The sequence below is a fragment of the Cheilinus undulatus genome, linkage group 19, assembly GCF_018320785.1.
Source record: "Cheilinus undulatus linkage group 19, ASM1832078v1, whole genome shotgun sequence".
Classification (NCBI taxonomy): domain Eukaryota; kingdom Metazoa; phylum Chordata; class Actinopteri; order Labriformes; family Labridae; genus Cheilinus; species Cheilinus undulatus.
The window spans coordinates 1,362,094-1,434,182 of record NC_054883.1 but is presented as its reverse complement, the minus strand read 5'-3'; the positions used below and the strand labels follow the sequence as shown (position 1 = coordinate 1,434,182).

The 72,089-nt window shown below is 40.3% G+C and overlaps 2 protein-coding genes across 5 annotated transcripts; one reads left to right on the top strand and one right to left on the bottom strand.

Moving 5' to 3' along the window:
* Window positions 1-23,188: 23,188 nt before the first annotated feature.
* Window positions 23,189-35,757, bottom strand: hus1 (HUS1 checkpoint clamp component). The gene is made up of 8 exons (XM_041814264.1): window positions 35,608-35,757; window positions 30,613-30,740; window positions 30,245-30,421; window positions 30,054-30,161; window positions 29,866-29,940; window positions 27,597-27,696; window positions 24,201-24,335; window positions 23,189-23,619 (listed from the first exon to the last, which is right to left on the bottom strand). Exons 1-8 carry the CDS (start codon window positions 35,657-35,659, stop codon window positions 23,537-23,539), a joined length of 858 nt encoding a protein of 285 aa, XP_041670198.1. The 5' UTR covers window positions 35,660-35,757; the 3' UTR covers window positions 23,189-23,536.
* Window positions 35,758-52,606: 16,849 nt separating this feature from the next.
* On the top strand, window positions 52,607-67,512 carry LOC121527259 (tubulin beta-5 chain). 4 transcript variants are annotated; one of them, XM_041814136.1, is made up of 7 exons: window positions 52,607-52,768; window positions 56,432-56,638; window positions 59,478-59,586; window positions 62,652-62,762; window positions 64,024-64,139; window positions 65,239-65,367; window positions 65,562-67,512. In XM_041814136.1, the coding sequence occupies exons 1-7, from the start codon at window positions 52,742-52,744 to the stop codon at window positions 66,378-66,380; spliced, it is 1,518 nt and encodes a 505-aa protein (XP_041670070.1). In that variant the 5' UTR covers window positions 52,607-52,741; the 3' UTR covers window positions 66,381-67,512. The 4 variants fall into 4 exon arrangements, with proteins under 4 accessions (XP_041670070.1, XP_041670071.1, XP_041670073.1 ...); XM_041814137.1 differs by having other exon boundaries at window positions 52,691-52,768; window positions 56,475-56,638; XM_041814139.1 differs by having other exon boundaries at window positions 52,700-52,768; window positions 56,331-56,638.
* The last annotated feature ends 4,577 nt before the right edge of the window (window positions 67,513-72,089 follow it).

The window sequence follows — 72,089 nt, the reverse complement described above, 5'->3', positions numbered from 1 at the left end:
CTAGCTGGAATGCTAATAGGGAATATGCAGAATAATGAAGCAGTGTGACTGAGGAAATGTTTAGCATGTACTGACTCTGACCACAGAGACAGGACGCCATCGACAGAGAAGGGTCCCACTTCAGCCAACAGGAGGGGGAAACAGAGCTCAACTTTTGAACCACCTGTCCATTGTAAACAAAAACAATTCACCAGGATGAGCAACCAACAGAAGCTTGTAGAACTGCTGGGTAAAGATCAACACTGTGCAGATGTTGCAGCACATTAGTGAGCTGTTGTGACCAAAGAAGGTTTCTCAGTGTCCACCTCATCACCATGAAGAGGACTGTTTACACATATCAAAAAGAATTATTACAGGATTTCTTCTTCTTTGACCATAAATTTTAAGTCAAATCCGGAATTTTGATATCATTTGCAAAACCTTTTCTATTATTGTTATCATTATAAATTTATAATCTTGATAGATGTAAGCTGATGTTTAACACAGCCTTTTCAACTGAGCCAAACAGAGAAAGAGTTCATGTATCTTTGGATGTTTTTATTTTACATTTAAACCTCTTTATGGTTCCAGAACATTTAAGTTAACAACACTGGATCAAGCAAAGCGTGGAGGGTGCAGTTATTTACTAATGTTTTTCCCCATATAAACATTGTTTATTTATTGTCCAGGTTATACATCTGCAGTCTGCCAGAGATCAGCTGTTCTTCTCTGGCCTCTGCTTTGAGGTCGAACCATTCCATCTGAGAGAGCAGGACCTGAGCAGGGTTCAGGAGTGAGGCTGCTGTGGGAACCTGTGGAGAGTCAGCACAGCGGACTGGGATCTGAGGTCAGTGAAGAATTTAGTCACCGGACTCTCTACTAGAGCTGCTGTATCGCTGTGCTTCCACTGCTTTCACTTCAAATCCTCCAGTAAGAACTGTTAGTGGAGCTCCTGGACTTCATTCGGGTTCTTGACGATGCTTTTACCTGCCATGTGGAAGAATTCTTCAGTTCTGAAGTGACAGAGGGCCAGAGCTGGGAGTAGAAGCCTTTGTCAACCATCAGAGTGTTAGCGATGGTTCCTGGGAGTCATCTGCAGTGTTGTTGAACTGGTTTTACCCCAGAGTATCACCGCATAGACCAGTGGTTCTCAACCTTGGGGTCGGGACCCCATTGGGGGTCACGGTACACTGACAGGGGGTCTCCAGATGCCTTAAAAAGAACTAAGACTATTTTTTAAATTGCACTGTTGCCTCTTCACACCCATTTTCATCACTTTTAACACCATTTTACCAATTTTGGCACATTTTTGCCACTTAAAGCCCATTTTTGTCTATTTCAAACCCTTTCCACCATTTTCTTCTGCCTGTTTTTGTCACTTCTGAACCAATTCTTGCCACTTTCTGCCTATTGTTGACCCAAATATTGCCACTATTAACCACTTTTTACACCCCTTTTTGCCCATTTTAACCAGTTAATCCATTTTTGCCCGTTTATATCAATTTTTCCTCCCAATCCACTTAATTTCCCTATATTTTTTGCACTTAAAAGCCATTTCAGCCACTTTGTAATCCACTTTTACCACTTTTTGTGCCCATTCATGCCAATTTAATCCATATTTGGTTATTTTCTGCCATTTTTTTCTAATTTTTACCATTTTTAACCCGTTTTTGTTCTTTAAATATCCAATTTCAACAACTTTTCAAACATTTTTGCCTTTATTCACTAATTTTAGCAAATTTTCACCCATTTTAATTATGTTTTTAACAACAGTTATTTTCTTTTAAGAAGGCTATTTACTACACAAATGAATAGAAAAAGATATTATTTTTCTTTGATTAGAGAGGTTATTATTCAGGTCAAATATCAAAGATGGTTTTCACAGCTTCACTTCACAATGAACCATGGTTTTAGAGACCTCCACGGGCCCCCAGTTTGGCTGGGTCCCAGAATGGTTCATGAATGTGCGTGGTGAATGGGTCCCTGGTCTCTGGCACCTTTATTTGGGGGGTCGTGGGCTGAAAAGGTTGAGAACCCTAGCCTAGACCACAGCTTGGTCTGGGTGGGAGTCACTTTATTGAGTGGTTATCACATCACCTTTTCTGTTCAAAGATGACTTTTCCAGCTTGCGTCTCTTTATCCCAGCGATGTTCTGCATAGAATGCAAGTGTAGCTGTCTTCTAAGGTCGTCCTCCAGTCTACAGATGTCAGTGGCCAGAGGACTTGGTCTTCTAGATTTGGACCTTTGTTTATGTAGGGGTCATTGTAAAAAGGCCCATAATTGTACTCAAACTGCTCTGCTGGACTCCCCTTCAAGTTGGTACGTTCCAGCCTCAGGCTGTCTCTAGAGTCTAGACTGTTCCCCCCACACTCTGCTACAGTTGGTATGGTCCGACTCCTGAGTCAGAGGCACCAGGAGCAGAGAGGGGCCGAGAGACTGCAGACCTGTTCACTGCAGCATCTCCATGGTCTTATGTGTGGATTTTAAAGTTTGGTATCCTCCCCTAAGAAGAAATTATTTATTCAGTGGACCCCCACCCACAAAAAGGATTCATACTGAAAAAAAATTAAACAACAACATTTCACTGTCGTGTCTGATCTTCAAACATTTTTAAAATTAATATATTTTGGATATTTTGGTTTCCAAATGTCCTTAAACATCTGCCTTTCCCTCTTATTCAGTTATAATGCCATTAAATACCCCTTTTTCATATTATTTTGGCCATTTAACAACTTCTTTATGCCTCTATTCACCCATATTTTCCATTTTAATCCAATTTTTGCTGTTTTTCACCTTTTTGCCCATTTAAGCTACCTTTCATCATTAAATATCCCTTTTCCCCCAATTTTTTGGGTCATTTTTGCTAAAATTTTTTGTCACTTTTTCCCCATTTTTGCCACTGTTGACTCCTTCTTGGCCATTTAAGACAATTTCCACTCACTTGTTTGTCACTTCTCTCCCATTTCTGCTACTTTCGGACCATTTTTCCACATTTTCTCCCCATTTTCACCCCTTTTCACCCCTTTTTTGCTGCCTTTGACTAGTTTGTTACCTTTAACCCAATTTATTGCTACTTCAAGCTGTTTTTGCCACTTTTCACCTCTTAGATTGTGGCTCTTGCAAAGATATTTTCAAAAATTTGGCTCTTTGGTTGAGTAACACTGCTCTATAGCATAGTCCCTATAGTAACTATAAGTCTAGACTATAGTAATTATAAGTCTATCCATTTTGCTCCATGCACAGCAGAGGTGCGCAATGCAAATCATCTTTTTTCTGGTTTATGGTTCCACGCCTCCCCTGAGGCTCTGTGGCACCCCCCAGGGAAGGCCTGCCTCACACTTTGAAAACCACTTAGAGAGCACTTTCTGTCTAACTGGATCTCTGACTGTGGGGGTTGTGGTTGTTCCCACAGGACTGATCCAGCGTGGTTTCAAACTGGTGAACCTTCAGGAAGTGAGTATCAAAGCAATTCTCTCATCGTTCCTTTTATAAACATCAGATTTTTAAATTCAAGGACCTTTTGTTTGAGGCTCTGAAGTCACAGCACCTCTCTAACATCTCTGCCACTGATCCAGGTGACTCTGCAGCCAAAGATGACGAGGAGAAAGAGCTTCACCTGCCTGATGATAGAAAGGGGAGCAAAAGCACAAGCACATGGTAAAATTTGACCAATTATAATGGAGATTTCACCACTTATAAAATGCAGTTTATCAAAAATATAAAGAGACAACATTTTTAAGTGTGATTAGTAAAGTTTTGACGAGGAGTACAGAAAGAGACCCCTAAACCTAACAGTGTCCATAAGACTGGCCCGCCATAAGCCATCTGTGCTGACTGAAACAGCCAGACCTGTACCAGAGCTGTCAGGTCTGGCCAGCTCTCAGTGGTGTTACCCCAGGAGGGCTGAGGAGTGAGCACCAGCATCCCAGAGACCATTTTGCCATTATTTTGTTCCTAAATTGCATTTTTCCTCCTCATCTTTTTTTGTTTTTTTTAATTTAGTGATGCAAACAGATCATGACAAGTGAAGACAACAAGCAAGCAATACATACATACAGTGGAGACAAGACAACAGGGGGATAAGTAAAGCAGGGCCTCATAACATTAAGATATTTTAAGTTTGAAGGTGTTTGAAGGCTATGTTTTAACTTGAGTGGGAGAGTGTGTGTCAGTGGGGTGGGTGTGTGTGTGTGTGTGTGATTGTATTTGTTTGGGGAACATAATGGAAAGGTGAGTATATGGATTGGCCAATTAAGATGGGATCAAAATTTATAAATATAGGAAAGACGCGGAAGGATGGAGTATGCTGATGTAGGTTGGTATATGAAAGGAAAGTTAAAGTGGAAGGACACGAGAAGAAGAAGAAGGAAAAAAAGCAAATCAATAACAATAAATTGTAATAACAATAACGAAAGAAAAAATAAGAGAGAGAAAAAAATCAAATAAAAAAATAATGATAATAGAACATTTTTATTCTTTTTTTAAAGCATATTACATTCAATTAATTACCAATTGTTAAATTTTTCCCCCTTGCATTCTCCCCTTTTTTTTTCTTTTTTTTTCCTAGTTCCCCCCTTTTCTTCCCCCCCTTATTTTTATTATATATATATATATATATATATATTTATAACCCTTCTTCCCCCTGTCTATGCCCACCCCTCTGCTGAAAACCCTGTTTTTCTTAGTGCAGGCTGATTGATTTAGGTGGTCTGGGGGAGGGGGGGGTCCCAAGAGGGAGGGTTTAGGATGCATAATGCACAATGTATGTTAATGGGAAATAATTAGAAAAAAAATAGATAATTAATAATAATAATAACAATAAATACATAAATAAGTGCATAAATAAATAATGGAAAAGAAAGAAAAGAAAATAATTGGAAAAATAATAATAATAATTAAAAATTAATTAATTAATTAAAGAAAAGAAAATGGGGGGGGGGGGGGGGGTTAAAGATGTATACCTAAACACATACATACACATACGTGTACCTATACGTACATACATACAGCTTTTAAGGGGATTTTTTATCAATAATGGTTTTACTGGGGTTCAAATAATGATAAATTATAATTGTAACTGTGATAATATTAGATTGTAGGATTGTAAATTGTTTTAACATATGTCACTATAATTATTTACTGCTTTTCCAACACCTTCAGGATGTAATCACTGCCATTATTCTCAAATATTGTATATATTGTATAATAATGATCTGAATGATATAATAATAGTATTGTGTAAATATAATATGCATGGTGTAATAGAGATCTAAGCTATATTATAATGTAATATAAATATAATACACATGGTTTAATATGATCTAAATGATATAGTAATAACATAATAATAATACCACATAGATTATATAATGATAAAATAAATAATAATGATATAACGATAGCAGTATCGTAATGAACATAACAAAAGTGAGGTAGTGAAAACAGAAATAAATAAATTAAATAAATAATAAACCCAAGTTAATAATAATTATAATCATAATTATAAAAAAGAATAGAAAAAAAATCAATTAAGAAATAAAACAAATAAGTTTATAGTACATTACTTAATTAGTCAAAAAAGAAATAATAAATATTTGAGTATATACATGTGTATATACATAAACATCACATATATCCATATATACACATGCATAAGCAGATATGTAATAATACCACCATAATAAGAACAATAATAACTTGTAAATAAATAGTGGGTAGATATTATTAATAGTGACAGCTGAGGTCCTTGGCAGTATCACTGATGTGTGGTGAGGAGGGAGTGTGTTGTCAGGAAAGTCAAACTATAGATTTGTAAATAACGATAAAAAAAGACAATAACAATAATAGCAATAATAAGAGACAATCACATCATTATTTTTATCATTATCCAGTTCCTTAATAGTAAAATAATAATAATAATAATAATAATAATAATAAAGTAATAGTAACTATATTGATGACAATAATTATCATTATTCTTCTTCTTAGAATGGCCAACTAATAGCATGAGTTATGGGATGGTATTATGAAATCAGGTGACAGTCTGAGTTAGTTTATTAATGAATGCGTACCAGGTTTCGTTAAATTCAGTTGATCTGTTGATGAGAGAGGCAGTCATTTTTTCCATAGACATGTGTTCTGTAAGAAGATTTTTCCATTGTGCAACACTGAGGTGAGCCTTTGATTTCCGGTTTAGGAGGACTGTTTTCTTGGTGATAGCTAGAGCTGTAGAGAGTGAACTGGAGGTGTGGCTATTGAGTTGAAGTGCTGAGAAATCTCCTTTTCCTCCTCATCTAAATCCCCAGACTGGATTGGACTGCTGGTGCTAAACTGGCTTTGCCTTCTCTGTTCAGAAAACCTGCCATTGTAATCGCTTACAGTCTGGTTCTGTTGCTGCCTGGTTGGACCAACCCACCTCAAAATTAATTGTCTTATGTATCCTTTATTTCTGATATCCTCCTTGAGTATAGGCCAAGGTTATTATGATTAAAACTAACTAAATAACTAAAACTACAATTCAAAAATCATTTTAGTTCACTAAAACTAACTAAATAACTAAAACTACAATTCAAAAATCATTTTAGTTCACTAAAACTAACTAAATAACTAAAACTACAATTCAAAAATCATTTTATTTAACTGAAACTTACTAAATAACTAAAACTACAATTCAAAAATCATTTTAGTTAACTAAAACTAACTAAATAACTAAAACTTAAACTTAAAAATCATTTTATTTAACTGAAACTAACTAAATAACTAAAACTACAATTCAAAAATCATTTTAGTGAACTAAAACTCACTAAATAACAAACTAAAATTCCAAAATCCTATAAGTTAACTAGAACTAACTAAATAACAAAAACTAAAATTCCAAAATCATTTAAGTTAACTAAAACTAACTAAATGACTAAAACATAAATTCAAAAATCATTTTAGTGAACTAAAACTAACTAAATAACTACAACTTAAATTCAAAAATCAATTTAGTTAACTAAAACTAACTAAATAACTAAAACTACAATTCAAAAATCATTTTAGTTAACTAAAACTAACTACATAACTAAAACAAGAATTAAAAAATCATTTTAGTTAACTGAAACTAACTAAATAACTAAAACTACAATTCAAAAATCATTTTAGTTCACTAAAACTCACTAAATTACAAACTAAAATTCCAAAATCATTTTAGTTCACTAAAACTAACTAAATAACTAAAACATAAATTCAAAAATCATTTTAGTTAACTAAAACTAACTAAATAACTAAATCGTAAATTCAGAAATCATTTTATTAACCTGAAACTAAATGAATGATATAAACTAAAATTCCAAAATCATTTAAGTTAACTGAAACTTACTAAATAACTGATACTTCAATTCAAAAATTATTTTATTTAACTGAAACTAACTAAATAACTAAAACTAGAATTAAAAAATCATTTTAGTTAACTGAAACTAACTAAATAACTAACACTACAATTCAAAAATTATTTTAGTTAACTAAAACTAACTAAATAACTTAAAACTAAAATTCATAAATCATTTTATTTCACTAAAACTAACTAAATATCAAACTAAAATTCCAAAATCATTTTAGTGAACTAAAACTAACTAAATAACTAAAACGTTAATTCAAAAATCATTTCATTGAACTGAAACTAACTAAATGATTTAAACTAAAATTCCAAAATCATTTAAGTTAACTGAAACTAAGTAACTAAAACTACAATTCAAAAAATCATTTTAGTGAACTAAAACTAACTACACCTTAAATTCAAAAATCATTTTAGTTCACTAAAACTAACTAAATAACTAAAACTACAATTCAAAAATCATTTTAGTTAACTGAAACTAAGTTATTAAAACTACAATTTAAAAAATTATTTTAGTTGACTAAAACTAACTAAATAACTTAAAACTAAATTTCAAAAAATCATTTTAGTTAACTAAAACGAAATAACTAAAACTAAAATTCGACAATCATTTTAGTTCACTTAAACTAACTAAATAACTAAAACTAAAATTCAAAAATCCTTTTATTTAACTGAAACTTACTAAAAAACTAAAACTACAATTCAAAAATCATTTTAGTTAACTAAAACTAACTAAAACTAACTAAATAACTAAAACTTAAACTTATAAATCATTTTATTTAACTGAAACTAATTAAATAACTAAAACTACAATTCAAAAATTCATTTTAGTGAACTAAAACTAACTAACTACAACTTAAATTCAAAAATCATTTTAGTTCACTAAAACTATCTACATAACTAAAACTACAATTCAAAAATCATTTTAGTTAACTGAAACTAAGTTATTAAAACTACAATTTAAAAAATTATTTTAGTTGACTAAAACTAACTAAATAACTTAAAACTAAATTTCAAAAAATCATTTTAGTTAACTAAAACGAAATAACTAAAACTAAAATTCGACAATCATTTTAGTTCACTTAAACTAACTAAATAACTAAAACTAAAATTCAAAAATCCTTTTATTTAACTGAAACTTACTAAATAACTAAAACTACAATTCAAAAATCATTTTAGTTAACTAAAACTAACTAAAACTAACTAAATAACTAAAACTTAAACTTATAAATCATTTTATTTAACTGAAACTAACTAAATAACTAAAACTACAATTCAAAAATTATTTTATTTAACTAAAACTAACTAAATAACTAAAACTTAAATTCAAAAATCATTTTATTTAACTGAAACTAACTAAATAACTAAAACTACAATTCAAAAATCATTTTAGTTCATTAAAACTAAGTAACTTAAACTAAAATTCAAAAAATCATTTTAGTTCACTAAAACTAACTAACTACAACTTAAATTCAAAAATCATTTTAGTTCCCTTAAACTAACTAAATAACTAAAACTACAAATCAAAACTAAGCTTTACCAAAAAATAAAAACTAACTAAATAACTAAAACTAAAATTCAAAAATCATTTAAGTTCACTAAAACTAACTAAGTAATTAAAACTCAAATTCAAAAAATCACTTTAGTTAACTAAAACTAACTAAACTAAAACTAAAATTCAGAAATCATTTCAGTTCACTAAAACTAAGTAATTAAAACTAAAATTCAAAAAAATCATTTTTGTTAACTAAAACTAACTGAATAACTAAAACTAAAATTCATAAAGCATTTTAGTAAACTGAAACTTACTAAATAACTAAAACGTAAATTCAAAAATCATTTAAGTTAACTGAAACTAACTAAATAACTAAAACGTAAATTCAAAAATCATTTTATGCACTTTAAACTAACTAAATAACTTAAAACTAAAATTCATAAATCATTTTATTTAACTAAAACTAACTAAATAACTAAAACTTATATTTAAAAATCATTTTTTTAACTGAAACTAACTAAATAACTAAAACTAAAATTCAAAATTCATTTAAGTTCACTAAAACTAAGTAACTAAAACTACAATTCAAAAAATCATTTTAGTTCACTAAAACTAACTAACTACAACTTAAATTCAAAAATCATTTTAGTTCACTAAAACTAACTACTAAAACTAAAACTAAATCAAAACTAAGCTTTACCAAAAAAACAAAAATTAACTAAATAACTTAAACTAAAATTCAAAAATCATTTAAGTTCACTAAAACTAACTAAGTAATTAAAACTCAAATTCAAAAAATCATTTAAGTTCACTAAAACTAACTAAATAACTAAAACTACAATTCAAAAATCATTTTAGTTAACTAAAACTAACTAAACTAAAACTAAAATTCAGAAATCATTTAAGTTCACTAAAACTAAGTAATTAAAACTTAAATTCAAAAATCATTTAAGTTAACTAAAACTAACTAAATAACTAAAACTAAAATTCCAAAATCATTTTAGTTCACTAAAACTCACTAAATAACAAAAACTAAAATTCAAATATCATTTTAGTTCACTAAAACTAACTAAATAACTAAAACTACAATTCAAAAAAATCATTTTAGTTAACTTAAACTAACTAAATAACTAAAACGTAAATTCAAAAATCATTTCATTCAACTGAAACTAACTAAATAACTGAAACTTCAATTCAAAAATCATTTTAGTTAACTGAAACTAACTAAATAACTAAAACTACAATTCAAAAATCATTTTAGTTAACTAAAACTAACTAAATAACTAAAACTAAAATTCAAAAATCATTTTAGTTCACTAAAACTAACTAAATAACTAAATAACTAAAATTCCAAAATCATTTTAGTTCAATAAAACTCACTAAATAACAAACTAAAATTCCAAAATCATTTAAGTTAACTAAAACTAACTAAATAACTCCAACTTAAATTCAAAAATCATTTTAGTGAACTAAAACTAACTAAATAACTGAAACTACAATTCAAAAAAATCATTTATGTTCACTAAAACTAACTAAATAACTAAAACGTAAATTCAAAAATCATTTCATTCAACTGAAACTAACTAAATAACTTCAAACTAAAATTCATAAATCATTTTAGTAAACTGAAACTAACTAAATAACTAAAACTTAAACTTAAAAATCATTTTATTGAACTGAAACTAACTAAATAACTAAAACTAAAATTCAAAAATCATTTTATTTAACTAAAACTAACTAAATAACTAAAACTAAATCAAAACTAAGCTTTACCAAAAAAACAAAAACTAACTAAACCTGTATAGTGTACAAAATGAACTAAAATAAAATAAAAATTGAGACCAAATATCCTTCGTTTTAGTCTTTGACACAACCAGACTGACTTGTACTAGGGGTGGGAATCACTAGTGGACCCACGACACGATATTATCACAATACTTGGGTCACGATTCGATATTATTTTGATTTTTAACATTTTGCAATACAGATAGTATTGCGATTTGACATATTGTACCTGAAGGTGGTTGAACGCAGCCATGCACAATCAAGAACAGTCATGTGGAGACAAGGCCGGCCATAAGGGGGGAAGAAGGGGAGAGCTTTCTGAGGCCCATCCAAACTGGGGCCCATGGGGGTCAACAAAACCATGGGCTGTTGTAAAGTTAAGCTTCAATATCCTTATTTTATATTTAACCTGAAAAATAACCACTCTTATCAATGAAATAATTTTTTTAAAATAATTTGTGTAGTATATAGCCTTCTTAAAAATGTAAATCTATTTAGTAAAAAAGAGACTCAAAATGTGTTAAAATTTGAAAAAATTGGTTAATAATGGCAAAAAATGGTGAAAAATGTGGTGAAATTGGATCTTAAAAGTAGCAGAAATGGGTAAGAAGTAGCAAAATTTATAAATGAATGGCAAAAAATAACCAAAAAAAGGCTAAAATGGGTTACAGTGGCAAAAATGGGCATAAACAGTGGTAAAGGGGAATTAAAAGTGGCTGAAAGGGCTTTAAGTGGGCAAAAATGGGTGGAAATCTGATGAAGTTGGAAGAAAAATCAATATAAACTGGCAAAATACACTGGAGATCAAAATTAGAGAACAATTTATGAATACTGGATTTATTCCGAAATAATGTAATCTTCATTGCTCAACATTTGAAGGATTTTTTGTTGTGGTAATACCATGCTACTGGAACATTGTTTTAAAACAGAGAAAGGAACTTCAACAAAAAAATAATTATTTTGTGGAAAACACAGTGATCAGAATTAAAGAACAGCAATGCCTGTAACACAAAGAAAGATTATAGCAAAATTTTCTGAAGGTTACGGCAGTCAGAAATGAGTAGGAAGTGTACAGGCCTTTTCTTTGAATGACTTGAGCACATCTACAGCCACGGGACGTCACCAGTCTCTCACACTTTTTTGGTGTGATTTTGGTCCACTCTTCTTCCAGTCTCTCCCACGGTTCAGTGACTGTAGTGGGTTTATTGGCCATAACTTTGTCGCCAAGGGTCTTCCAGAGGTTTTCTCTTGCATTTAGATTAGGACTCTGGGCTGGCCATTTCAATATTTCAATGTTTTCAGTTTCAAAGAACTGTTTTACACATTTTGCTGGTTGACATTGGGCATTGTCCTGCATGAAAATGACTGTCTGATTAAGTGATGAACGCAGGGAAGGAATCATGTTGTCAAAGAAGGTTCTGATAAACATTTGCATTCACTCAGCCATGTAGCTGTACAAGAGGCCCGACTCCTGCTGCAGAAAACATCCCCCAAACCATGACACTTCCTCCTCAACTTTTCACTGACTTCTTTATTCACTTTGGGTTCAGTCTTTCCCCAGCAAAGGTTAGTCTAGCTGTTTGATTCTTTCTGCTAATGAGAGGTTTGGTCACTGCTGAGTGGGCTTTCAGTCCAAATGTTCTTAAACGTCAAGACACTGTATGATGAGGCAGAGTCCCTGTTCAGTGATGAACTGGCGAGCAATTCCAGCTTCAGTGTTGAACTGATTGTCCATTCAGGTTCTCCCTGTTATCCTGTCCTCTCTTTCATTTGTATTTTGTGGACAACCGGCCTCCTTGGTGGAGTTAAATGAGTTTGTGACTTTGTGAGTCATCCCTTTGGCCTTCATCTGGACAACCTGCTGCTGAGGGTTTGGGTCGCTTTCGAACGGCTCACCATCTCGTGAAAGTTGGTGAAAACTGGAGGTTAGACTGCCAGTTAAATAGTTGTTGTCAGATGATTAAGGAACTTGGTACCAGGTGCCAGGCTATCACCGATTACTGGGAGGTATCTGAAAGTGTTCTCTAATTTTGATCAGTGTTCTTTTTAAATATTTCATTTAAGCTTTTTATGCTGTGCTTCACATTATATGTAACACATGCAATATGCTTAGAATTCTGCTCTTTTACTCGTGTCTGGATCATTTTAAAATGGCAATTCAGAGAACCTGAAATGTAGGAAATTGTGGATTGTTCTCTAATTTTGATCTCCAGTGTAGTGCTAAAAGAGAGAAAAAATAGGCAGATGTAAGAAATTGGTCAAATTGGCAAAAGTGGGCATATCAGATAGTTGAATGTGGTAAAAATGGGAAAAATTGGGCATAAAAAGTGGTAAAATTGGGTTAATAGTGGCATTAATGGGCAACAGAAGCAACATTTGGCTTATGTGTCAAGAATTTGTTTATGTGGCAAAAACAGGCAGAAAAAAAGTGGTGGAAAGAGTTTAAAACGGACAAATATAGGTTTTAATTGATGAAAATGTGTTAAAATTTGTGGGGAAAATTGATGAAAACTGGTTAAAATTTGGCAAAATTGGTATAAAGTGGCAACAGTGGAATTATAAAAATATTCTTTTAGGGAATCTGGAGACCCCCTCTTAGTTCCTTGTGACCCCAAAGGGGGTCCCAACCCTAAGGTTGAGGACCACTGCTTTAATAAATAATACGCTGTCTTTCCTTATTTCAGACCCCATTATTCTTCTCACCTGAAAAGGCAGACTTTACATACAGGTAATCTGAAACAGTCCTTCATCTGTGGTTCACCTGTCTCAGAACCCAGTCTTTATTATTGATGGTGATTACTACCTTTGACTTAAGAAGGGATTTAACCTCTTCAGCCTAAATGGAATTTTCAAAACAGCACTAATGACGACTTTATGAGTTCCAAGTGAAACTCTGCATGGTGAGATTGTGAACAATTAATTTAAATCTTAACACAGTTATGGCAGACGACATGGAACTCTGAACTTGTAGAACATTAATCAAATATTCAACAATGTCCCACTTTAGACATCTAAAAATCTACTGTAGACGGAAATGTTGCAGAAATCAACTTGTTGGAGCTTTGCAGGTTCAGCTGTCCTGGTCAGGGTGTGTTCAAGTGTGCTTCCACTGGGCTGGTGTTTGCTGGGACAAAGAAGGCGGAGCTTCAGTACAAGGCTGTCCAATGGGATGAGAGCCTCCTCCAGTACGCTGGAAAGATGGCTGCAGGGCCACTGTTTGACATCCAGTGTCCTGATGAAGCTGTATGTCAGCTCCACCTCCCACACTATGAATCAAAGGAAGGCAGAGTAACGGCTGTCTTTAATGAAATATCATAGTGGAGGAAATGACCACAACAATTATTCACTTTGTGATACAAGCATGAAATTTCGTACAGTTATAGCCAAAGGCATTCCAAAGAAAACTGGATATGGAGGCATCCTGAATTTTCAACATGGTGCCCATGGCAGTCATTTTTCAGAATGGTCACCAATGATAATCGTTTTCTTATCAATTTTTTTTTATCAGGAATGATAATAAAGGATGATGAAGAATAAAAAGAATGAAGAATAATTATTGTGACAGTAGTCATGTGTTATAGACAATTTAATAGAGTGGATGTCGAAGCACGGCCGGGGCACACTGGTGACACCACTGCTGTGAAACTCAGCATGGGGTTCAGTGTCAGCTAAATACATTAGCCAATAACGTCATTATTTCTATAGTCAGTATCAATCTACTCCTTTTTGTGATGGTTTAGTGGTAGTGTAGTTTAGTTTCCTAAATGTTATCTAATTTTAGTCCCACATCTAGTTGATATTGTGCATATTTAGATGTACGGTCATGGATGAAAGTATTGGCACCCCTGGAATTTTTCCAGAAAATACACCATTTCTCACAGAAATTGTTGCTTTTACAAATGTTTTTGGTATAAACATGTTTATTTCATTTATGACCATTGGAACAACAAAAAAAGCAGATGAAAAAAGCCAAAATGGACATAATTTTACACAAAACTAAAAAAAATGGGGTGGACAAAATTATTGGCACCCTCAACTTAATATTTGGTTGCACACCCTTGGAAAAAAATAACTGAAACCAATCACTTCCTATAACCATCAACAAGCTACTTACACCTCTCAACTGGAATTTTGGACTGTTATTCTTTTGCAAACTGCTCCAGGTCTCTCAAATTGAAGGGTGCTTCTTGCAACAGCAATTTTGAGATCTCTCCATAGGTGTTGAATGGGATTTATATCCGGACTCATTGCTGGCCACTTCAGAACTCTCCAGCTTTTTCTCCAACCATTCCTTGGTGCTTTCTGAGGTATGTTTGGGGTCATTATCCTGCTGGAACACCCATGACCTTTGACACAAACCCAGCTTTCTGACACTAGACCCTACATAGTGGCCCAAAATCTTTTGATAGTCTCCAGATTTCATGATTCCTTGCACACAGTCAAGGCACCCAGTGCCAGAGGCAGCAAAATAACCCCTTAGTCTCATCTGTCCACAAAATGTTCTCCCAGAAGGATTGAGGCTTACTCAGGTACTTTTTTGGAAACTCCAGTCTGGCTTTTTTATGTCTCTTTGTCAGCAGTGGGGTTCTCCTCGGTCTCCTGCCATAGCGCTTCATCTCACTCAGATGACCATGTATGGTCCCAGCTGACACTTGTGCACCTTGAGTCTGCAGGACAGCCTGAATTTGTGTGGAAGTTGACTGAGGATGTTTATCCACCATTCCAACTATCCTGCGTTATGTTCTTTTGTCAATTTTTCTCTTCTGTCCACGTCCAGGGAGATTAGCCACAGCTCCATGGTTATAAACTTCTTGATTATATTACGCTCAGTGGACAAAGGAATTTCAAGATCTCTGGAGATGGTCTTGAAACCTTGAGATTGTTCATTTTTTCCCCTATTTAGCTTCTTAAGTCCTCGGACACTTCTAGGCTCTTCTTTCTCTCCTCCATGCTTGGTGTGACACACACAGGCACACAACACAAAGGTTGAGTCAACTTTTAGACATTCTAACTGGCTTCAGCTGTGATTTCTAGATTGCCAGCACCTGTTACTGCCACAGGTGAGTTAAATGAGCATCACATGCTTAAAAAAAATCATTTACCTACAGTTTTAAAAGGGTATCAATCATTTTGTCTGGCCTATTTTTGAGTTTTGTGTAAATTTATGTCAATTTTGGCTTTTTCTTCTGCTTTTTTGTGTTGTTCCAATGCACATAAAGGAAATAAACACATGTATACCAAAAACATTTGTAATTTCAACAATTTATGGGAGAAATGGTGTATTTTCTGGAAAAATTCCAGGGGTGCCAATACTTTCGTACATGACTGCAGTTAGATAGCTGCACCTGAATTGACAGCGCAGGAGAGCCAAGCCAAGGGTAACGGGCTTTACATGACTTCATGTAGTTACTCGGCTGGTGTACAGATCGCACAGGAATTAAATGGCACTGGATGAACAATGTAGGTCAGTTTTTACATCTGATCCTAGTTGTATCCCATACCTGAATGTGTGTTTCTGCAGCACTGTGGTAAAAGGATAACCCCTCAGCCTTTACTTTCAGATAATGTCGCTAAAATTGTTGTAGTTTTTTTTCTCTTGTGATCAAAAATATTGATTGGAAACTCAATTCAAGTTTATATAAAACTTAGGGTAAAATGTAAATAGTTCTTTCAGTCTTGTAATAAAAAACACTGATCTGAAACTTAATTCAAGTTTCAAGTTCATATAAAACATAGTGTAAAATTTGAAATGGTTCTCTTACTCTTGAGATCAAAAGAATTGATCTGAAGCTCAATTCTGAGGTGTCTCTAATTTTCTAATAAACAAAATATAGCAGGTACCAACTTTTGTTTAAACTGTATCAATGTCAGGCTTAACAAACAACCTCAAACTCAATTTCCATTCCAGCTTTTCAATTTCTATGTGTCATACAAAATTGCAAAAATAAAACAACCCCTTTTTAAGCCACACCCATTCCTAATCTAAGCCCTGCCAATTTCTTCTCTAACCTCCACCCTCTCCCATGGTATGGTATACAAATGTAACTAATTTGGTCCTTAATATCAGTAATTATCCATTCCTGATAAGAAAATGGTCATCATTGACAGCCATGTTGAAAATTTGAGATGCCTCCATATCCATACCTTTTGGGAATGCCTTTGGCTATAACTGTACCAAATTTCATGCTTGTATCACAAAATGAACAATTGTTATGGAATTTCTAGTTAAGCTGGTCCACTATCAGTCAAAATGCTGAATTAAGAGGTTTTGAAGTCTTGTGCTTTATTAAGCTAAGCTGCTTGTGATGAAAAAAAAACAACATTGTGATGTTTAGTTTGGCACAGCGCTGAGGGCAAACATCTAGACAGCGTATCTGTGGGTGAAGGTGGCAGGCACATCCTTGAGATCTCCAGAACTGATGTAAAAAGATGAAATATGACTCTCAGATACTCAAACTGACTCGCTCTGTTCCCTCCCAGCTCTGCTTGTTGGAGGCATGTTGTCCTCCGCTCACATCACCGATGATGGGATGAGCTTCCTGGAGCCGCTGGAGATCACAGACACTCACGTGGTTGTGAATGTCTCTCACCTGTCCACCTTTGGCCTGGTCTGGAATTTTGTTAGGAGGTTTCTGGAAAATTCCCGACCAGCAAGCAGCCTAGTCATGCTGTTCCTTCGACCTCCTTACATCAGGAAACAAGTGCTTGATGTGTTTCTGGTGCCGGAAAATGCCAACATGGACAGGGTTGAACTTAATGTCTTGTCTGTGTACCTTTGAATGCAGATTTGAACCCTAACCCTACACCTTACTACCACTTCCTTATATTGCTTTCCATTATGTTTTCTTATCTGTAAAGCACTAAGGTCTGCATCACGGGCGTCAAACTCAACTTTATCCTCATAAATCTACTCTTTAAAAACATTATTTGTCTGTTTTTAATATTGTGTTCTGAGCTTTTGAACTAATAAATTTGAATTTTTTTCTCAGATTTGAGCCTCTAAACTTATCATTTTTATTTTTTTGAATTAGTGAAAATGAGGCTGACAGGTATGGTTAAATGTTGACCCTGTTAGGCCCTCAGGTTAGACCTGAATCCTGAATCCAGCCCCTGCTGTGATTGAGTTTGACACCCCTGGTCTACATTGAAGTACTTAAGGTTGTCTTTTCAGAAATTGTAATAGCATCAAATTAGAGACTGTAACATTGTTCTGCTGTCTCTGAAGCTTTTTTCACAACAAAATGGAGATGCAGTCCAGACCTCTCCTGAATGTCCTCTCAGCCATGACCAGAAGTACAGCATCCACTGAGGACTTCAAAATCCAACCTGAGGTGAGGCAGTCTTAATTGTACCCCTCTGAAAAAGAAAAGCACTCAGTGAAGAAATCTCTAAATGCATTTACGTCCAAAATGTTGGCATCTATAAGTCAACCATGCAGACTGACACATGGCAGAAAGTATTTGGTAACACCTGTTCATTGCTAGATTCGGGTGTTTCAGTCAGACCCACAGGTGTATAAATCCTCACCTGTGCAGTCTCATACATCTGTGGTCCTAAACGGGTCATTCTGAAGAGCTCAGAGACTCCAGCGTGGTTCTGTGATGACGACACCTTTGCAATAAGATGGCTGGTGAAATTTCATCCCTGCTGGATATTCCACAGTCAGCTGTCAGTGATATTTTTAGAGAGTGGAAGAGTTTAGGAACAGCAACAGCTAGATGACCACAGAGAGGGGTCAAGGACTGCTAAGGTTCATGGTGCTCTGCTGATTCCACAGCTGAAGGGTTTCAAACTTCCACCGGCATTAATGTAAACACTAAAACTGTGCTGTAGGAGCCAGTGTTGATTTTGGCAGCTATTTTTAATTTTTATTCTTAGTTTTAGTCTTTAAATAAAATGCATTTTAGTTTTAGTCACATTTCAGTCATTTCTACGGTGGCCCTGACAGCACTGCAACTTAAGAAAACACATGCAAAAAGACAGAACACAAGCAAATTAAGAAAACATCTCATCAATTTGACAACACATGCGCAGCATTTAGAAAACGCACTGCAAAGACCACAACACAACACATTAGAAAAACACGCTGCAAAGACCACAACACAACACATTAGAAAAACGCACTGCAAAGACCACAACAAAAAAAAAAGTGATGCACATGCCCGGACATGCTTGTTGATGTTGTTGACGTGGATTTTGAGTCAAAGTGGTGTTGGAAAATGGGATAAAAAGTGTTTTTGATTTATTTTAACATTGTGATCGCATGATTCATATATTAGCCTATTGCACTGATCTGCTGTTAAACTATCGTTAGCCTTTTGCTTGTAATTAGCCTGCCAATTCACATAACCTGATGAAATAATACACACAGTTAATTCATTGTGAAACCATAGACTGTATATAGTGTGAAACACGCTGTTAGCTGGCTAAAGTTGCTATCAGAACCCTTAATAGGGGACAAGCAAGTTCTACTACAGGTGGGGAACATGCATCAGTCTCTGAGAGAGAGACCGATTAAAAGTAGCTCCCTGCTAAAACCATCCCACATTACAATGCAGAACAGTAAATAATAACCCAGGCAGTTCAGTAAGATAATATTAGCTATGGGCACAATTTGAGATGACCAGTGGTCTTCACCTGCAGTCCTAGATACTGTAGAAGCTGCCTCGTTTATAAAGCCGAAATCTCGCCCACAGGAAGAGCAAAATTTTGGCGGGTTATCCAATCCAATGCCGCAGAAAGGACAATACATTTTGATCTGAAAAAAGACGTTTAGATACCATGTTACATTGTCTTCTGTTGTCCATTCTTTCTTTATAGATTGGGTCAGTATACATCTCAAAATATTATTCACTTACTTTTTATCTCATTTTCCAACACCACTGTGACTCAAAATCCGCGTCAACAACATCAACAAGCATGTCCGAACATGTGCATCACTTTTAAGTGTCCTCTGGAAACACTTCCGTTGTGTTGCGTCTATTTGCAGTGCATTTTCTACAGTGTTGTGTTGTGGTCTTTGCAGCGTGTTTTTCTAATGTGTTGTGTTGTGGTCTTTGCAGCGCATTTTCTACTGTGTTGTGTTGTGGTCTTTGCAGCGTGTTTTTCTAATGTGTTGTGTTGTGGTCTTTGAAGTGCGTTTTCTACTGTGTTGTGTTGTGGTCTTTGCAGCGTGTTTTTCTAATGTGTTGTGTTGTGGTCTTTGAAGTGCGTTTTCTACTGTGTTGTGTTGTGGTCTTTGCAGCGCATTTTCTACTGTGTTGTGTTGTGGTCTTTGCAGTGCGTTTTTTCTAATGTGTTGTGTTGTGGTCTTTGAAGTGCGTTTTCTAATGTGTTGTGTTGTGGTCTTTGCAGCACGTTTTTCTAAATGCTGCGCATGTGTTGTCAAATTGATGAGATGTTTTCTTAATTTGCTTGTGTTTTGTCTTTCTGCATGTGTTTTCTTAAGTTGCAGTGCTGTGAGCTCTCAGGGCCACTGTACATTTCTACCCTTTTTAGTTTTAGTCTAGTTTTAGTCCTTAAAAAGTCCTCACATTTTAGTCTTTACTTTTAGTCCAAGCATTTATTTTCTTGTCTAAATCTGGAACCAATTCATGTTAGTGTGTTCTATGCCAAACCTGGGGTCCCTGCTTTCCACAGCTGAGAGGCAAAATAGATACAGATGTATTGTTTTTGACAGATTTACCCATAGTGGAGAAATATCACAGATTTTGAATGTCTAAGGAAAACTACATTACATTTTAGTCTAGTTTTAGTCGTTATGAAAAAACTAAGTTAAGTTTTTGTCAGATTTAGTCATCACAGATCTATTTGTGTTAGTCTTAGTCTAGTTTTAGTCATGGAAAAAAAGGCTGTCAAAAAGTTTTAGTTGACGAAATTAAAACTGGTATGTGCTTCATGGAAGAGCTCCATCCACCAAGTAGGTACTTGGAAGCTCTGATACCACTGATGTGCACCCTGCCATTACACCCACCTCTAGTGTCTGCCAACCTGCTGCCAAACCTACGTATACATCCTCATATCTTTATGCTTTCACTAATCGAAGGGATGGACAATGTATGAACAAAAACACTGGCAAAAATAATCCAGGTCCTGGCACTCGATGAGGATGGGAAATGGTGTTGAAGGCCCACTCTGAGTGTGTGCTCTATGCAGACTGCCAACCTTGGAGTTTCTGCTTTTCCTCTCTATACCAAAATCCTAGTCATGATTAAGTGAACAGGTCCTGAACGTATTCTAAGAAGTTGAAAATAACTTTATGCTTTAATATTTCCAGCATGCAACATTTCGCATCAAGTATGGGCTCTACTTTTTCCCAACATTTGAAGTTATCCTCCCTTTGAACCAAGAGAGGGTGACTCTGATAGTCTGGGACCAGGACAGCAGAGATGCCTGGCGACGTCACGTGTTTAATTTAAAAAATTATTATGTATGTAAAATGTTCAGTTGCTTTAATCACTGTGTAGTTACACATTTGTCTACTAGAGGACCCACCAACATTACATTACAGATTACGGTGAAGAAATACTGAGCAAAAACTAGTTAATGTTAATTTTTATTAACATTTTATTACAAACACAGCTACCTGCATCATTAGGATGCCTTTTACAGGTTTAATACTGTCAGTCAACTTTAATACGAACAAACGGGTTAGAAATTAAACCTCAAAAATAAATTATGTTGTGCTGCTTACATGGTAATGACATGTTTTTAAAGAACTAAACATTTGAAAAACTTGAGAATCTGTCTCTGAACTTCAGCAGTTTTCAGGATTAAATCCTTTAGTTCCCACTCTTCTGTAATGAAGTGTGCGGTGACGGTTACATATGCATCTGTGGCGAGAGACGTCCACCCATCTGTGGTCAGTGCGACTTTTGAGAGGTACAAATACGTATACGTAATAATTTAGCACTGTGGTTCTAGTTTTCTATTTTATTAAAAACTGAAAAATAATGATGCAGTTCAAATAAATGCGTTCAACACTACAGCCATCAACATCAGCAGACATTTGTTGAGTTTAACCCTTTATCTGCTGCTTCAAATCAACTTTAACCTGGCTGCACCACCTGAGAGCCAGTGTTAATTTTGGTAGTTTTTTTTTATTTTAGTCTTAGTTTTAGTCTTTAAATGAATTGTATTTTAGTTTTAGCTAAACTTAGCTGCTAAACCTGGGGTCCCTGTTTTCTCCACCTGAGAGGCAGAATAGATACAGCTTGTTTTTGACAGATTTACCCCCAGTGGAGAAATATCAGATTTTGAATGCCCAATGAAAACTTGCTTACATTTTAGTCTAGTTTTAGTCATTTTAATGAAATCTAAACTTAGTTTTGGTCAGTTTTAGTCATCACAGATCTATTTTTGTTAGTCTTAGTCTAGTTTTTGTCATGGAAAAAAGGCTGTTGAATAGTTTTAGTCGATGAAATTAACACTGCAGAGAGCAGAACAGGAAATATTCCTGCTAATAACAATACAACATAGAAAATTCTTCAATAGCTTTATTTTACAAATCACAATAGGAACTCCTTAAAAAGACGACTCTTTTAAATCCTCTAAGGATCTGAGTCAGCATTCCCCACACATTAAGAATATTTGTGTGGGCCACCCGAGCGTACTCAGAGCAACTAAAGCAAATTTGTTGACAATTAATGGATTTATCTTTGTCTAAATTTGTCTGTTCCCAACCTGGTATTTGGGACCCCATTTTGTCGTATAGTTACAAGAATTCAAACTCAGAATTTATAAAAAGTCTAAAATTTGAGAAAAATATTTAAATTTCCAAGTTTAAACATCTTTAATTTTCACATTAGAAACTACAAAATTTCATGTTTTTAAAATTGTTAATTTACGTCAATGTAAATCAACCCCTTAAAGCCTGTTGTATTTTATTTGATACTTCTAAGATACCTCTATCTAATCGTTATGATCATAAATTACTAAAAAAAAAAAAAAAAAAAACTGAATACAATCTGATAAACAATAAAATGCCCTCAAGTGGAATATTAGTTACCAAAACATCTGATTTATCAATTGAGATACAAAAAATATATATGTTAAATTTTATGGAAATTTGGATTTTTTTTATTTCAGTAGAAAGTCAAATAATCATTTCAATTCCAAAAAATGAAAATTTTCTGGCTATGATTTGTGTATTCAGGCTTTAAAGGGTTAAAAAAATACTGGAACAGTGGTTGGATTTCTGACTTTATTGTCTCAAAGTTCTACATTTTGGTTCATCTACATTTAGAATGAGTTATTTCCTGAAAATTAACAGATCCTCTTTATCTATTTTTAGTGGTCACATGGTCATAATAATGGAACTTTTGTCATGAACGAAAGTCTGTAGGAATATTACATCAGGATTTTCTAAATGAAAACTATTAAAGTTTAACACAGATCGGTGTGTATGATGTTTGACGTTAAAAATGAAGCTGTTTTTCTGCAGCCTCGTCTAGCTGAAATCATCCAGGATGAAATCTGTGATACACTACCTCAGTGACGAGCCTCCACACACACAGCTCATGGGACACGGGATTATGGGACACGAGGCGACAGGTGATATCTGAGCATCTTTATAAAACACACTGTTGATGAATACTGTCAAAACAGAAACAAAAAACATTAATCACACTGGACAGGATGGCCGTCGATCTGTGGAAACACTGACACTGGTCCCTGATAGAGATTTCCAGCATGTCGGTACTTCCATTAGCGGCTGGCGCTGAAATCTCCCAGAGAAGAGTGGTGAACAGAAACGTCCGTTTCATTAAAGCGTAGGACAGACAGACACGCTGAATTAGTCTCAGGAGGTCTTTGTCCATGTTTAAACCCTCTTACTGTCTAACAGACGGCTCCAGAGTCATTCCTCTTAAGAGCAGAAATAACGCTGATGTGGGCGGAGCTTCTACGCCACGGCGGGGATGAAGTACTGCAGCGACACGTCTTCATGCAGCAGAATCAGGTGGACGACCCGCTCATGGACGATGTCTGAGGGTAGGAGAAGATAACATTAATCATTTAATCAGGTTTCAAACAGCTGAAAAAAACACCAGAAACATCTGGAAATCTCAGCAGCAGGCTGATTTCTCTCTTTGTTTAGAAAATCACACTGCGGTGAATTTATGCACCAAAAAGTCAATAAAGGAGAAAATGACTGATTAAAAAAAGCAGATTTAACTCCTTTATCAGCTGAGGCTCCTTGTTTTATTTTGTTGATAACTATAAAGACAGAAATGTTCACGTTGTCTATAAATAACGGAAAGATTATTTTCATTTGGAAACTGCAGCTGTGAAGAGCAGTTTTCTTTGTTTCTAAAATTTTGATCAAAAAAATAAAGACAAAAACTTTACATTAAGTGTAAATAACATTTTCTATCTCTTCAATGCATGATGTAAAGAATAAGTGTAAATAAATGATCCTGCTCTGATTTCAGCTGTTATCTGATAATATTTATTTTGGTCTCTGTGTGGCTGTCAGGACTACAGGAGTTGTCTTCAGGCTGAGCTCCATTAAGAGTTACTCTCATTAATATCGCAAACTTTAGTCACAGAGCAGCAGGAGGACTTACTGCACATGGCCTTGCTGGGGTTGACCTGCTGACCCATGAGGAACTGCTGCAGCTTCCTGATGTCCACCCGCGCCTGGGCCATGGCCTCCGGGTCCCTGCTCTGAGACGGGCCCCCGTCCTGCGAGGCGTCATCACCTGGAGGGAGAACGAGGAGGAATGAGAGAGTTTAACCAGTAAAATAATACAACTGTGACTATCAGCAGTAAACCTGCACAGCTTCTCTATAATCTATATAAGTTTCCAGCTTCTTAACCCTTTATGACATCCCATTCTTAATCCATAGGGTTTAATATGATGTCAGTCCACCCTTTGCAGCTGAAACAGTTTCAACTCTTCTGGGAAGGCCTTCCACAAGGTTTAGGAGTGTGTTTATGGCAATTTTTGACCATTCTTCCAGAAGCACATTTGTGAGGTCACACACTGATGTTGGACCAGAAGGCCTGGCTCTCAGTCTCCGCTCTAATTCATCCCAAAGGTGTTCTATGGGGTTGAGGTCAGGACTCTGTGCAGGCCAGTCAAGTTCATCCACACCAAACTCTCTCATCCATGTCTTTATGGACCTTGCTTTGTGCACTGGTGCACAGTCATGTTGGAACAGGAAGGGGCCATCCCCAAACTGTTCCCACAAAGTTGGGAGCATGGAATTGTCCAGAATCTCTTGGTATGCCGAAGCATTCAGAGTTCCTTTGACTGGAACTAAGGGGCCAAGCCCAGCTCCTGAAAAACAAGCCCACACCATAATCCCCCCTCCACCAAACTTTACACTTGGCATAGCGCAGTCAGACAAGTACCGTTCTCCTGGCAACCGCCAAACCCAGACTGGTCCATCAGATTGCCAGATGGAGAAGCGTGATTCGTCACTCCAGAGAAGGCGTCTCCACTGCTCTAGAGTCCAGTGGCGGCGTGCTTTACACCACTGCATCCGACGCTTTGCATTGCACTTGGTGATGTATGGCTTGGATTAGGGCTGGGTATTGTTAAGAACCTCACGATTCAATTCGATTTCAATTCTTTAGGTTGTGATTCGATTCAATATTGATTCAATTCAATAATGATTTAAATGCATCAATGTCGATTCAGTAAGAAGTAGAAATACACAATTAACCTGTTGACATTTTTTTAAATAATTATTTTCATGCCCATGTAAACATATCTGGTAAGTCACCTCATATTTTTGAGCAATAAAACATCTGAAAATAAAAATTTGCACAATAATAACTTATTTGTGCATATGGAGTACAAAAGTAAAAAACATGACAGTTTTGTATAAACACTGAAAAAGTAAAGTGCATGTAAACTTAAATAATATTTCTTTCCTCTTTGAAATTGTGATAAACCTCACATAACATGGTTATGGTTAGTTGTTGTTTGGTCGAGTGCGGCCTCCATCCATACAACGCGAATCACACGCACAGTGACCCCCAATGGCCAGGAGGTGAACCAATTCAGAGGATTTGCTGAATCGATATTGAATTGGGGGCGGAAATATTGCGATACATCGATTAATCTATATTTTTACCCATCCCTAGCTTGGATGCAGCTACTTGGCCATGGAAACCCATTCCATGAAGCTCTCTACCACTGTTCTTGAGCTAATCTGAAGGCCACATGAAGTTTGAAGGTCTGTAGCCTTTGACTCTGCAGAAAGTTGGCGACCTCTGCTCACTATGACCTCAGCATCTGCTGACCCCGCTCCGTCATTTTACGTGGCCTACCACTTGGTGGCTGAGTTGCTGTCATTCCCAATGGCTTCCACTTTGTTATAATACCACTGACAGTTGACTGTGGAATATTTAGGAGCCAGGAAATTTCACCACTGGACTTGATGCACAGGTGGCATCCTATCACAGTACCACGCTGGAATTCACTGAGCTCCTGAGAACGACCCATTCTTAATTTATTATTAATTTATTAGACCACCTGTCATATCAGTCTGAGACCATCCAGCATCATGAAGTGCTTTAATGCGGACTCTTTCATTTTCAGTCAGCTCTCCACGTTTTACCATTTTGAACAGGAATGAGGAATTTCAAACTGAATTCACCCAAATTTGAGCCAGCTCACTGGGCTTCTCTGAGAAGTCAAAAAATGAATCAAGCATAACATTCAACCACTAAAACTCATTTTTCTGTTCAGGAATGACAGTAAATAACTATAATTTGACATATTCATCAAGAAATAATAATGTGCTTTACTATTTTTTTAGTTTTTTTGTAAATCAGTAAATTTGAAAGTTCATGGATAACAATAATAATTATATTTTAGGATTAAAAATATCATTTGGGTTAAAGAGCTTCTACATATTGGTGTATTAACCATTGCAGAAACATAAAAAATGATTTTGGTAATTACCAATGCTGTTAATTTAGGGCAGCTGTGGCATAAACCTAACTTTGGGTGGTGGTCTAATAAATTTGTTAAGCACTGTATATCTCATAGAAATAATGCAGTTGAAGTCCAAAAATCTCCAGTAGGCCAAAGCACCACATTTTGACATTACCTCTTTAAACTTTCATGCCACTAGAGGGTTATCAGGACAAAATAAGAGAGATTTTAGTAAAGAAAATATATATATATCCAGGAGAAATCCTCTTTTGTGTTATTTGGGCCCGATTTGGCCCAGTTTGGTTCTATCTCTGCCATTTGAAAAATCTCAGGTATCAAATGGTTTTTTTACTCATATGCCATTATGGGTGGACACTGCATCATGGATTTCTTTTTTCCCCCCTCAAATCACCCAGACCTCTTTATAGTTCCCTTTCAAAGGAAGTCTTACAGAGGAACTAAAGTTTGACACCAAGAGGAGCAGATTTATTTTCAATGGCACAAAAAAAAACACAAAATAAAGTGCAGAAAACTAAAAGAAACTGTTGAAACAAATGAAAACTGCACAAACATGACTAGAATTTTCAGTACAGGCTGGGCTTTCAAATGAAACCATGTTTGTGTATGTAGTACCAGGCACCATCCCATAGGGGGCAGAAGTGTCTAGCTACGTAGCACTATGGCCACTTTGATATGTGGTCATTGATTTGAGTCCTTTTTCAGGTGGATGTGGTGTAGGTAAAAATGGTTTACCTGGGCTTGTAGCTGAGCTTCTTCTGTTTAATTTAATGTGTAACATGACTATTTTTGTACAAAACTAGAGTGCACAGAGCAAGTTTGTTTGGATTGAGGCAAGTAGGACCAAATTTGGTCCCACTAGGGCTTAAGAGTTTTTAAAAGAGCTGAGTAATCAGAAAACTAGAAAATCCACACAGTGTTCAAGCTCTTTTACCAAAAACTAGTTTCAACCTTCACTTTTTCATCTTTGCTTTAAAACTGAGGAGTGAAATTCAGTAAGACTGGCTGCAGGCCGTCCTCAGAGCTAGCATGCCTCAGTCAGTGGGTTCTTACCCCATGGAGGGTTTCCCAGGTCTTTGAAGTGAGTTGTGACAGAAACCAGGTCCGTCTCGATCTTCAGGTTCATCTCTCCGCTCAGGTTGGCCTCCAGGACCTGAAATAGACACGTTTCAATCTAAGATGCCAAAGAAGATCCAGGAAAAGAGATCACTCATGAAATTAGCCTTATGGTTAACTCAGCCACATTTGTCTGAAGGTTAATACCAGTGCCTTAAAACACAGAAATGTACACACTCCTGCAGACATCAGTGAGCATTTGCAGCCACATTACAGGGATTCTTCTGTTTCTTTGATGTTGGATTTAATCAGGTATCTGGTAAAAGTGGTGACATTATCCTCTAGAGCAGTGTTACTCAACCAAAGAGCCAAATTGTTTAAAAATACCTTTGTAAAAGCCACAATCTAAGTGGTGAAAAGTTGCAAAATGGCTTGAAGTAGCAATAACAGTAAGTTAAAGGTGGCAAAAATGGTCAAAAACAAAAAAATAGGTGAAAATGGGGAGGAAAGGGGTCAAAAAATAGCAAAAATGGATGAGAAGTGACAAAAAATGAGTTACATGTAGAAATAATGGTCCAAAGTGGCAAAAACGTGGCAAAAAAGGAGTGAAAAGTGACTAAATGGGCAAAAAGCAGTCAAGAGTGGCAAAAATGGGCAAAAACTAGGAAACAAGTGGTATTTAATGGGAAAAGGTAGCTTAAATGGGTAAAAATTGGTGAAAAAAACGTGGTGAAAAGGGGCAAAAATGGGATTAAAGTGGTAGAAAAAAGTTGCAAAAAAGTGTCAAAAATTGGAAAAAGTAGAAACAAAGTGGTATTTAATGGCAGAAGGTAGCTTTAAAAGGATGAAAAGTGGGAAAAATTGTGAAAAAGGGCAAAAAAAAAGTTTCCCTTTTTAATGGTTTTCTAGGGGAATAATATTTGAAAGTAAAACATAAAAGAGCCACAGATAATCACAAAAGAGCCACATATAGCTCCAGAGCCACATGTTGAATATCACTGCTCTAGAGCTTTCAGCGTGTACTGTCCCTTTAAGGAGAGATCGCTGGGGCACCAGAGAGGAAACTAGGCTATACAGCAGAACAGACGGGTACAGTTTCTAATTTAGCTAATTTTACCTACAGAACGGGCAAAAAACAATGTTGGCTCACATGTAGGCTATATAACAGTGATACTCGCGCTGCATGTGGCTCTTTAGTGACCTCTTCAAGGCTTACTTTAAAAAAATCCTCCCAAAATCTTTTTAAAAGGCAAAAACTGTCAGGAGTGAAGACTCATTGCAATAAGTCATAAATCTAATTCCACACAAAGAAGACGGACTTTAACTGCCACATTCAAATGAAAACTTGTATATTATTACTGTCGGATGATGTGCTGGACAGAGGAACGTGCGTAAAAGAGCGCAGAGGAAGTCTACTGGCAGTGCATCTCTTCAGTAAGTTTATTTATTTATTTATTGGTTTAAAATACAGAGACAATGCACATTAATGAACATTACTGTAAATATGCCAGTTTAGCCAAGTTGGCTAATTTTCAACTGTAGTCTCTGGGGCAGCTGACATGAGCACTACAATAATTAAAATCCATTAAAAACAGTACTATGCCTACTTAAAAGAAACATTACAATACAATGCAGCACATGCAATAAAATACAGGTAACAGTAAAATGCATTAAAAATAGTACTATGCCTACTTATAAGATACATTACATACAATACATTACAGTGCATTACATCATACATTACAACACATGCAATAAGTTCATTTTATTATGGTAAGTCAAACCCTTTTCTGAAATGCAGCTGTACTTAAGGTTCTCATCCTGCAGGCTTTGTCAGCTCTAAACCAGAGAAAACTTAAGTAGAGTTTACTAGAAAGATTCTAGTAAACCGGCTGCCTTATTAAAGTTAGTTAAACTAAATACATCCGTTGATAGTACTTAAATTATTAAGTCCAATCAACTCTTTTATAAGGCAACCGCTTTACTAGAATTTTTCTAGTCACCTCTACTTGTCTGGGCTTACAGCGCAGTTCAGCGCAGTGAGTGGTTCGTAACTGGCACTGAACCAGGAGTCCGAGCCCCCTCCATCTCCTTCAAGACCAATCATGGCTTATCTTGACTATCTTTAAGTGTGTGTAAATAAAAAGCAGAATATTTGTCCCTTTTTCTCCTTCTATGATTAATGGAGCAGCTTTCTTAAGTCTGTTAGGATTTAAATCTGCAGTCTGACATCGGCTGAACTCAGTGGAGGTTTGGAGGAGCTTACCAGGAAGTTGGAGAGGTTCTTCATTCTGTCCACGACGTTCTTCATGGTCTTCAGAGGAGGCAGGTAGATACTGACCTGTGAGACAGTTGAACAAGTCTGTTTATGGTTGAACATCACCACTTTCCCTACACTTGTGATTTTAAAGTTACAGGAGAAACACAGAAGTAGTTGGTGCGTGTTCCTCTTACGTCAAAGTCCGGCATGTGCGGCTCTTTGAACTCGTGCCAGAGTCTCCGTGGGATAACGTCGACGGGAACATCATGAGTGACCACTCGACTGATGCTGGACAGGGTGGGCTGGACAAGGGACAGAGAGAGGGCAGGAATCAGGGAGGTTCAAGACCTCAGACTGTCACTGAAGCATGAAAGCTGTGTCTCACCAGCTCAGCGGCGATGGTGAGGCAGGGGCAGTGCTTCTTGGTCAGCTTGATTTTGACAGCTTTGGCGTTCTGGACTGTCTTCAGGGCCCGGGACAGATTCTCAGGAGTCACCTCCAGACAGATCTCGTTGTCTTCAGAGGATACGCCCTCCATCTGGTACTCATCGAAGAAGTTGGCCTGCAGGGATGAACGCATGGATAATATTAATGCCCCATTTCTGATAAAATAACAGCAAAGATGCCTGTCTATCCATCAGATCTATGTCACTTTGGACATAAGCATCTGCTAAATGACCCTGTAACATTATAAAAGCCCCTCCCTAACACAGACAAACACTCTATGTAGTGAAGACTCGCCTTTGCCCTTACCTGAGACAGTTCACACCACATGCTCACCCCTCCGTTGGCCACTTTCTCTGACAGAACAAAGAACAGGTTGTCTGGAGTCAGCCGCAGGACGCACATTTTGGTCAGTTTGGAGATGGTGGTGATGACGCCTGAATTGACACGATGGGGGGAAAGTAATCTTAAAAAAGCACAATAAAAATGTACATTCATTTCAGAATCCAACACCCTTTGATCCTTGACTTCTTATCCTGAAGGAAACCTGGTCCTGATAACATTTTATGACTTTTTTAACCCTGTAGCACTCACCCTCTTCTATCCACATTCATTGAAGAATTTTCCTTAAAATGCCTCTCTGCGGTATTTCCCTTTAGAATTTACATTTCATCTACTTTGTACTTATACTTGAAAACTTAAGCTTGAGAGACTCCGGCGAAAACTTGGGGTAACAGGCAGGAATCCGGCCAACATGGCTGCAACCCATGCATCCGGCAGCAGGACGACTCTGCATGCTTCTAGCAGTGGGGAGATCCAAGTACCAGGACCAGGAGTTCAGGAGGAAGTTAGGACCCGCAAGGAGGGAAAGAGACTATCAAGAGCAGTAAAATAAGGTTCCCAGGGCTCCCGGACAAAACGTGATCTGCCCAAGTGTGCCCAAGTGCAAGATGACGTGAAAAGAGCTGTGGAGACTGGAGCCCTTTTGTTTTTACTTCTCTATCAGTCTGTATATGACACCCTACCTACACCATCGCATCTGCACACATGGAGGGTGAGAGAAGATCCACTCTACAAGCTGTGGTCAGAGCGGGACTTTGGCACTGGGTTTAAAACAGTGGTAGCCCCAGGATAGTACAGGCCCTTCTCTCAGCTGGCACAGTCTCTAAAAAGACAATCACCTTCATCAAGGAAGGAGCCAAGCCGCTCTCAAGCAAAACACCAAAGCCGACTCTGCTGCATTAATTCTCTAAAAGAAAATAATTCTGGACGCATTAGCAGTACCAGAAATAAGAGAACCAGAGAGGAAGGCCTCAAAATACCGACCCTGATCCAGGACTGCAAGGATAAGGGCTGGCAGGTGGTGCTGTTCTCAATGTAGCATGGCGGTGTGGATCCAAGCCAAGTCAGCTCTAGACCAAAAGAGCAGAAACGAGCAGCTCCACTGGCTGTGGAGTAAGAGGGAGGAGAAAAGATGGAGACTAGGAGCAGACAGGCTGTGACTGGCAACCAATGCTGGTCCACCAACTGGAGATTGTGTAAGTAAGGGTCCAAACACCCAGTGAGGTCAGGGACCACCTGATGACACCTGCTGGGGGCTAAAGGGTTCTGTTGACTAGGGCTGAACGATTTGCAAAAATAATCTGACTGCAATTTTTTTCCCCAATATTGCAATTGCTATTTATTATGCGATTATTCTTGGGGTTATCTTATTTTTCAACAAATTCAAGCAATAAATAATTCCATAATTAAGACCATGTGTATTGAAAACAATGAAATGATTTCAGAAGCAATTATAACATAGTAGCATGAATCTGAATGTGGGGGTGCAACAAGCCTTAAGCTATAAAGGAGGAAGCTGGGGTGGAGGAGGTGAAGCTTTAGTCTATAGAGGAGGAGGCTGGGGTGGAGGAGGTGGAGCTTTAGTCTATAGAGGAGGAGGCTGGGGTGGAGGAGGTGGAGCTTTAGTCTATAGAGGAGGAGGCTGGGGTGGAGGAGGTGGAGCTTTAGTCTATAGAGGAGGAGGCTGGGGTGGAGGAGGTGGAGCTTTAGTCTATAAAGGAGGAGGCTGGGGTGGAGGAGGTGGAGCTTTAGTCTATAAAGGAGAAGGCTTGGGTGGAGGAAGTGGAGCTTTAGTCTATAAAGGAGGAGGCTGGGGTGGAGGAGGTGCAGTTTCACTCTATAAAGGAGGAGGCTAGGGTGGAGGAGGTGGAGCTTTAGTCTATAAAGGAGGAGGCTGGGGTGGAGGAGGTGGAGCTTTAGTCTATAAAGGAGGAGGCTGGGGTGGAGGAGGTGGAGCTTTAGTCTATAAAGGAGGAGGCTGGGGTGGAGGAGGTGGAGCTTTAGTCTATAAAGGAAGAGGCTGGGGTGGAGGAAGTGGAGCTTTAGTCTATAAAGTAGGAGGCTGGGGTGGAGGAGGTGGAGCTTTAGTCTATAAAGGAAGAGGCTGGGGTGGAGGAAGTGGAGCTTTAGTCTATAAAGTAGGAGGCTGGGGTGGAGGAAGTGGAGCTTTAGTCTATAAAGTAGGAGGCTGGGTTGGAGGAGGTGGAGCTTTAGTCTATAAAGGAGGAGGCTGGGGTGGAGGAGGTGGAGCTTTAGTCTATAAAGGAGGAGGCTGGGGTGGAGGAGTCGGAGCTTTAGTCTATAAAGGAGGAGGCTGGGGTGGAGGAGGTGGAGCTTTAGTCTATAAAGGAGGAGGCTGGGGTGGAGGAGTCGGAGCTTTAGTCTATAAAGGAGGAGGCTGGGGTGGAGGAAGTGGAGCTTTAGTCTATAAAGTAGGAGGCTGGGTTGGAGGAGTCGGAGCTTTAGTCTATAAAGGAGGAGGCTGGGTTGGAGGAGTCGGAGCTTTAGTCTATAAAGGAGGAGGCTGGGGTGGAGGAAGTGGAGCTTTAGTCTATAAAGGAAGAGGCTGGGTTGGAGGAGTCAGAGCTTTAGTCTATAAAGGAGGAGGCTGTGGTGGAGGAGGTGAGGCTGGCTACCAACTGAACTTTGACTTTCATGAAGTAACGCGAGGCTTCATCAGTTTTATTTAGAATGAGCTAACTATTTTTGCTCATATTGCAAATATGATGTAATTTGCTTTGTTTAAGGGCATTATCATTTTTATATCATGATTCTGATGAAGAAAAACAAACATAAAAACAAGAAACAGATGATTTTTTTCAACTATTATATGAAAAATGACACTCACGGAATGTGCGTAAAATCTCTGCAAAAAATGATTGATTAAACTGGTATTTTGACACATTTCAAGTTAAAGATACTGTGCAACTTCTGCGATTTATAAATTGCATTATGCCATATTGCAATTGAATCTAATTTGCAATTAATTTCCCAGCCCTACTGTTGACTCAGATAGGTCAGATTTGTGCTACGGTATGATATGTCAATATTTCATTTTAGCTGATACTGATGTACTCTACATGGACAAAAGTATTTGGCCACACCTGTTGATTACTAAATTCAGGTGTTCCAGTCAGACCCACAGCTGCATAAAATCCTCGCCTAGCCATGCAGTCTCAAACATCTGTGATCCTAAACGGGTCGTTCTGAAGAGCTCAGAAACCGTGGTACAGTGATGGACACCACCCCAAACGTTTAGAGAAATCAGAGACTGTCACAGTAAAGTTTGCTATTATTCAGGGGTGGAAAGTAACTAATAACATTTACTCTAAGGACTGTAGCTTTTTGTGTACTTGTAGTTTTTTGAGTAGTTTTTAAAATCACTACTTTTACATTCACTTAAGTATATTTTGAGTGACGTATTTTACTTTAGTACATTTTTAAAAACGTTGAGCAGTAAGTAGAAAAATAAACACTAAAAGCCACAACAAGGAGGTCCAAGCTTTCTGCAACATCATAAAAACAATCACACAGTCAGTACATGCACGTAGCCAGAGAATGATTCACATCCACAAATCTTGTCAAGAACAGCAGTTATACATTACAATTAGATACATATCATACAATATGCAGAAGTTGCAATACTATTTTCTTCATTTTTTATGTTGTTCTTATTAAATATGAGAATTATATTAAAAAATATCATTCCTTTTAATACAACAGTGCATATCAAGTTTGTAAAATCATCACAATTAGATATTTTTTAAAAATCTGACACTGTGTTGGTCATAATATAGAATGAATTATTGCCTGTTTTTGTTGGAAAATGCACGAGATGAGGAACTCAAAATAAACCACATATTAGATCGCAATTACACTATTGGGTAAAAAAAATCATAATTAGATTATTTTACCAAATCGTTCAGCCCCAATTTATCCAGAACTATTCTGAAACTAAGTCTGTCCTCCACATATTAGATCGCAATTACACTATTGGGTAAAAAAAATCATAATTAGATTATTTTACCAAATCGTTCAGCCCCAATTTATCCAGAACTATTCTGAAACTAAGTCTGTCCTGTTTTCTTCTTAACGTTATTGTTTGAGTGTTTAATGTTTAGAATATTTCCTCAACCTTTGTTAATACTGTGAATTCTGTCCTCATGTTATTGCTGCATTAGCTTGTGTCCACCTGCTGTAACACTAATTTCCCTTCACGGGACAAAGGAGAGATTCTAATGTGATGTCTGAATATTAAATATCCTGCTTAAAGGTCGATATTTTCTTACTATTATTGTACATTAAAAACAGGTCATATCATCATATCAAAAGTAGCTACTCAGTACTCTAATTAAATTTTAAATGACTTACTTTTTACTTTTACTGGGGTAGATTTACAGACCAGTACTTTAACTTCTACTTAAGGACATTTCAACCCCAGTAACTGTGCTTTTACTGGAGTACATTCATAGACCAGTACTTTAACTTCTATTTAAGGACATTTCAACCCCAGTAACTGTGCTTTTACTGGAGTACATTCATAGACCAGTACTTTAACTTCTATTTAAGGACATTTCAACCCCAGTAACTGTGCTTTTACTGGAGTACATTCATAGACCAGTACTTTAACTTCTACTTAAGGACATTTCAACCCCAGTAACTGTGCTTTTACTGGAGTACATTCATAGACCAGTACTTTAACTTCTACTTAAGGACATTTTAACCACAGTAACTGTGCTTTTACTGGAGTACATTCATAGACCAGTACTTTAACTTCTACTTAAGGACATTTTAACCCCAGTAACTGTGCTTTTACTGGAGTAGATTCAAAGACCAGTACTCTAATTTCTATTTAAGTAAATTTTAGTGCTTTTACTAGACTATATATATAGTCTGGTATTATTGTAGCACATGCTAACATGTTAGCATCGTTTATCGGTTAAAAACATTAAAAACACTCACGGCTGAAATGATTCAGACACGCGATATCGATGATTTTCCCTCTAAACTTCATGATGAGTCCTCAATAAACTCAAACTCCGACCTCTGAGAGGGGAAACACTGGAACCTGATCGAGTTACGGCGGGTTGTTTTTGAAACGCACCGCCTAGGTCCGTCTGTTACAAAGGTCCGACGGAAACAACAATGTCAACATCCGGTAGATTTGAACGGAAGTGAGTTTTTAACCGTTGTAAAACTTAATTAATTAATTACAGATGCACTTTTACATTAAACTTAAAAATACTCTTAGAGGGATTTTTCCATTAAATGCCCATTTCCCCGATAATCATTGATTTAAAGAATGGCTTTTAGCCTTCAAATTTACCATCTTCCAAAAGTCGAAGAAACGCCGTTTAGCATAATAAAAAATAGCATTAATCCACTAATTCACACACCCCACTCTTTTCTGATTTTAGTAACATCTGTGATTTCTGCAAAAAGACAGAGGACATTATAGTAATGCACGTATTTTATAAATGTTCGTCAAATTATTCTCCAAAGCTGTTGAAATAAAATACCATGATGAAGCACATTCAATTTTACACATAAGATAGCTTATCTTCATAACTGTATGAAAACAAAGACAAAAAATACAAAAATATACAATGAGCCTCCTGACATTACTGGACAAATTTAACACCCATTAATGTAAATTCCAGAGAGCTCATCCTTACTGCGTAGAGCCACGATGTCCAACAGAATGAACCAAATCTGACAACAACAAAGCAAAAACACTGAATATATGCTCCGATATGAATGTTTTTGTTTAACGTAATCCCTGGTTGTGTTATGTTATACATAAAAAAATAATAATGATCCATACTTTTCTTGATTGTTAAAGCTCTGTTGCTTTTAGTTGAAATGCATGTGCATACTTTTAAATTATTTCCCTCTTTAGTAAATAATTTCACGTTTACTGAATGATTGCACAACAAAAATCTGTTCAAGTCTAGATTTTTAATATTACGTATCTTTAGGTGTAGATATTTTTTAAGTGTCCTTTCATGGAGCAAAAAAGAAAAACTTTTATCGTGTGACATCAAGTTAAAAATGAAAAGTTTAATGTATCTCAGTATTTTAATATTTTCATCAGTTCATCTGAAATCTGCTTGTGATGGTGAATATTAAGCTGACTGATTGGCCCCCGGCAAATGACCAATCACAGGTCGTCATGTTGATCATCCCTCTTGATGAAGGTTCACTCTGCAGGTGCTGCAGAATCTGAACACCTGGGACTGACCCCCCCCCCCCCCCCATGGTTAATCGATAACACAATGTTGCCTCTGTCCATCCAGTCCGGAGTGAAATACGCCAAAACGTTCCTACCGGAGTCTCTGGTGAGGTGAGTGAAATAAACTTCGGTTAAATTTTTGTTTAAGACCTTAAACGGAGCGTTTAAGAAGGATTTACGTAGTCTGTCCAGCAGTGCTCTGCATGAAGTCCTCTGGAGGAGAGACTGCGCATGTCCAGAGCAGCATGTGGAGATGTTGGTTCTTCAGTGTAGAATGAGGTCAAAGTAGACCCGTAATCAGCACATGACTCATGTTTTACAGACATTTAAAGAAAGAGCTTGGGCTGAGATCATGACTTGAGTTAAACTGCTCTGACAGAATTCTGACAGCCTGATGACAGAGATAGTCCGGAGTCCCAGATAGGGAACCTTCACCATGAACAGTGAAGGAGGGGCAGGACTGGGAGAAATAAAAGCTATTGTGTGATACCAGGGCACAGAAGCTTGAAGACATCTATCCATGAACATGTAAATCTCTGGTGGAGACTAAAGGTAGCTCTAAAGTTTACCTGCTACATCACTGTGATGATAAAGAGGAACAATCAGAGAAATATTTCAACATTTATCTCATAAAGACACTCAAACAAGAAGCTCATCAAACACTAACTTAATACAGAGAAGCTCCTGACACTTTACTGTCTTCACTGTTAGACCTGAGGGAGATCTGTTAAATTTGTCCACTTAGAGGCCACAAGAGGTCAAGCTTTGTCCAGAGGATGGCAAAATCAAAATTTGGCTTTCTACAGGAGAGGTTGGTCAAATTTTGTAAAACCAGAGGGCAATCTGGAGGGTAATTTCTCAACATTGTCCAACTAGAGCAGGGGTTCTCAACCTTTTCAGCCCAGGAACCCAAAATAAAGGTGCCAGAGACCTGGACCCGCACTGTACCTGAAGGTGGCTGAACACAGCCATGAACACTCAAGAATAGTCATGTGGAGACAAGGCCGCCCATAAGGGGGATAAAGGGGAGAGCTTTAACCTGAAAAATAACCACTCTGACCAAAGAAGCAAGTATATTTTGATTCATTTGTGTGGTAGACAGCCTTCCTAAACATGGGTTTAAATCCCTTTAGTTAAAAACAGAAATAAAATAGCTTAAAAATGGCTAGAATAGGTTAATAATGGTTAAAAGAAATGGTGAAAAAGGTGGTGAAATTGTATTTTAAAAGTAGAAGATATTGGTTAGAACTGGATAAAATTGGCAAAAAAAAAAGCAAACAGTGGCAAAATTGGTTAAAGTGGCAAAAATGGCATAGACAGTGGTAAGGGGAATTAAAAAGTGTCTGAAATGACTTTAAATTGGCAAAAATGGGTGGAAATTTGGTGAAATGGGATGAAAATTGATATAAACTGGTGAAAGGGTTGACTGAGACAGAAGAATGGACAGAAACTGGCAGAAATGGGTTAAACTGGAAAAAATGAGCACATCAAATAGTGAAATGATCGTAAAACACAGGTGTCAAACTCAAGGCCAGGGGGCCAAATCCGGCCCGTGGAGCAGTTAAATCCGGCCCGCAGGATGATCTAATATTTCTGTTCTAACTCCCATCAGTCTGAGCTCTGCAGATTTACTCACCAATAGAAATGTGAACGTATCCTGATGATTTAAGAAATCCTTGTTCAGTCAAAATCTGAAAAAGTATGGAGTAAAAATATTTAGATAAGAAGTCAGGAATGTGGGAAAAGGAATTAATTTCTGTTTCAATTTCACATTTTCAATTTAGCATCTCACAATCAGGACTCAAACTTCAGATTTTGACTTGTAATTTCATACTTTGAGCATTTCAACTCATAATTTTGACTTCTCATATAATATTTTGAGCTTTAAGATTCATAATTCTAATTTTTAAGTGAAATTTTGATATTTTTAATCAGTTACTTTGTATTTTACATCATATTTTCAACTCCAAACTTTGACTTCATAATCCCATAGTTTGACCTTGTAGACTCCATCCATTTTCTATACCGCTTATCCCATTTAGGGTCGCGGGGGGCTGGAGCCTATCCCAGCTGTCATGGGGTGAGAGGTGGGGTACACCCTGGACTGGTCACCAGTCAATCGCAGCCTTTTAGACTCACAATTTAAAATTTTAAAGTATATTTTGACTTTATTTTAATGATTAAAAAATCTATTTCTTATTTTGATTTGAAACTCGTGATTTTGTCTTTCTTTCTAATACATTTGCCATTAAAAACATTATTTTTCGATTCCAATTTCATGTTTTGACCTTTTTGAACTAATAAATTTACTTTTCTCAGATTGTGAGCCTTTAAACTGATCTCTTAACTAAGTTTTTTCATATTTTATTACTGGTGAAATGAGGTTGACAGTTTCTGGTTAAAAAGGGGACCCTGTTAGGCCCTCAGTTTAGTCCTGAGTCCAGAATCTGGCCCCTGCTGGGACTGAGTTTGACACCCCTGGTCTAGAGGGAACTTTGTCAAATTTTTCTACTTAGAGGTCAGTACATTGGGCAATTCCCCAAACTTTGTCCAGCTACATGGCCGTCTAGAGGGCATTTCATGTTTTTCTACCATAAAGGTGTTCATAGCTCAGGACACCAGGGGAGGTGAAGCCCCTCCCCCTCTGAGTCCACCAGTGGGGGTATTTGGTGTATGAATGAGGAGGTTTAACCTTACATGAACAGAAACGGGCAGCTGACCAGTTCATTTAAAGTCGTGTTTTTGGTATCGGCCTGTTTTTTAATTTTGGGTTAAAGGCTTGGTCAGCAGTTTAGATGTGCTAACATGATAAAGCAAATGTTTGCAGGCTTATATGTTGATAGTTTTCAATCCAACTTTTTAAAACTGTTTAACCAGTCAGTTATCAGTGAAAACTGTAGTTTGGACCTCAGTTGGATTAAACCTGACTGAACAAAGAGACAGGATAAAGCAGACATGTTAATGAACCATGGCTGAGAGCCACTTCTCTGAAATAAGGCTGCTTTACTTTTCTAAAAAATGAATGAAGAGCTGTTTAGAAGCAGCAGTGTGCTGTCAGAGGTCAGTGTCTCTAATCTGATTTTTACTTTTATAATTATTGAACTTATAGTTCAGCTTTATTGGTAGATAGTCAAAGCTTCTGGCCGTCCTCCTCTCCTGTTAGGATTCTTTACCAGATTTTTATGAACCTTCAGGTCCGTATCATCAGTCCACACCACCATCTCCCGCCACGTCCTGCCCACAGCTCCACCTCGCCGTTTTGAGGTCTGCAGCCACGGGCAGAGAAGGCGACATGTTCTGACGGCGTCTTCTCTGGAGCAGCTGCTGGAGCAGGTGAAGGAGCGCTGATCCTTCCTGTCCGGGGATTCAAATCTGGTTTAGTGATTTAATTTTTAGTCCCTGTGTTTTGTCTCTCAGGCTGCCACAGCGTTCATGCTGCCCCACCTGCTGACCCTGGTCCGGGAGGACGGGACTGAGGTGGACTCAGAGGAGTTCTTCCAGGCTTTGCCTGGGAAAATGCCGCTGATGGTCCTGGAGAGAGGAGAGGCGTGGGCGGAGAGCAGGGTGAGCTTTGCCTGGCTGTAGAGAACGTTCAGTGGTTCATGGGCCTGAGCTTTTCTAGTCATCTGTAACCCTCATTACAAAAAGGTTGGAACACTGCGTAAAACAAAAACAGGAGTCGTTGATTGTCAAGTCTCATAGACCCATTTCTGATTCACAGACCAGTGTCCCTCTGTAGACCAGTGTCCCTCTATAGACCAGTGTCCCTCTATAGACCAGTGTCCCTCTAAAGACCAGTGTCCCTCTAAAGACCAGTGTCCCTCTATAGACCAGTGTCCCTCTATAGACCAGTGTCCCTCTATAGACCAGTGTCCCTCTATAGACCAGTGTCCCTCTATAGACCAGTGTCCCTCTATAGAGCAGTGTCCCTCTATAGACCAGGGGTCCTCTATAAAGCAGTGTCCCTCTATAGACCAGTGTCCCTCTATAGACCAGTGTCCCTCTATAGACCAGTCTCTCTAAACCAGTGTCCCTCTATAGACCAGTGTCCCTCTATAGACCAGTGTCCCTCTATAGACCAGTGTCCCTCTATAGACCAGGGGTCCTCTATAAAGCAGTGTCCCTCTATAGACCAGTGTCCCTCTATAGACCAGTCTCTCTAAACCAGTGTCCGTCTATAGACCAGTGTCCCTCTTTAAACGAGTGTCCCTCTATAGACCAGTGTCCTTCTATAGACCAGTGTCCCTCTTTAAACCAGTGTCCCTCTATTAACTACTGTCCCTGTAAAAAACAGTGTCCCTCTATAGACCAGTTTCCCTCTTTAAACCAGTGTCCCTCTACTGACCAGTGTCCCTCTATAAAGCAGACCCCCTCTATAGACCAGTGTCCCTGTAAAGACCAGTGTCCCTCTATCGACCAGTGTCCCTCTATCGACCAGTGTCCCTCTATAGACCAGTGTCCCTGTAAAAATCAGTGTCCCTCTATAGACCAGTGTCCCTCTATAAAGCAGGGGCCCTCTATAGACCAGTGTCCCTCTATCGACCAGTGTCCCTCTATAGACCAGTGTCCCTCTAGACCAGTGTCCCTCTATAGACCAGTGTCCCTCTATAGACCAGTGTCCCTCTATAGACCAGTGTCCCTCTATAGACCAGTGTCCCTCTATAGACCAGTCTCTCTAAACCAGTGTCCCTCTATAGACCAGTGTCCCTCTATAGACCAGTGTCCCTCTATAGACCAGTGTCCCTCTATAGACCAGTCTCTCTAAACCAGTGTCCCTCTATAGACCAGTGTCCCTCTATAGACCAGTGTCCCTCTATAGACCAGTGTCCCTCTATAGACCAGTGTCCCTCTATAGACCAGGGGTCCTCTATAAAGCAGTGTCCCTCTATAGACCAGTGTCCCTCTATAGACCAGTCTCTCTAAACCAGTGTCCGTCTATAGACCAGTGTCCCTCTATAGACCAGTGTCCCTCTATAGACCAGTGTCCCTCTATAGACCAGGGGTCCTCTATAAAGCAGTGTCCCTCTATAGACCAGTGTCCCTCTATAGACCAGTGTCCCTCTATAGACCAGTGTCCCTCTATAGACCAGTCTCTCTAAACCAGTGTCCCTCTATAGACCAGTGTCCCTCTATAGACCAGTGTCCCTCTATAGACCAGTGTCCCTCTATAGACCAGTGTCCCTCTATAGACCAGGGGTCCTCTATAAAGCAGTGTCCCTCTATAGACCAGTGTCCCTCTATAGACCAGTCTCTCTAAACCAGTGTCCGTCTATAGACCAGTGTCCCTCTTTAAACGAGTGTCCCTCTATAGACCAGTGTCCTTCTATAGACCAGTGTCCCTCTTTAAACCAGTGTCCCTCTATTAACTACTGTCCCTGTAAAAAACAGTGTCCCTCTATAGACCAGTTTCCCTCTATAGACCAGTGTCCCTGTAAAAATCAGTGTCCCTCTATAGACCAGTGTCCCTCTATAAAGCAGGGGCCCTCTATGACCAGTGTCCCTCTATCGACCAGTGTCCCTCTATAAACCAGTGTCCCTCTATGACCAGTGTCCCTCTATCGACCAGTGTCCCTCTATAGACCAGTGTCCCTCTATAGACCAGTGTCCCTCTATAGACCAGTGTCCCTCTATCGACCAGTGTCCCTCTATAGACCAGTGTCCCTCTAGACCAGTGTCCCTCTATAAAGTAGGGGCCCTCTATAGACCAGTGTCCCTCTATCGACCAGTGTCCCTCTATAGACCAGTGTCCCTCTAGACCAGTGTCCCTCTATAAAGCAGGGGCCCTCTATAGACCAGTGTCCCTGTAAAAATCAGTGTCCCTCTATAGACCAGTGTCCCTCTATAGACCAGTGTCCCTCTATAGACCAGTGTCCCTCTATAAACCAGTGTCCCTCTATAAAGCAGGGGCTCTCTATAGACCAGTGTCCCTGTAAAAATCAGTGTCCCTCTATAGACCAGTGTCCCTCTATAGACCAGTGTCCCTCTATAGACCAGTGTCCCTCTATCGACCAGTGTCCCTCTATAAACCAGTGTCCCTCTATAAAGCAGGGGCCCCTTATAGACCAGTGTCCCTGTAAAGACCAGTGTCCCTCTATCGACCAATGTCCCTCAATAAAGCAGGGGCCCTCTATAGACCAGTGTCCCTGTAAAAATCAGTGTCCCTCTATAGACCAGTGTCCCTCTAAAGACCAGTGTCCCTCTATAGACCAGTGTCCCTCTATAGACCAGTGTCCCTCTATAGACCAGTGTCCTCTATAAAGCAGGGGTCCCTCTATAGACCAGTGTCCCTCTAAAGACCAGTGTCCCTCTAAAGACCAGTGTCCCTCTATAGACCAGTGTCCCTCTATAGACCAGTGTCCCTCTATAGACCAGTGTCCCTCTAAAGACCAGTGTCCCTCTAAAGACCAGTGTCCCTCTATAGACCAGTGTCCCTCTATAGACCAGTGTCCCTCTATAGACCAGTGTCCCTCTATAGAGCAGTGTCCCTCTATAGACCAGGGGTCCTCTATAAAGCAGTGTCCCTCTATAGACCAGTGTCCCTCTATAGACCAGTGTCCCTCTATAGACCAGTGTCCCTCTATAGACCAGTGTCCCTCTATAGACCAGTGTCCCTCTATAGACCAGTGTCCCTCTATAGACCAGTGTCCCTCTATAGACCAGTGTCCCTCTATAGACCAGTGTCCCTCTATAGACCAGTGTCCCTCTAAAGACCAGTGTCCCTCTAAAGACCAGTGTCCCTCTATAGACCAGTGTCCCTGTAAAAATCAGTGTCCCTCTATCGACCAGTGTCCCTCTATAGACCAGTGTCCCTCTATAGACCAGTGTCCCTCTATAAAGCAGGGGCCCTCTATAGACCAGTGTCCCTCTACGACCAGTGTCCCTCTATAGACCAGTGTCCCTCTAGACCAGTGTCCCTCTATAAAGTAGGGGCCCTCTATAGACCAGTGTCCCTGTAAAAATCAGTGTCCCTTTATAGACCAGTGTCCCTCTATCGACCAGTGTCCCTCTATAAACCAGTGTCCCTCTATAAAGCAGGGGCCCTCTATAGACCAGTGTCCCTGTAAAAATCAGTGTACCTCTATAAACCAGTGTCCCTCTATAAAGCAGGGGCCCTCTATAGACCAGTGTCCCTGTAAAAATCAGTGTCCCTCTATAGACCAGTGTCCCTCTATAAACCAGTGTCCCTCTATAAAGCAGGGGCCCTCTATAGACCAGTGTCCCTGTAAAAATCAGTGTCCCTCTATAGACCAGTGTCCCTCTATCGACCAGTGTCCCTCTATAAACCAGTGCCCCTCTATAGACCAGTGTCCCTCTATAGACCAGTGTCCCTGTAAAAATCGGTGTCCCTCTATAGACCAGTGTCCCTCTATAAACCAGTGTCCCTCTATAAAGCAGGGGCCCTCTATAGACCAGTGTCCCTGTAAAAATCAGTGTCCCTCTATAGACCAGTGTCCCTCTATAGACCAGTGTCCCTCTATCGACCAGTGTCCCTCTATCGACCAGTGTCCCTCTATAAACCAGTGCCCCTTTATAGACCAGTGTCCCTCTATAGACCAGTGTCCCTCTATAGACCAGTGTCCCTCTATAAAGCAGGGGCCCTCTATAGACCAGTGTCCCTGTAAAAATCAATGTCCCTCTATAGACCAATGTCCCTCTATAGACCAGTGTCCCTCTATAAAGCAGGGGCCCTCTATAGACCAGTGTCCCTGTAAAAATCAGTGTCCCTCTATAGACCAGTGTCCCTCTATCGACCAGTGTCCCTCTATAAACCAGTGTCCCTCTATAAACCAGTGTCCTTCTATAGACCAGTGTCCCTCTATAAAGCAGGGGCCCTCTATAGACCAGTGTCCCTCTATAAAGCAGGGGCCCTCTATAGACCAGTGTCCCTCTATAAAGCAGGGGCCCTCTATAGACCAGTGTCCCTCTATAAACCAGTGTCCCTCTATAAACCAGTGTCCCTCTGTAAACCAGTGTCCCTCTATAGACCAGTGTCCCTCTATAAAGCAGGGGCCCTCTATAGACCAGTGTCCCTCTATAGACCAGTGTCCCTCTATCGACCAGTGTCCCTCTATAGACCAGTGTCCCTCTATAAAGCAGTGTCCCTCTATAGACCAGTGTCCCTGTAAAGACCAGTGTCCCTGTAAAGACCAGTGTCCCTGTAAAGACCAGTGTCCCTGTGAATACCAGTGTCCCTGTAAAGACCAGTGTCCCTGTAACGACCAGTGTCCCTCTATCGACCAGTCTCCCTCTATAGACCAGTGTCCCTCTATCGACCAGTGTCTCTCTATAGACCAGTGTCCCTCTAGACCAGTGTCCCTCTATAAAGCAGGGGCCCTCTATAGACCAGTGTCCCTCTATCGACCAGTGTCCCTCTATAAACCAGTGTCCCTCTATAGACCAGTGTCCCTCTATAAAGCAGGGGCCCTCTATAGACCAGTGTCCCTCTATCGACCAGTGTCCCTCTATAGACCAGTGTCCCTCTAGACCAGTGTCCCTCTATAGTCCAGTGTCCCTCTATAAACCAGTGTCCCTCTATAGACCAGTGTACCTCTATAGACCAGTGTCCCTGTAAAAACCAGTGTCCCTCTAGAGACCCGTGTCCCTCTATAGACCAGTGTTCCTCTATATACCAGTGTCCCTCAATAAAGCAGGGGCCTCTATAGACCAGTGTCCCTGTAAAAATCAGTGTCCCTCTATAGACCAGTGTCCCTCTATAGACCAGTGTCCCTCTATAGACCAGTGTCCCTCTATAAAGCAGGGGCCCTCTATAGACCAGTGTCCCTGTAAAAATCAGTGTCCCTCTATAGACCAGTGTCCCTCTATAAACCAGTGTCCCTCTATAAAGCAGGGGCCCTCTATAGACCAGTGTCCCTGTAAAAATCAGTGTCCCTCTATAGACCAGTGTCCCTCTATCGACCAGTGTCCCTCTATAAACCAGTGCCCCTCTATAGACCAGTGTCCCTCTATAGACCAGTGTCCCTCTATAGACCAGTGTCCCTCTATAGACCAGTGTCCCTCTATAAACCAGTGTCCCTCTATAAAGCAGGGGCCCTCTATAGACCAGTGTCCCTGTAAAAATCAGTGTCCCTCTATAAACCAGTGTCCCTCTATAGACCAGTGTCCCTCTATAGACCAGTGTCCCTGTAAAAATCAGTGTCCCTCTATAGACCAGTGTCCCTCTATCGACCAGTGTCCCTCTATAAACCAGTGTCCCTCTATAGACCAGTGTCCCTCTATAGACCAGTGACCCTCTATAAAGCAGGGGCCCTGTATAGACCAGTGTCCCTGTAAAAATCAATGTCCCTCTATAGACCAATGTCCCTCTATAAACCAGTGTCCCTCTATAAAGCAGGGGCCCTCTATAGACCAGTGTCCCTGTAAAAATCAGTGTCCCTCTATAGACCAGTGTCCCTCTATCGACCAGTGTCCCTCTATAGACCAGTGTCCCTCTAGACCAGTGTCCCTCTATAGACCAGTGTCCCTCTATAAAGCAGGGGCCCTCTATAGACCAGTGTCCCTCTATAGACCAGTGTCCCTCTATCGACCAGTGTTCCTCTATCGACCAGTGTCCCTCTATAAACCAGTGTCCCTCTATGACCAGTGTCCCTCTATCGACCAGTGTCCCTCTATAGACCAGTGTCCCTCTATAGACCAGTGTCCCTCTATAGACCAGTGTCCCTCTATAGACCAGTGTCCCTCTATCGACCAGTGTCCCTCTATAGACCAGTGTCCCTCTAGACCAGTGTCCCTCTATAAAGCAGGGGCCCTCTATAGACCAGTGTCCCTCTATCGACCAGTGTCCCTCTATAGACCAGTGTCCCTCTAGACCAGTGTCCCTCTATAAAGCAGGGGCCCTCTATAGACCAGTGTCCCTGTAAAAATCAGTGTCCCTCTATAGACCAGTGTCCCTCTATAGACCAGTGTCCCTCTATAGACCAGTGTCCCTCTATAGACCAGTGTCCCTCTATAAACCAGTGTCCCTCTATAAAGCAGGGGCTCTCTATAGACCAGTGTCCCTGTAAAAATCAGTGTCCCTCTATAGACCAGTGTCCCTCTATAGACCAGTGTCCCTCTATCGACCAGTGTCCCTCTATAAACCAGTGTCCCTCTATAAAGCAGGGGCCCCTTATAGACCAGTGTCCCTGTAAAGACCAGTGTCCCTCTATCGACCAATGTCCCTCAATAAAGCAGGGGCCCTCTATAGACCAGTGTCCCTGTAAAAATCAGTGTCCCTCTATAGACCAGTGTCCCTCTATCGACCAGTGTCCCTCTATAAACCAGTGCCCCTTTATAAACCAGTGTCCCTCTATAGACCAGTGTCCCTCTATAAAGCAGGGGCCCTCTATAGACCAGTGTCCCTGTAAAAATCAATGTCCCTCTATAGACCAATGTCCCTCTATAAAGCAGGGGCCCTCTATCGACCAGTGTCCCTCTATCGACCAGTGTCCCTCTATCGACCAGTGTCCCTCTATAGACCAGTGTCCCTCTATAAACCAGTGTCCCTCTATAAACCAGTGTCCCTCTATAAACCAGTGTCCCTCTATAAACCAGTGTCCTTCTATAGACCAGTGTCCCTCTATAGACCAGTGTCCCTCTATAGACCAGTGTCCCTCTATAGACCAGTGTCCCTCTATCGACCAGTGTCCCTCTATAAACCAGTGTCCCTCTATAAACCAGTGTCCCTCTATAGACCAGTGTCCCTCTATAAAGCAGGGGCCCTCTATAGACCAGTGTCCCTCTATAGACCAGTGTCCCTGTAAAGACCAGTGTCCCTGTAAAGACCAGTGTCCCTGTAAAGACCAGTGTCCCTGTAAAGACCAGTGTCCCTGTAAAGACCAATGTCCCTCTATCGACCAGTGTCCCTCTATAGACCAGTGTCCCTCTATAGACCAGTGTCCCTCTATAAAGCAGGGGCCCTCTATAGACCAGTGTCCCTCTACGACCAGTGTCCCTCTATAGACCAGTGTCCCTCTAGACCAGTGTCCCTCTATAAAGTAGGGGCCCTCTATAGACCAGTGTCCCTGTAAAAATCAGTGTCCCTTTATAGACCAGTGTCCCTCTATAGACCAGTGTCCCTCTATAGACCAGTGTCCCTCTATCGACCAGTGTCCCTCTATAAACCAGTGTCCCTCTATAAAGCAGGGGCTCTCTATAGACCAGTGTCCCTGTAAAAATCAGTGTCCCTCTATAGACCAGTGTCCCTCTATAGACCAGTGTCCCTCTATAGACCAGTGTCCCTCTATCGACCAGTGTTCCTCTGTAGACCAGTGTCCCTCTATAAAGCAGGGGCCCTCTATAGACCAGTGTCCCTGTAAAAATCAGTGTCCCTCTATAAACCAGTGTCCCTCTATAAAGCAGGGGCCCTCTATAGACCAGTGTCCCTGTAAAAATCAGTGTCCCTCTATAGACCAGTGTCCCTCTATAAACCAGTGTCCCTCTATAAAGCAGGGGCCCTCTATAGACCAGTGTCCCTGTAAAAATCAGTGTCCCTCTATAGACCAGTGTCCCTCTATCGACCAGTGTCCCTCTATAAACCAGTGCCCCTCTATAGACCAGTGTCCCTCTATAGACCAGTGTCCCTGTAAAAATCGGTGTCCCTCTATAGACCAGTGTCCCTCTATAAACCAGTGTCCCTCTATAAAGCAGGGGCCCTCTATAGACCAGTGTCCCTGTAAAAATCAGTGTCCCTCTATAGACCAGTGTCCCTCTATCGACCAGTGTCCCTCTATCGACCAGTGTCCCTCTATAAACCAGTGCCCCTTTATAAACCAGTGTCCCTCTATAGACCAGTGTCCCTCTATAGACCAGTGTCCCTCTATAAAGCAGGGGCCCTCTATAGACCAGTGTCCCTGTAAAAATCAATGTCCCTCTATAGACCAATGTCCCTCTATAAACCAGTGTCCCTCTATAAAGCAGGGGCCCTCTATAGACCAGTGTCCCTCTATAAACCAGTGTCCCTCTATAAACCAGTGTCCCTCTATAAACCAGTGTCCCTCTATAGACCAGTGTCCCTCTATCGACCAGTGTCCCTCTATAAACCAGTGTCCCTCTATAAACCAGTGTCCTTCTATAGACCAGTGTCCCTCTATAAAGCAGGGGCCCTCTATAGACCAGTGTCCCTCTATAAAGCAGGGGCCCTCTATAGACCAGTGTCCCTCTATAAACCAGTGTCCCTCTATAAACCAGTGTCCCTCTGTAAACCAGTGTCCCTCTATAGACCAGTGTCCCTCTATAAAGCAGGGGCCCTCTATCGACCAGTGTCCCTCTATAGACCAGTGTCCCTCTATCGACCAGTGTCCCTCTATAGACCAGTGTCCCTCTATAAAGCAGTGTCCCTCTATAGACCAGTGTCCCTGTAAAGACCAGTGTCCCTGTAAAGACCAGTGTCCCTGTAAAGACCAGTGTCCCTGTGAATACCAGTGTCCCTGTAAAGACCAGTGTCCCTGTAACGACCAGTGTCCCTCTATCGACCAGTCTCCCTCTATAGACCAGTGTCCCTCTATCGACCAGTGTCTCTCTATAGACCAGTGTCCCTCTAGACCAGTGTCCCTCTATAAAGCAGGGGCCCTCTATAGACCAGTGTCCCTCTATCGACCAGTGTCCCTCAATAGACCAGTGTCCCTCTATCGACCAGTGTCCCTCTATAAAGCAGGGGCCCTCTATAGACCAGTGTCCCTGTAAAAATCAGTGTCCCTCTATAGACCAGTGTCCCTCTATAGACCAGTGTCCCTCTATCGACCAGTGTCCCTCTATAAACCAGTGTCCCTCTATAAAGCAGGGGCTCTCTATAGACCAGTGTCCCTGTAAAAATCAGTGTCCCTCTATAGACCAGTGTCCCTCTATCGACCAGTGTCCCTCTATAAACCAGTGTCCCTCTATAAAGCAGGGGCCCCTTATAGACCAGTGTCCCTGTAAAAATTAGTGTCCCTCTATAGACCAGTGTCCCTCTATAGACCAGTGTTCCTCTATAGACCAGTGTCCCTCTATAAAGCAGGGGCCCTCTATAGACCAGTGTCCCTGTAAAAATCAGTGTCCCTCTATAGACCAGTGTCCCTCTATAAACCAGTGTCCCTCTATAAAGCAGGGGCCCTCTATAGACCAGTGTCCCTGTAAAAATCAGTGTCCCTCTATAGACCAGTGTCCCTCTATCGACCAGTGTCCCTCTATAAACCAGTGCCCCTCTATAGACCAGTGTCCCTCTATAGACCAGTGTCCCTGTAAAAATCAGTGTCCCTCTATAGACCAGTGTCCCTCTATAAACCAGTGTCCCTCTATAAAGCAGGGGCCCTCTATAGACCAGTGTCCCTGTAAAAATCAGTGTCCCTCTATAGACCAGTGTCCCTCTATCGACCAGTGTCCCTCTATAAACCAGTGTCCCTCTATAGACCAGTGTCCCTCTATAGACCAGTGTCCCTGTAAAAATCAGTGTCCCTCTATAGACCAGTGTCCCTCTATCGACCAGTGTCCCTCTATAAACCAGTGTCCCTCTATAGACCAGTGTCCCTCTATAGACCAGTGACCCTCTATAAAGCAGGGGCCCTGTATAGACCAGTGTCCCTGTAAAAATCAATGTCCCTCTATAGACCAATGTCCCTCTATAAACCAGTGTCCCTCTATAAAGCAGGGGCCCTCTATAGACCAGTGTCCCTGTAAAAATCAGTGTCCCTCTATAGACCAGTGTCCCTCTATCGACCAGTGTCCCTCTATAAACCAGTGTCCCTCTATAAACCAGTGTCCCTCTATAAACCAGTGTCCCTCTATAAACCAGTGTCCCTCTATAGACCAGTGTCCCTCTATAGACCAGTGTCCCTCTATAAATTAGTGTCCTCTATAACCAGTGTCCTCTATCGACCAGTGTCCCTCTATAAACCAGTGTCCTCTATAGACCAGTGTCCCTCTATAAAGCAGGGGCCTCTATAGACCAGTGTCCCTGTAAAAATCAGTGTCCCTCTATAGACCAGTGACCCTATAGACCAGTGTCCCTCTATAAAGCAGTGTCCCTCTATAGACCAGTGTCCCTGTAAAAATCAGTGTCCCTCTATTGACCAGTGTCCCTCTATAGACCAGTGTCCCTCTATCGACCAGTGTCCTCTATAAACCAGTGTCCTCTATAAAGACCAGTGCCCTCTATAGACCAGTGTCCCTGTAAAAATCAGTGTCCCTCTATAGACCAGTGTCCCTCTATAGACCAGTGTTCCTCTATAGACCAGTGTCCCTCTATAAAGCAGGGGCCTCTATAGACCAGTGTCCCTGTAAAAATCAGTGTCCCTCTATAGACCAGTGTCCCTCGTTAAACCAGTGTCCCTATATAAAGCAGGGGCCCTCTATAAACCAGTGTCCCTGTAAAACCAGTGTCCCTCTATAGACCAGTGTCCCTCTATCGACCAGTGTCCCTCTATAAACCAGTGCCCCTCTATAGACCAGTGTCCCTCTATAGACCAGTGTCCCTGTAAAAATCAGTGTCCCTCTATAGACCAGTGTCCCTCTATAAACCAGTGTCCCTCTATAAAGCAGGGGCCCTCTATAGACCAGTGTCCCTGTAAAAATCAGTGTCCCTCTATAGACCAGTGTCCCTCTATCGACCAGTGTCCCTCTATAAACCAGTGCCCCTTTATAAACCAGTGTCCCTCTATAGACCAGTGTCCCTCTATAGACCAGTGTCCCTCTATAAAGCAGGGGCCCTCTATAGACCAGTGTCCCTGTAAAAATCAATGTCCCTCTATAGACCAATGTCCCTCTATAAACCAGTGTCCCTCTATAAAGCAGGGGCCCTCTATAGACCAGTGTCCCTGTAAAAATCAGTGTCCCTCTATAGACCAGTGTCCCTCTATCGACCAGTGTCCCTCTATAAACCAGTGTCCCTCTATAAACCAGTGTCCCTCTATAAACCAGTGTCCCTCTATAAACCAGTGTCCCTCTATAGACCAGTGTCCTTCTATAGACCAGTGTCCCTCTATAAAGCAGGGGCCCTCTATAGACCAGTGTCCCTCTATCGACCAGTGTCCCTCTATCGACCAGTGTCCCTCTATCGACCAGTGTCCCTCTATAAACCAGTGTCCCTCTATAGACCAGTGTCCCTCTATAAAGCAGGGGCCCTCTATAGACCAGTGTCCCTCTATAGACCAGTGTTCCTCTATCGACCAGTGTCCCTCTATAGACCAGTGTCCCTCTATAAAGCAGGGGCCCTCTATAGACCAGGGGCCCTCTATAGACCAGTGTCCCTCTATAGACCAGTGTCCCTCTATAGACCAGTGTCCCTCTATAGACCAGTGTCCCTGTAAAGACCAGTGTCCCTCTATAGACCAGTGTTCCTCTATAGACCAGTGCCCCTTTATAGACCAGTGTCCCTGTAAAAATCAGTGTCCCTCTATCGACCAGTGTCGCTCTATAAAGCAGACCCCCTCTATAGACCAGTGTCCCTGTAAAGACCAGTGTCCCTCTATCGACCAGTGTCCCTCTATAGACCAGTGTCCCTGTAAAAATCAGTGCCCCTCTATCGACCAGTGTCCCTCTATAAACCAGGGGTCCTCTATAGACCAGTGTCCCTCTATAAACCAGGGGTCCTCTATAGACCAGTGTCCCTGTAAAAATCAGTGTCCCTCTATAGACCAGTGCCCCTCACCAGTGGGTCAAACGGGACATTTTTTGGTTGTTAGGATAATTATTTCCATTCCTGATTATCAAATCTCCAGCTCCTTCAGTTCAGTGTTTTCTGTTTCTCAGTCTCTCCATCAGTCCTCCAATGAAGACCAGGATCGCTCACCTGACCTTTGACCTATATAAGCTACATCCTAAAGACCTTCTGTACCGCCTCGCCGTCACCGCCTCCCTGTGGGACTCTGACTCGTTCGGCTTTGACTTTAGATGCACCAGGATCAAACATGTCTTCAGGTGAGTTTACCTCTGCTGGAGACATGAAGGGGCTGCTCTCTGACTTCTAAATAAAGCAGAACAGTTTGTCTGACATCTCTGCCTCCAGTGCAAGCTATAGGGCAATCTGGGGGGCAACTTTTCAAGCTTTGTCCGCTCTCTCCTCCCTTTTCCTCCTCGTGTTCCTCCTCCCTGTTCCTCCTCCTCCATATTCCTCCTCCTCAGGTCTGTGCTGCGTTATCTGACACGTCTGAGCAGGATGAGCAGGCAGCTGCTCCTCTTCTTGCAGATAAAACATGCAGATATTAAGAAGCATAAAAAATGGAGAAGTTTACCAGTGCTGTTTTAAAAATAACTCCAAAAAAGGTTTATTTTCTGAAAATGAAGGTCCTTCTATAAAGGGCAGTAGTAGCTCTGCTGTTAACATGAAGGCCGTTCTGCAGGCCTTTTGTAAACCTTTACAGTTCTACTGAATACTAGAATGATTGCAGCCTTTTGTGCAATTATATTATTGCACAGCCTGACATTGTAATTGCAATTACGATTAGATAAGTTGGGCATTTTTAATGATAATATGGATGTAAGACTGATGCTGGTGGATGGAGCAGTCATACAGGCGGCCCACAGCAGCAGCAGACACTCATAATAATGCTAACAATGTGTTTGGAGCTCAGAGCTGTGAACAACAGTCAGGAAATGTCCTGGCTGGGCTTCCATAGTCCTGTAGCTCTCCTGTTCTAATCATGATCTGCGGTGTTAATTTCGTTGGCTAAAACTATTTGTTGACAGCCTTTTTTTCAATGACAAAAACTAGACTAAGACTGACAAACATAGATCTGTGATGACTAAATCTGACTAAAAGTGAGTTTAGTTTTTGTCAAAATGACTAAAACTAGACTAAAATGTAATGTAGTTTTCATTGGACATTCAAAATCCGTGATATTTCTCCACTGTGGGTAAATCTGTCCAAAACAATACATCTGTATCTATTCTGTCTCTCAGCTGTAGAAAGCAGGGACCCCAGGTTTGGCAGAGATCACACCACCATGATTTGGTTCCAGATTTAGACAAGAGAATAAATGATTGGACTAAAAGTAAAGACTAAAATGTGAGGACTTTTATGGCCTAAAACTAGAGTAAAACTAAAATGAATTTCATTTAAAGACTAAAACTGTGACTAAAATGAAAAATAGCTGCCAAAATGAACCCTGCTGGTCTGTATTAGACTGATCTGGTTTTGTCCCCTCAAACAACCATGATTAAATGGACCTGGGTTAAAATACTCTTGGCCTTTTTACAGTCTGATCGTTTTCATCAGTAGGAAAGGCAGACGTGGAGGTTTGTGCTGGGATGTTAGAGCAGACTTCTTCCAGCTGTTGTTCTTCAGAGCTCAGCGCAGAGCGGGGATGAATTCCTGCTTCACTTCTGTGTAAACTGACTCTGCTGTCAGCGTCAGCAGCAGCTGACCGTGGCTTCATCATCATCATCATCATCTCTGCGGGAAAGTCCGCCTCATGGTCTCTACAGAGCTGAAAAATCCCCCACACTGACCCATCCTCATTCTCAGCACAGACTGAAGAGCCAAACGAGAAAGTCACGAAGACTCAGCTTGGATAGTGTGAGATTTATTCCCTCAGTACAGAAGCCCCAAAGACGTTCATAAAAACATTTCATACTAATCCATGTTCCCCTGAAAACAGCTTAAATATCTGTAGTTTTATCAAGAACTGAAATAATCTAAATCTAAAGCTAACACTGGTCTCAGGAAGTCAGTAGTTAAATTAAAATGGACTCATTATCCTCAGGATAATTCAGGACAGCCTGGACTTTCAGCAGGGACCCTTATGCTTTGATACAGCAAATTTTACATGAAACCACAAATCCTCTCTGGAAAACAAAAAACTTTTACCTTCCTCATGTAGTCCCCACTAATAGAAGCAATAATATCATGGAATCATGTATAAATGAGTGACGAATCATCCTGAAGACGGCAAAATAATCTGGTCTCTACATTCATGTTCCCGTGTGAGTTTGTCATTCTCCCGTGATCTTACGACCTGGAGTCTGGAGTCTCGGTAAGTTTTCATCCTCTAGCCCAGTGGTTCTCAAATGGTCAAGGTGTGCCTTGGAGATCAGGCCGGGCCCCTGAAAACCCCCCAGAGAATGGGCCCTCCACAGTTGTGATTTACTGATGATCAGCGTATGTGAGTTGGATCAGTAGCATTGGTGCTAGCATCCTGGCTAACAATGACCTCATTTGGCAAGCAATTATTGAGTTAAAATTGGTGTTACAGTAATTAATTCATGCTTCTTTTAACGAAGTTAACAATTTTTTCTACCCATTCTGCCACTTATTTTGACAACTTAAACATTTTTTACTGCTTTTTTGCAATTTCCCAACTTTTTAAAAATACTTTTGACCGATTTTGCAACTTTTTGGAACTTTTTGCCACATTTAATCCATTTTTGCTACTTTTTTTTACCGATTTTTGCCTACTTTTGCTATTACTTGGACAGTTTTTTGCCATTTTTCATCACTTTTAACCCCTTTTTACCACCTTTTAGCAACTTTAACCCTTTTTGACACTTTTCTGCACTTGTAACCTATTTTGCCTCTTTCCTGGCAATTTTCGCTCACTTTGCCTTTGTTTGGCCACTTTTGCCTAATTTTGCCCATTTTTAAATCACCTTTTAACTGTTTTTCACCTCCTTTTTTTTACAACATTTAACACTTTTTGGCCACTTGTATCCCATTTTGCCACCTTTTTTGACGCTTTCAACATGTTTTTGTCACTTTTAACCCATTTTTTGGTCCCCTATGTTAGTTGTTACCCATTTTTGGCTTTGTCCTGCCATTTTGCCCAGTTTTGCCATGTTTTTTCATCACTTTTAACCATTTTTTTCCACCTTTCAGCCACTTTTTGCCCACTTTTGCCACCCCAGTTGGCTTGGCCCCAGAAACCTCCCCCCGTTGTCTGACTGTTATATTAGTCTATTTTGTATTGATGTGAATATGGCGTGCCCTGGGCGAAAGTTTGAAAACCACTGCTCTGAGAACCTGAGAAGTAAAGATTGAAGGCAGGTTTAGGGGCTTAGAGTTAGAGTTGGAGCACAGCATGACCTTAGTCTTGTCTGCATTCAACACAAGTTTGAAATCATAAAAATTCTGCTGAGCAGAGTCAAAAGCAAGTTGTTACTGCGTAAGAGCTTGGTCTGGGGTGGGTGCTGAGCAGTACATGACAGTGTCGTCAGCATAAAAATGATAATCTGCATTAGTAACATTCTGATCAATACAACTGATATAAAGAATGATCAGGAGTGGCCCTAAAAACGAGCCCTGAGGCACTTCTTTGGTCACAGGAAGTGAGGCAGAGGTGCAGCCATCTGCTTGGACACAGTGACTTCTGTCTGTGAGGTAGTTGCTAAACCAGTTTATTGTTTGAGATTTTCAGATATTTTACAAATATTGTAAAGTGAAGCAAAGGTTAACATCATGTATTCATGTTTAACCCTTTCTCTCTTTACTCCCTCAGTTATAATGAAGAGACAAACCAAACTAAATGTACAGATTTTCCTCCATTAGAGTCCTTGCTTCGTCTGCTTTTGCCCCCTCTTCGACGCCCCTGGCATTCATAGAAAGTATTTCTGTGGGGGCAATAAAACAAAGTCCTTTATGCTGACCAGACCCAAAGCTGGCCCCTCAGGGTCACGTGGCTCCATGTGACAGGAGGAGGAGGAGGGGAAGCTGCTGAAGCACAGCGGCGTGCAGCAGAGAGCAGCGACAGACCTCAGAGGATCACTGGAGAGAGAGGGACGCCGACAGAGAGAGGAAAGATGAGAGAAATCGTTCATATCCAGGCCGGACAGTGTGGGAACCAGATCGGGACAAAGGTACAGACCTGGATTTGATTTATTTATCTGCTCTAAACTGGTTTGAAGAAATCATGAAGTTAGAATCACTGCAGAAGTTTCATATTTGCCTAGAGTTATTTCTCTAACACTAGTCAGCACTAAGAGCCATGTTCATTCATTAAAGCAGAACTTTCTGTCGCTTTCACCTTAGTTTAACTTTAAATTCTTCTCTAAACAATTTCTCATTCACTGGGATATTACCAAAGATCCCTCCTTCATATTTCAGAGTCATTCAGAGATGTTCTGTTCTGTCAGTTCAAGTCGTGAATTTAAAAAATCACTCAGGAGAATGGGACAGCTTTTTAAAAAAAGACTGACAAATGACCCTCTCTTTTATGTTGACTCTAAAATCCACATCAGGTGGCGTTAGGGTGATTATCACGATGCATTAACTTATGGATTAAGGCTACGTGAGCATATTTTAATAGATTGTTTTTTTAGTAAAATCAATGCTTGAGATCCAAAATGAACTGAGGACATTTTCTTTAGGTAAGGTTATCCATTCTAAAATCGACTAACAGGATTTTCTGGGGTCCTTTCTCCAGTTTCTGGCAGCACACATGGAGAGGCCGGGAACCAATAGTTTGGAGCATGCAAAGGAGACAAATGTTTGTTAATGGCCATCTTAAAATATCAGATATAAACAAATAAAACACGTCTTTTTATCACAGAACACCCACTCCCTCCTTTTCTAAGAGGTGTTGCTTGTCAGCACACAAGGTAGACCGCTGCTTTGGACCCCAGGCCAGTAAGGCCCCCCAACGGCTGACAAACTTTAAACCACGGCCAAAACTTTCACAAACATGCAAAATTTGCAATGACAGTAGGAAGCCCCCCCTAAGGGGGCCCCATCCCACAGTACTCACTTGTTGCCCTGCTAAGAGTTGCATAAATCCTTTCCATGAAAACCAAATTTTATAAATGACAACAAAGAAACATAAAGAATTATCCCTCTGGGAGAAAAATCAGACTAACAAATATAAAAGCAAATGACTGAACGCTGCTGCTGAGCTAACCTTAGCTATGGAGGGAGAAATGCTTGAATAACAGCTCTTGATTTAATTTCAGTATTTGTTCTTCTGCCATTTGGCATATTAAGCCTGATCCATTATTAAGATCACGCTTATCAAACATGATTATTCATTAACTGTAAGGAGATTTCCTCTTATTTTAGCTTTGTTAGCACCTGATAAACTCAAATTTTTCTGGGGTTTTGTAAAGCCTTGTTTTCTTTAGTTTTGTTTCTGTTCACTGAAATAATTTTGACATTTTAGTTTCACTTTTGTTAGTTTTAGTTAACAAAATCTAGCAAATGAAATAACTTAATTAGTTTGGTAGATTATTTATTTGTGCTTCTCGTCAATAAATCTTATACCGCTGAAAGCCTTTTTTATTTCCCTTCAAATGGAGCTACATTAATAAGGAACAGGCCTTTGAAGGATGAGCAGCAGAGCTGAGGATGTGGTTAGTTAGGGGATTTGATGATTGAAGTCTGAAGGAACAAGACATATTGGTAATTTAACAATTGACAATGATCATTTTACTAATAGGAGCCTCAGTAGAAGAACCATACACAGCCACAACAGCCTGGCTCCTCACCCTCATGCTGTCACCAGCCTGGCTCCTCCCCCTCATGCTGGACACCAGTCTGGCTCCTCCCCCTCAGTTCACCAGCCTGGCTCCTCACCCTCATGCTGGTCACCAGCCTGGCTCCTCACCCTCATGCTGGTCACCAGCCTGGCTCCTCCCCCTCATGCTGGTCACCAGCCTGGCTCCTCACCCTCATGCTGGTCACCAGCCTGGCTCCTCACCCTCATGCTGGTCACCAGCCTGGCTCCTCAACCTCAGGTCACCAGTCTGGCTCCTCCCCCTCAGTTCACCAGCCTGGCTCCTCACCCTCATGCTGGTCACCAGCCTGGCTCCTCCCCCTCATGCTGGTCACCAGCCTGGCTCCTCAACCTCAGGTCACCAGTCTGGCTTCTTACCCTCAGGTCACCAGCGTGGCACCAACAGCACGCCCATGCTGTTCCCACAAAGTGTTCAAAGGGGTTGAGGTCAGGACTGCTTGTAGGATATTCCCTGAAACAAGAGTCAAGGCAGAATCAGCTGTTTGGTATTAGCTGGAAAGATTTAGAATGTTTCTCATGGGTACATCCCTCAGCTCTGCTGCTCATCCCTATAAATGCATGCTCATAACAAATGTGGCTCCTTTAAAACGGGAAATAAACAGACTTTCCAATGGTATAAGATTTATACCAAACACTCTTTCACTTACTTTTAGTGCTGTTTCTAAACCCTCGCTGTCTGTACTTGAAGATTTCTGTTCCTCAATTTGTCAAACAACCAAGACTACAATATTTAAATTTACATGAATGACACATTTCTGCTTTTTTAAAGCCATGAAAAACAAAGAAAAGCAGCTTCATGTGTACAAACTTCAGCTTATTTGTCAAACATACTAGAAACTCCCAGACTGATATATAGCAGACATAAAAGGGTTCTGAAATATTTTGACTGAAATTACAACAAAACATAACTCAGATTGGGTGTCTGCAGAGAACAACCATGGTTAATTAATCTTGTTTTATCATAGTGAGTTTGTAAGAGCCCCCCACCCTCTGCTGAATCTCCTCTAACCATTAACGGTCCACCTGTTGGACTATCAGGAGTCTCTCTGTGGTATCAAACCCTCTGACTCATTCAACCTCACACATTTGCAGTGAGTCAGTAACCGGAGCACAAAGACAGGAACTCTCTGAGTCACTGGTCTCTTTCTTCTTCTTCTCTTTGTTTCCTGCTGCCGCTCGGACTCGTTCAGTTCTGGGAGGTGATCAGCGATGAGCACGGCATCGACCCGGCAGGGAGCTACGTGGGAGACTCGTCTCTGCAGCTGGACAGAGTCAACGTCTACTACAATGAGGCGTCCTGTACGTAGAGCTGTAGCTCGCTCAGTCACACACTTCCTGTTAATGGATGAATGCAGCGAGATTCCTCTGAATCACAGCAGACATGGAGCTTTCAGTATTGTAGCTTCAGTTCTCTTGATTGACTTCTACGTGGTAACTGATTTAAGATAAAGATGTTTTTATGCATCATTTTAGAGCTTAACTGATTTCTACATTTACTGGAAATTTATGTAGAATTCATAGCTAAAAGTATTTGCCCCCTTCCTGATTACTTTTTTGTTTTTTGCATATTCCTCACACTTAAATGTTAATATTAGACAAAGATAAATGGAGTAAATGCAAATATTAGTTTTTAATGATGATTTCATTTATTTCGGGTAAATCCATCCAAACCTATCTGGCCCTGTGAAAAAGTCATCCACCCTTGTTAAATCATGAATTAACTGTGATTAACTGCATTTTATGTAAAGCTGGGTTCAATTTGACTATCCACCCCAGACCTGATTACTGCCAGACCTGCTGGATCCAGGAACCCCTTAAGTAGAACATGTCTGACGGTGAAGGAGGCTCAAAGATCTCCAACACATCCTGGAACCATCTAAAGAAACTCAAGAACCAATGAGGAACAAAGTCACTGAAATCTATCAGTCTGAAAGAGTTGGAGACATTTCTGAGGCTTTGGGACTCCAGACAACCACGCTGAGAGCCATTACCCACAAATGGAGAAAACTGTGGACAGTGGTGAACATTCCCAGGAGTGGTTGACCTATTAACATGACTCCAAGAGAACATGGACGACTCATCCAGGAGGTCACAACAGAACTAGGGCTGAATAATTTAGGAAAATAATCTAGTTGCGATTTTTTTACCCAATATTGCAATTGCAATTTGATATGCAATTATTTATTAAGTTCCTCATCTCATTTATTTTACAAAAAAAACAAGCAATAATTCATTCTATACTATAACCAGCACCATATCAGATTAAACCAGGACTGGACCATTTTGGAAAAATATCTAATTGTGATGATTTTGACTCATTTTGCAAATTGGATATGAGCTGTTGTATTAAAGGAGTGGTAATTTTAATTACAACTCTTATATTTAACAAGAAAAACAGACAAAAAATGAGGAAATTGGATTTTTTTTATACACTATTCTAAAAATACGCTACTAAAATGAAATTAAAGAAAATTAAAGAAATATTCCACCTCCTGCGATGTGAAAATTTCAGCAGGTCATAATCTCATTTGCAATTAACTTCCCAGCTCTAAACAGAACCAGAACATCTACAGACCTGCAGGCCTCACTGACTCAGTTAAGGTCAGAGGTCATGATTCAACCATCAGAAAGAGACTGGGCAACAATGGCATCATGGGAAAGTTTCAAGGCCAAAACCACTGCTGAGCAGAAAGAACACAAAGGGTTGTCTCACATTTGACTAAAACATCCTGATGATCCCAAAGACTTCTGGGAAATATTCTGTGGACTGACCAGACAGAAGTTTTGGTAGGTATGCGTCCCGTTCCAACTAGAGTCAAACTAACTCAGCATTTCATCAGAAGAACATCAGACCAACAGTCAGACATGGTGGTGGTGGTGTGATGGTCTGGACCAGGACCTGGACCACTAGAACCATGAATTTCTGCTCTCTAGCAGGAAATTCTGAAGGAAAATGTCAGTTCATGACCTCAAGATCAAGACCACTTGGGTTATGGAGGGAGGACCATGATCCCCAACACACCAGCAAGTCCACCTCTGAATGGACTAAAAACTAAATGAAGGTTCTGGATTATTCTAGTCAAAGTCTGGACTTAGATCTGACTGAGATGCTGTGACCTTAAACAGGCCATTCATGCTGGAAAACCCTCCAATGAGGCTGAATGAAACTATTCTGCAGAGAAGAATGGGACAACATTCCTCCACAGTGATGAGAGAGACTCACTGACAGTAATCACAAACACCAAGGATGGAAAACCAGTTATTAGGTTTAGGGGGGATGACAGTTTCACAGAAGACCAGGTAGGTGTGGATGGATTTACCCTTAATAAATAAAACTATCAGGTAAAAACTGACCTTTGTACTGAGTCAGGTTCACTTTGTTTAAGAATACAGTGAAGTACAGTGAAGCAGCCCTGGTCTGTTTAGATATTAAAAATAACCATTATAAACCTAAATTAATCCTAAATCTGACAGGAATATTGTTGAAGATGGGGTTTTCTTTCCAGTCAGGCTGCAGGCTGTGCAGGGAGTGGTTTTGGACAGGCTGTGTCCAAAACCACTCCCTCATTCCCTCCTCCCTATCCAATCTATAGTGAGCAGCATAGTGGACTATTATCGTCCCCTATATGGGCGATATAGTCCACTACATATTGGACTTTATAGTCCCCTATACAGACTATATACTCCACTACATAGTGGACTATATAGTGTACTATATAGTGTACTATATAGTGGACTATAAAGTGGACTATAAAGTGGACTATGTAGTGGACTATGTAGTGGACTATGTAGTGGACTATGTAGTGGACTATGTAGTGGACTAAATAGTGGACTGTGTAGTGGACTATATAGTGGACTATATAATGAACTGTTTAATAAATAAGGGGTGATTTCGTACACAGCCAGAGTGTTAGCATAATCAGGTCTAGACGTTTGTAATCATGCCTCACCCTCTCTTGATCTGTAGCAGGGAGATCGGCTTACCTTAGCTATAAGACGGATCTGATCAGCTTTAATGAACAGCAGTAGGGATCTGGTTGTCCATGAGTAAATTTCAAGACTCTTCACAGAGGCGTGAACATCATGGGCTAAAGAGCTGAGAGCTCCCACCTCCAACCATCCATGGAGTCTGGACATGATGGCCTTGGTCCTCTTTAGATTTAGGAATTTATTTATCCATGTTTTAATAACTCAAGACAGCAAGCAAAGGCTGCAGTCAGAACTTTTTAAGACAGGTACATTTGAATATCATCTGCAAAAAAGAATATCCCAGGAAACGCCTTGAAGAAATAACTTTAAAAATGCACAAATGTGAGTCAAAGTCAAATCTGTGGGACTGACTGACATGTTGTCTGTCTGTGCAGCTCATAAATACGTCCCCAGGGCCGTGTTGGTCGACCTGGAACCAGGAACCATGGACAGCGTGCGCTCAGGAGCCTTCGGACAACTTTTCAGACCAGACAACTTCATCTTTGGTAACAAACCTCTGATTTAATTTAACAGATTTATTCATGTGTTTATTATGATTCTAAGACATTTTCACTCATGCACTCCTGAATGTCATGCCCTTGCCCCTGACATCATACTGATTTCTGTTTTTGCACATTCACTTCACAGAAGGAGACTACCCATGCTGAATGAGACAGCCTCAGTAGGCAAGAAATGACATAAGAATACAGGCAACAGTCAAAACTATGATAGTTATCTGACATCAGTGCTTAGTAAAGTTGAACAGAATCACAATCAGAGGCAGAGGAATGGAGTGGGAAACAGAGATGGTTTCACTGCATGCACAGAGATTGAACCAATCACATGCATGCAGTCATGCACCAGCTGTAGCTTGTAAAGGTCATCACTTTCTCCTGCTTGCTCTGAATATCCCCAAATATTTCTAGATACATTCAGCTCACCCCAACTTCCTGCAGGAATTTACTGGATGTTTAAAAGTGCTGGAGAAGTCTGATGAAAAGAACTCATGGGTTTTGTGCATATTTGAGGCTCTTGTGTAGAAGAACAGTGTTGTTAAAATGAACAGAGTCCAACCAGGACAGCTTAAAGGAAGATAACCCTCTGTTGGATTTTTAGTGAAAGATACTCCTTAAACCTTTGGATAATTGCAGCTTTTACTTTTTGAAAACAGCTGTTTCTCTGGCTCCTCAGTGTTAACTTCATCCTGTTTGGGCTGATTTAAAATGTAATAATTTGTATAAACAGATTTAATGTTTTTTTAGATGGAAAGCTCATCTTTTGCCTTTTATGAGAATTCAAATCATTAAGTTTCTGGTCCAACTGCATCTGTTAAAAGTGTCTCTGCTACATGAAGTCATGGTATCTGATGGTAAAAAGCAGCAGGAGCTGTTCTGGGAGAAGGAGGGAGTTATAGAAATATAACTGTAATGGTTGTGAGCTCATTTCTGCTGCTGAGTCAGGAGGGTTTAAGTTTGAGGGGGTTGTGAAGAAGACAGATCTAGAGCAGTAAAGAAACGCTCAGGTTTGAACTAAACAGACTGAAATGACTCCAGGATTGTTTAATAAACTCTCGCCTCAGTAGGAGAACATCCAGGGAGGTTCTAGACCTCCTCTGTCATCGTACACTCACAGCTCTCCGTCACGCCGTCCTCCGGCTGATAAATGGGTCACCAGACGAGTGAATGTCTGTGCTCACATTCCCATCTGCTGTGACGATCATTTTACATTTCTCTGATGGGTTTCTCTCTTCTGATTGGTTGCCTGCAGGTCAGACAGGTGCGGGGAACAACTGGGCCAAAGGTCACTACACAGAAGGGGCGGAGCTTGTGGACTCTGTCCTGGACATAGTGAGGAAGGAGTGCGAGCACTGCGACTGTTTACAGGTGACAAGGACTTGTGGTTTGTGGAGGGGTACACATGTCAACTGTACAGTTGTCAGGTTTGGGCGGGGGGGGTTATTCTAATGACCAGCAGGGGCGACTTTTGCTGACATCACCACATTAGCCTGCAGCACACAATCTCTCACTTCCTGTTGTTGGAATGAGGTGGATACCACATCTACGAAGTGGCAATAATAGCGCTTTGTCTGAATGAAACAGCAGAGGTCTCATTTTTTCAGCTTTTAAAATTGTCAGTTTGTGTCGTGAAAAAAAAACAAAACCATCACCAGTACTTAGAAACCAGGATACTCGTATTTCTTATGTTTACAGGATCATGAATAACCAGGTTTCTCTGTGCGCATGTAAACACAGTATCAGAACAGGATCGAAACCAGGATAAGGCTCATAACTGGGATACCTAAGTCCATGTAAACACGCTCTTTGCTAAACTACTACAGCTTGATGCTGATTTTTTTTGCTATGTTTGATAAACATTTACTTCCTGTTACACAGCGATACATGGTAGCTTTGGCCACACCCCTTCAGTTTTCTATATAAGCCAAATAATGTTTGTCCACAAGGCATTTTCTAGCTTTACACAAAATTTGACATGGGTCAGGCTAATTTTGTAAGAGTTGATACCATAATGAGGCCTGGGAATCCCCAGTTTTAACCAATATGGCTTAACATAAAATTCAAAACAGTGAACTTCCTGTTAACTTGGCGATACAGCTCCAAGAGTCAGCCAAGCCCACAAAAAATAACCAAAAAAGAAAAAACATATTAACCATCATTATTTATTTCACCAGCTTGAATCTGCTATTTGTGGCAGAACGAGTGTTTTAAGCCTCTGAAAAACTACTTCTTGTTTCATGTTGAATGATGTATTAATACAAAATATAAATCAGACTTTAGGTGTAACAAAAGCACAAAAATTCTCCCAACATTGTAATAAATAAATCCTGTTGAAGACAATGAAACTGTCAGAAAACTTTATAAAGGTGAAGCAGTGACCGAGGCCTGAGCATCCATCCATCAGCCGTCTTCTTCCTAAGTCATGTTCCCTGAATCAAACTGCCTCCATCTTTAATTCTGCCTGCAGGGCTTCCAGCTGACTCACTCTCTGGGAGGCGGCACCGGCTCGGGCATGGGCACCCTGCTGATCAGCAAGATCCGAGAGGAGTATCCCGACCGCATCATGAACACGTTCAGCGTCATGCCTTCACCGAAGGTAACAGAGAGAAGACCCTTGTCTTTGACCCCCCCGTGTCCCTTTTTCAACCATCACCAAATAGATCTCTCAGAAACCCCAAAGGTCAAAAAAAAAAAAGATTAATTTAACCTATTTATATCCCTTCTGTTACGGTGTTTTCACCTCAAACTTCAGTATCTCTGGGTTTGTGACCTCCCTCCTGTTCCCTCCAGGTGTCCGACACCGTGGTGGAGCCGTACAACGCCACCCTGTCGGTCCACCAGCTGGTTGAAAACACAGATGAGACCTACTGCATTGACAACGAGGCGCTTTATGACATCTGTTTCCGCACTCTTAAACTCACCACGCCCACCTACGGCGACCTTAACCACCTTGTGTCAGCCACCATGAGCGGCGTAACGACCTCTCTTCGTTTCCCCGGGCAGCTGAATGCAGATCTCCGCAAACTGGCTGTCAACATGGTGCCCTTCCCCAGACTCCACTTCTTCATGCCGGGATTCGCTCCTCTAACGGCACGGGGCAGCCAGCAGTATCGAGCACTCACTGTTCCCGAGCTCACCCAACAGATGTTTGACGCCAGGAACATGATGGCGGCCTGCGACCCTCGCCACGGACGCTACCTGACTGTTGCCACCGTCTTCCGTGGTCCGATGTCCATGAAGGAAGTGGACGAGCAGATGCTGAACGTGCAGAACAAGAACAGCAGCTACTTTGTGGAGTGGATCCCCAACAACGTCAAGGTGGCCGTCTGTGACATCGCCCCCCGTGGGCTCAAGATGGCCGCCACCTTCATCGGCAACAGCACGGCTATCCAGGAGCTGTTCAAGCGGATCTCTGAGCAGTTCTCTGCCATGTTCCGCCGAAAGGCTTTCCTGCACTGGTTCACAGGTGAAGGCATGGACGAGATGGAGTTCACAGAGGCCGAGAGCAACATGAACGACCTCGTGTCCGAGTACCAGCAGTACCAGGAGGCCACCGCCAATGACGGCGAGGAGAACTTTGACGACGATGACGATGAAATCGTTGAGTAAGAAGGAACTGTAAAACTCTCAGAGCCTTGGTAGAGTGATCACACAGTAGTAACAAACCAACAGCAGTAGTTTGAGTTCCAGTGATTGATCGATGAGCTAACGTTACCACAGCAGTGGTACAGTAGTTACAGAACTAACATGAACACTTGGGAGTTGCTTCGTAGACCGATTAGATACAGGAATGCATTTTCTTGAAATTTCTTGAAGTTGAGTAGAATAAATCAAAAAGTCATTGACCAAACACCAAAAACAGGAAGTAGTTTGTTGGTGTTTTCTTGGATCAAAGAACGTACATTTTTCAATCAAAAGTATTTCTAAGCCCAACCTACATGGAGTTTTTGGACCAAGACCATATAGTAGTAAATAAAGTTTAACAATATGGCAGCAGTCATAGGGATTTTTTTTAAAAATTGGAAATGGAAGTTTTGTACCAAATTGCGCTGATGTTCCTCCAGTTAAATCTTTAATAATGGCGAGGATGGCTGCTCGAAAACTAAAATATGGACGATAAAACATGACATTTTTTAAAGTGCATTCCCCTGATCAAATGTGTGAATTTCAATCTGTTTGGCCTGTTTCATCTTCATCTATTTGGTAATAAAGTGGCTTAAAAACGTGACTAACATTAGTCACAACAACAACTAACATTGAACAACATGCAATTTTAAAAATGCTTTATGTACACTTTTCTGAAATCCTATTTTGAGCCAAAATGTTGTTAAATTTTCACCAAAACCAAAGTCACTGTGATGTAGTCGTTCTCCATTTTTGTGCTGAACTTCACTGAACTTTAACCACAGAGGCACTATTCTGTAGTGGAAGTACTAGAACCTGTACATCATCCAAAAACATGTCCGTACAGCTGCCAATGAAAAAGACTAATATTTTAGTTGGGTACTGTGATTATGTGTCACAGATGCTCTGACGTACTCATGGTTGGACGTTAAAGTGAAAAACATATCTGGTGATTTCTATAAAAGCAAAGATGTGTGATTGTGACTGTAGAGAATCCTTCCTAACTCATGTTTTTACAGTTTGGTGTCAGCGTGTGCTTGTTGTTTTTTTTAAAGCTGGTTTTTGTACGTGTGAGTGCGTCTAAAACGCTGCAGAGGTTTCAATAAACGTTGCTTTCAAAGCCTGACAGTGTGGCTAATCTGTGTTTTTATGTTAAACCTCCTAAGACCCTGCATGCACATATGAGGATATCACACTTTGGCTTTCTTTAAACACAGTCATGATTTCTGTAGAGTTCTAGATAACTGTCCAGAACATCCATGGAAGTTTAAGTCATTTGCTTGAAATGTTGGGAGAATTTTCTGTTGGATATTCAGGGGAATATGATGGAAATGATCAAAAATTTCCATAAGGATTTCAGAGATATGTTTGTTTGTTTTGGAGAGTTTCACTAGAAGACTTGGGGAAGGTGCTTTTATTCTTTATTTTTGACATTTTTATGGGGATTTGTATTTGTAAATTTTGGAGGCTTGGATTGGGATTTTGGGGTTAGGAGTGGTCCTCTAAACTTTACAGGAATTTTTGTGGAAATTTCATGGAGTTTGTTTGGTTGTTTCCATCATTTTCATGGAATTTTGGAGAATTTTTTTGCAATTCTTTTAGAGTTTGCTAAGAAATTTTAGGGGGAATTTTTGTTGACACTTAGGGGACTTTGAAATTTGGCAGGGATTTTTTTGGAATTTTTTGGTGGAATGTTTCGGCCTTGTGATGGTTTCACTGAAAGATTTGAGGACTAATTTAAAGAAATTTTGAGGTAATTTTAATGGGATACTTTGAAATTATGTTAAAGAATTTTCCCTTAAATTTTAGATGATTTCTTCAAAATTTTAGGGAATTGGTTTGGATTGTGGAAAGGGAAATATTCCCAGCAATTCCTCCTCAGAGAAAAGGCAGATGTTTTAATGTTTCAGACCCCACTCAATATAAGATATATACTCAAATAAGAGGAAGAAACTAAAAATGCTTTCCAACGAAGCTCAGGTCCCAGGAGGTTAATTTGGGTTTTTTGGCCATTACTGGTCCTCTGATCCCTTCTTTTAGCTTTCATTATTGTTGCATAAGTATTTCTAAAATCCAAATACAGTGGATATAAGAAGTATTCACTGCTTTGGATTTTATTTTACCCATTTAATGATTTTATAAATCCATACTGGTCAATTTAATTTGGCTTTTTTGACCAAAAAAAAAAAAATCTTCAACAAAATGAAATGGGGCTCAGCTGGTCAGTGAATGTGACATTTGGACAGAAGAGCTTAAATAATAAAGCAATAAACTAATAGAGAAACACTATAACCTCTATGTGTCAAACGTTGTTAACAATCTCCTACACTTGTTTTATTTTTGCGGTCAGGAAAAGCCGCACAGACTTTAAAAAACACCATTACAGCCCTGAATTAAAGAGATGTCGATTCGCACAGGATTAGTATTACCCATGGATCTCTGTGTGCTGAGATATAGACACTAATTTACCCTGGAGTTTTCGCTAATCACAGACCTGGTCGATTCGCAGGGGATTAAAAACACAAATGTCCTGCAGGATTATTTGAATTCCCAGAGGTCCTGGGGTAAAACTAATCCAGTGTGAATCGGGCATTTGTTGTTAAAGCATCTGTCTCTGTATGGGTGGACGAATCTTTGTGATAACCTTTGAAAGCTCGTTCATAATTCAAAGACAAACTGGCCAGAGGCCCAGAGAACCACAGCACCCTGTAAACTGACAACCCTGCAGTTTGATCCTGATGAAACTGAAGCGTTAAACTGGCTGAAGGTTCAAACAGAGGGGCGAACAGAGCCGTTTAGTCAGGACGGCAGAGACAGAGAGAATGTTAATCTCTGTCCGCCCTCCCGCTCTGTCAGAGTTGATTTCCCAGCAGTTTTGTTTGTGATGAGGATTACGTTTGGAGCAGCAGCAGCCGCCGCTGTCCATGAAAAGAAAAACGCTGGTGTCATGTCTGCTCGCCATGGCGTGGCTCTTTGTTGGCTGAAACACGAGGCTTTTCAGCAGACTCATGGCTGGAGCTGCTTTAATGTCTAATCACCAGCTCTTTAATTCAGCCCGATCAGCTCCGGTTCAGAGGAGCTAAGACTTCTTCTGAGGTTAGAGCGAGGTTAGAGCGGGGCGGAGGAATGTGTTAGCTCAGCGCTAACAAATGTGAGTCTGAAATAAGTCCAGCTGCTGTCGGTCAGCTGGTGCAGGAATAATTCACGCCTGTCTGACTCTGAATTAGAAAGAACCAGGTTGGCCTAGATTTATCCATCACGTTTAATCATGAAGCTGAATACCTGGTATAAACCAGGGCCGGGTCAGACCACACGACTTTAGCCGGGGTTTGGACAATAGACAATAAAACAAAAACCTGATTCTAGTCTGAATCTTCTTAATTCAAGTGAATCTGCCAGTGCAGTGACGTCATTTGACTTGATAAGATTTCTTGAAATAAGATTGTTAAATGTAGAGCCCTTCAAAAGTCTTAAAATAAGCAGGAAATGCTGGTTTAAGCTGAGATTGCTTAAAACTGAACTTCCTACAGCCTAAAAATAAGTCAAATATACTCAATATAAGCAAATATATTTCTAATATTTCAACCTAATGAGCACTGGTGGTCGGAGTACCTGGAGAGAACCCACATGGGCCCCACATGAGACCATGCAAACTCCACAGAGAAAGGCCCTGACCGGGAAGAGAACCCCTGCTAACCCCTGCTAACCCCTGCACCACCATGCAGCTCCAGTCTAAATCCATGTTAAACTAAACCATGTTCTGAAATCACAACCAGGATGGAAGTATGATCACTGTCAGCATTTATGAAACAGTCAGCACCATCAGCAGTGAGTCAGGGTTTCTGCACATTCTCCAAGTCAGTCTGACAACATTGGTGACCTTTTTATGGCTCAGAGACATTTGAACAGAACTTCAGCAGCACAGAGCAAACAGCAACCATCATACAAACATATGTTCTTAATGCCAACTGAAGAATAAAAATGAAATACTGCTTTATTATCGCTCAACTATCTCAGTTCTACATCAACATTTTAAATGACAGTATCTTTCTAAATTCAGGCCTCTGTGAAGTAAAAGTTAGACCTCAGATCAACCTGGTGATTGGTTAAAGAAAATAACAGAAAAACCTGGAAAAGTAAACAATCCTATTTTCTATTGATGCTTTTTTTGATTCTTAAATCATCAGCTTGAGTTTGTTACTGAATCTTGAAACCAGATCTGTGTTGATGAGGCTGTGGCTGAGAGAACTAATGAAGCTGATTTAAGGACTTCCTGACTGTTAGAGACTAAACAGATATGATCATGCTTGAATTAAGGTTATACTGTAAAGTTACACTCTTAAAAGAAGAAATGAACTTTAAAACAGGATCAATGATCTAACACTTCTTAATCCGAGAGTTTAAATCTTGGTAAGCACCAAATAATTTGCAGTGTGGCCTGTGGTCAGACACCAGGAGGAGACCAGCGCTTTTACAGGAACACAAACTCATTTCTCAGTCTCCATGGAGCAGGGGTGGGCAACTGGTGGCCCAGGGGTCACATGTAGCCCCCCTTCTCATTCAAATCAAGTCAGTTTTAGATCCATCCGTTTTCATTTCCACGTTTGGTGCCAGTCCCTTTCTGCCATGACCCCTCTAGATCCAGTGTCATATTAAACTTACTCTGCTCTCCTTCCCAGTCTGTTTTCTGTGGGCCTGCTGCACCGTCCTCCACCCCAGCCGTCTCCATTACATCTCATTAGTGTTCTTTAGTGTTGGAGTACTCCAGGATGGTCTTGGTCTTGAGAGTGGTCTTGAAACCAGGTTTTGAAGTCTCGATCTTGTCTCAGAACCAGACTGAGCAGACTCAGGATTCTCCATCAAGACCGGTCAGCTTGGTACTGACAGTCCCTGCCTCCTCTGCACCAGCAGGGGGGGGGGGGGGTTATAATGAGACCCCGCCGTGCAACCAAGCTCTTCTTTATTTCCCACGTAAAGAAACAGGACTTTTGAGGGCGTGTTTAGTGGCAACCACACCTCTGTTCACTCATGGTGGTGCGCTCAGATCTTTGAGTTTTCTGACTGAATGTTGCTCAGGGCATAAGATGCCATTCTGACCTGACAAAAGATAAACTTCTCATTTTTAGATATTTGAAACAATCCCTGACTTGTGAATGACTTGATACATACAAGGGTTCAACAAACTTGCTAAGATTTTAGATTTTTCCATGGTGGTGAAAACAGAGCTCTTGTTTTTAGCTGTCAAATGACATTAAAGAGAGTGAAGTCTTTACTGTTCAACCAAGAGAGGATGTGAGGGTGTTTGGTGATTTTAACAGTCCTGGCTCAGTCCCAGAAATCTTGCTCTTGTCTTGGTCTCGGTGCGCTCTGGTCTCAAGTTCAGGTCCATGCATCCCGCACCCCCCCATCGCTACCTCCTTACCCCACTCATTTCATCACCACCACCGGTATCTGGACTCCATAAGGGGCGGCCTATCCTGCTGTTGGACTACCCCTCCAAGTCCACTAAAGACATTTAACATTTTCAAACATCTCCAGGCGCTCTCACACCTACGGGCAATTTAGAGTCACCATTTAACCAAACAAGCATGTCTGTGGTCTGTGGGAGGAAGCTGGAGTAGGGGGAAAGACCCACACATGAAAAAAAGGGTTAAAACCATCCATACAGATATTTACAGAGCTTTACAAGGCTAA

Excerpts from the sequence above, each read along its gene's own strand:
- hus1 (XM_041814264.1), bottom strand. The coding sequence starts at position 35,659 with ATGAAGTTTAGAGGGAAAATCATCGATATCGCGTGTCTGAATCATTTC. Across the intron at positions 30,422-30,612 it reads TGTGGTGTGAACTGTCTCAG|GCCAACTTCTTCGATGAGTA; the intron begins GTAAGGGCAAAG and ends TCATCCCTGCAG. Across the intron at positions 27,697-29,865 it reads AGAACCTCTCCAACTTCCTG|GTCCTGGAGGCCAACCTGAG; the intron begins GTAAGCTCCTCC and ends TGTCTATTTCAG.
- LOC121527259 (XM_041814136.1), top strand. The coding sequence starts at position 52,742 with ATGCACCAGGATCAAACATGTCTTCAG. Across the intron at positions 56,639-59,477 it reads GGAACCAGATCGGGACAAAG|TTCTGGGAGGTGATCAGCGA; the intron begins GTACAGACCTGG and ends GGACTCGTTCAG. Across the intron at positions 59,587-62,651 it reads CTACTACAATGAGGCGTCCT|CTCATAAATACGTCCCCAGG; the intron begins GTACGTAGAGCT and ends CTGTCTGTGCAG.